At 35.2% G+C, this 72,089-nt stretch overlaps 4 protein-coding genes and 1 non-coding gene across 7 annotated transcripts; 3 read left to right on the top strand and 2 right to left on the bottom strand.

Moving 5' to 3' along the window:
• Positions 1 to 4,692: 4,692 nt before the first annotated feature.
• Positions 4,693 to 6,082, top strand: LOC139696249 (GEL complex subunit OPTI). Its single transcript, XM_071594929.1, has 4 exons — positions 4,693 to 4,975; positions 5,076 to 5,179; positions 5,258 to 5,387; positions 5,469 to 6,082. The coding sequence occupies exons 1-4, from the start codon at positions 4,868 to 4,870 to the stop codon at positions 5,508 to 5,510; spliced, it is 384 nt and encodes a 127-aa protein (XP_071451030.1). The 5' UTR covers positions 4,693 to 4,867; the 3' UTR covers positions 5,511 to 6,082.
• A 13,389-nt stretch (positions 6,083 to 19,471) lies between these two features.
• Positions 19,472 to 19,544, bottom strand: TRNAR-UCU (transfer RNA arginine (anticodon UCU)). Its single transcript has one exon. It is a non-coding gene; the product is annotated as a tRNA-Arg (tRNA).
• Positions 19,545 to 19,594: 50 nt separating this feature from the next.
• Positions 19,595 to 21,896, top strand: mRpL52 (mitochondrial ribosomal protein L52). 3 transcript variants are annotated; one of them, XM_071595220.1, is made up of 5 exons: positions 19,595 to 19,612; positions 19,774 to 19,872; positions 19,963 to 20,035; positions 20,348 to 20,480; positions 21,605 to 21,896. In XM_071595220.1, the coding sequence occupies exons 2-5, from the start codon at positions 19,833 to 19,835 to the stop codon at positions 21,758 to 21,760; spliced, it is 402 nt and encodes a 133-aa protein (XP_071451321.1). In that variant the 5' UTR covers positions 19,595 to 19,612; positions 19,774 to 19,832; the 3' UTR covers positions 21,761 to 21,896. The 3 variants fall into 3 exon arrangements, with proteins under 3 accessions (XP_071451321.1, XP_071451319.1, XP_071451320.1); XM_071595218.1 differs by having other exon boundaries at positions 19,599 to 19,661; XM_071595219.1 differs by lacking the exon at positions 19,595 to 19,612 and having other exon boundaries at positions 19,617 to 19,872.
• A 2,626-nt stretch (positions 21,897 to 24,522) lies between these two features.
• On the bottom strand, positions 24,523 to 36,227 carry IntS11 (integrator complex subunit 11). Its single transcript, XM_071595011.1, has 13 exons — positions 36,066 to 36,227; positions 35,868 to 35,965; positions 35,601 to 35,786; positions 35,285 to 35,500; positions 31,570 to 31,691; positions 30,898 to 31,069; positions 30,586 to 30,804; positions 30,247 to 30,360; positions 29,967 to 30,098; positions 27,051 to 27,233; positions 26,779 to 26,921; positions 25,794 to 25,917; positions 24,523 to 24,810 (listed from the first exon to the last, which is right to left on the bottom strand). The coding sequence occupies exons 1-13, from the start codon at positions 36,091 to 36,093 to the stop codon at positions 24,757 to 24,759; spliced, it is 1,791 nt and encodes a 596-aa protein (XP_071451112.1). The 5' UTR covers positions 36,094 to 36,227; the 3' UTR covers positions 24,523 to 24,756.
• Positions 36,228 to 36,482: 255 nt separating this feature from the next.
• Gcn5 (Gcn5 acetyltransferase) lies at positions 36,483 to 67,909 on the top strand. The gene is made up of 16 exons (XM_071595590.1): positions 36,483 to 36,614; positions 36,746 to 36,915; positions 37,088 to 37,211; positions 37,333 to 37,478; positions 37,971 to 38,108; positions 39,769 to 39,905; positions 41,115 to 41,306; positions 45,644 to 45,753; positions 50,930 to 51,062; positions 54,791 to 54,959; positions 57,323 to 57,528; positions 57,945 to 58,165; positions 59,042 to 59,202; positions 60,121 to 60,375; positions 65,354 to 65,444; positions 67,693 to 67,909. The coding sequence occupies exons 2-16, from the start codon at positions 36,751 to 36,753 to the stop codon at positions 67,887 to 67,889; spliced, it is 2,445 nt and encodes an 814-aa protein (XP_071451691.1). The 5' UTR covers positions 36,483 to 36,614; positions 36,746 to 36,750; the 3' UTR covers positions 67,890 to 67,909.
• Positions 67,910 to 72,089: the final 4,180 nt, after the last annotated feature.

Below are 72,089 nucleotides of genomic sequence, written 5' to 3'. Positions count from 1 at the left end.
CCCAGCTCATCTTGATCATCCTTCTCCAGATCCACATTCCCATTGCTTGAGAACATTCTCCCTCCATCTTCTCCATGATCCAATTCTAACTTTCATGGAGTATTGCGTTTCAAATGAAGTTTTTCACAAAATAATTCTGAATTTATAAGTTAAAATCACTATCCCTATGGGCTACCCTTCACAGTTTATTTACCATTGCCACTCTTATCTTTGTGTATGTGAAGCACATTTCATCCTCAGCATGCATTCTCATAAACAAAAAACGGTTTGACTTGTCATTGTTTACTGTAACCATAGGCTATCATGTGGTGTTTTGTTTTGGCTCACAGTCATTGGCTTTGTTTCTCTGAAATTAATCTTTAATTCCCATTTATTAAACAAAGTAGATAAAATCATTTTCATGTGGAATTAAAAACCTTATCAACTGGCAGACAGGGCTGTCATATACTGGGTTCACTTTTCTAGCCTTTGTTGGCAGAAATTTTTATGAATGAAAAATGACTGTTTAACTCCAATACAAATTTGTTTTACTGATGTACATAAGTAAATGATATTTTATCCTTTTGGAGAGGTACATCCAGCAAATTGGACAATTTTCTTTCATTCCTCAATGACTGACAAGACAAATATTCATTTTGCCAATTAAATTACAGCATTCAATTAATTTTTGGACCTTTCCATCATCAGAAAAAAATAAACACCATTTGGAGAGCTATGGAAAACAAATGATAGCAGGAAACAATATACCCACGAATTTAATGGAATGCAATTTTGAGATACACATATCTACCCCTCCACCCAATGAAATTAAATTTGTTCCCCTTTTCTTGAAGACGCCATTTCTTTCAAATCATTATGGCTCAATATTATTCCATTAGCCCATATCTCCGCCTATTTATTTAGCTCATTTTCAATTCACTGTTGAAAATTAGTACTGGAATAAACAATATTGACGGAAGATAAACATTTACTCTGTGTGGAGAGAAGATGGCAGAGATGGAATGAATTTAACATAAAAATGAGGACACAATAAAAGTACTAATGAAGAATGTTTACATTCTACCATGATAACTAACAAGAAAAGAAAATAAATGAGGCAAATGAAAAGTGGTATGCAGATGAATAGAGAAAGATGACAGTTTGCCAATATTATCCAGAGAGAAAAGAAATACCTCCTTGAAAGAGCACTTTCCAGTCTCTAAAATCAGGATGAACTTAAACATATGTAACCCTATTCATTTTGAAGTAATCCACAGACATTCTTGTTCTCCCATTCCTCATAGAATGTTTTCATTAGTTATTTGGTCCATCTATTTGATTTTCATAATTCCTCTTAATCATGAAAATGTGTCTTCTGCTAACAATGTAATCAACCTCTTGTATCCATAGAGAATCAGAGTTACATATATCTCTTTCTGATAATTTTTTTAAAATTTTGAGGGTTATGCTTTCTGGTCTGAGTAGATTTGACCCTGACTTCTTCTATTCAGCTAATTGTGTCTTTTTAACCCTTTCTATCATAAGTGAGCTGGATTTTTGTTCAGCAAAACTCTTTAAATGCTTTTAGTTTTTTCTTCTACATTTCTAACTTTGCTTGATATTCCTACAATAGTCTATCATCTAGTTATTGCTTACTTTTTACCTCTTTGTCATTTCATTTCATAGCTTTATCCAAGGTAGCAGGTGTTCTTTTCAGATTCCGTTTTGTTCCTCAAATACATTATTATTATTGGCAAAAGAAAACTTGCTGATGTTGTAAGATAAAACTACTAAGCAAAATTTTGCATTTTATTTTCAAAGCTTAGTAATTTTATCTTTCCAAATGAAGATGAAAGTTCACAAAGTTAGGGCAGTCAAACTTTCTGATTTATTCTCCTTAAAAGTGCATTTTTTTGATATTTTCTTTGCTTTCTTTTACTGCCTTCTCCATGTAAACTCTGCCATGATAAAATAATGATTTCATGTAATACATAAAAAATAATGTCCTCCTTGATGGAAGACAAAGCAGCAACTTGGCCTAAAAGTCCTGAGACAAAGAACATGAAAACCTAATAAGAGGAGTTCTGGGACTCAGTGTATGACAGAGTGACAACTTGGCAAATATTACAACCCTAAGTCTTAGGTTATCAATGGTGATTCCAACAATGGTGCTTCAATTGAACAATGAACAAAAATTTGCTTCACAGTAATAATACAAGTGTATTATGTAGACAATTTGCACCAGCCAATAAGGGGATTATTGAGAGTACCAAGAGTTTCCCTAGTTGGGAAATGATTTTAATGGGTTCTGGGACTTTGCACTGCCACACTTCTTAGCACCACCTAACACAACACTAGATATTTTAACACTTGACATTATAAAAAATCATTCTCCAACTCCACATTCTTTCTGCTGACCATAATTCCACTTGACCTGTCCATTCTTTCCCTGTCTCTATCTTGCTCACTTATCATTCATCCCTCTATTAGAGTCTTTGACATGCCCTTGCCACTTAATGTGCCTTGCATCCATTTCTACTGCTTCCTTTGAAGTTCTCCTACAACTATGTGATATCATCTACTGTAATAATAACTTGCTCATTTGTTTTTCTTTTTGTCATCTTCCAAACCCACATTTCAAAAGCACCAAAACAATGAAGTTTCTGAGTCAGGCCATACTATACCCCATATTAAAGTGTACATAGTCTTTTCTTCATTTCATTTCCTCAGATCAATACAATCATCTCTCTCTTCTTTGTAAATGTTTTAATGCAATGCATTTTTTTGCCAAGAAGATTTTAGTCAATATGTCAAGATTATTGAAAAAGAATTCCATATTCAGCTTTCAGCCATTCCTTTACCCTCAATAACTTGGCCTCATGTCAGACCTCTGCCACATGCATAAGAGTGTGAATTTATCTGGAAATAAAAGGGAAGTGGAAGGGAGCACATCCAGAAAATTCAAGTGCCATGGGACAGAAGTGAAAACTTAAATGTCCGTAAAATATAAATCTGCATCTCTCTTCTCCCTCTTTTTCCCACTTTTCTATTCTCACCTCTCTTAGTGGAAATTTTGCATACATTCTGGACATAGGTCCGTACAGTAAGTGATGAAACAAACTGCTGACTTATTTTGGCTTACCATTTCATCAACATGGGCTTAATGATATATTACTGGCAATGGATAGACTTGAAGTTGAATACATTAAAAATAAATGTGAAAACAATATGATATTGCTAACATCAAGCCACTTGGAAAATCAAGTACAGAACCAAAAGACCTTGAAACCTGACCATGAAAATGTATTGAATGAAATGGGAACTCAGGCTAGCATAAAACTACTCATAGGTGATCTCATAAAATTCATTGCAGCAGCAATTTGAATTGCTGATGATTTTCTTCAGTTAGTGATGTCCCAATTGGCTCTCTGTAGCCACAATGGCTTAAATTACCATTTGAAACTTTTCTTCCACAGAGAAGAAAATATCCTCCATGTAAGGTGCTGTAAACTCACACAAAGTCCAGTAATCCTTACTTTGTTTGGGGTTAATCAATTCTAATTACAAATACACAAACCTCATCATTTTGACGACTCAATAGGTTTACAAAACATTTTGCGGTATGACATCATGAGCTCACTATGTTGCAAAACATTTGCTAGCATAATTTGAACTACTGCTTGGAAGGTCAGTGGAAGTATGCTTAAATATTAATGACATGGATTAATGCAATTATTACAGCATGCTGCACTAGGCATCTCACCTGATACATTACAATGATAATTTTTTTATGCAACCAAATGTAACATCATATTTAGGTTACTCATTTTCCCATCCACACTATGCCCGAACTCCATTTTCAAAAGTATGAAGTAGCTACATACAATAATGCAAATAATTAGCCAAATTAAGCAGTCGGCAATGAATCACCAGCAAGAATATCTTCGAACCATTTTTGTTTAACCAAAAGAGCTCAGGGCCCAGGTAAAATGTTTTATGCTAATTAATCGAAGAAAATTAATGGCCATCATCATAATCATGTTGAAATGATTAACCAAAATATGCCAGAACCGATATTTAGTGTCATGCAGACTGGAATTCTTATTTTGACATTAATGGGTAGGATTGTGGAATTTTTATATCAATTATTTGTTCATGTTGTAAGCTTACATATTGAAATTTCCTGCATAAATATCCCATAAAATATTGAAATTTTCAGCTCAAGGTTATCATTCCTTAATTTTATGTCACATTGGCATGTATACCGAGCTCAATTATAGTTTTGCAAAATACATACCAGTGGATGTTGTTCAAGAAATTTCAACTGCGGTCGGCTAGGCTAGTTTAATTGCCAATATAAACCTAGGTATGCTGGAAATATCAGGAATTTTCACAGATTCAGGTAATCAATGCAGTGTACAAAATGCCAGTTCCTCCTCCGCCGACGGTAGGTGTTGATATCTATTTGTAACCGCCGCCAAAAGAAAAAATGTTCCCTTTGGGAATCAATTCAACGAAAAATAACATTGATTTCCGAAGTTCCATTAGGTCTCAAATCTAAAACTACACGATAAAAAATATTATAATCTAGCGGCATTAGAGGGTCAAAAGCACTTTAAAACACATACCTTGTTTCGCCATTTCAAAATCCCTCTAATTTGTGTCACCTCGATGACCTTAAGTGCCATCTATAATCAAATTAGTGTACAAATGTACACCTCACACAATCACATGACGGTCAACATGCGGTAATCGTAGTGATGTTGGTTGTATAGTAATTCGTTAAGTGTTTCGTTCATCGGCTTTTAATTTGCTGCATGTTTGTCCAATGCAATATACTTCTTCCAAGCACTAACACTAGATAACAGGAAATACTGAATCGTTCATCATGTCCGCCAAAAGAAAAGTGCCTGAACGGAATGGGACTTCCAAACTGACCTCCTTACCATCTGTATGGACCCGGGCATTTACGTGTAACTCGGAGTGGCCCGATAAAGTACATAAAATGATTGAATTTGGAAGCGCTTTTTTGTAATTATATGCCGATTTTCCTTATTTTTCGATACTGTTTTTTAATGCATGCGCTTCTTTTACAGGAGGAGTTTTTAGATGTAATATATTGGTCTCGTCAAGCATTGGGTATATTCATTGGCATACTTTGGGGTTTGATTCCGCTGAAAGGATTTATTGCTTTACTTTTGTGAGTATGAATTTAGAGTATGTCAGTTTTGCTTTTAATCATCAACGACCAGTATTAAATGGTACAATTTTTATCCAGGTTTGTTCTAGTAAATGCCGGATTGATATATTTGTATTTTACGAGCTTCCAAAATGTTGACGAAGAAGAATACGGTGGATCATGGGAATTAACGAAAGAAGGATTTATGACATCTTTTGCTGGATTTTTGGTGAGGTTTCGAAATGCTATATTAGTATAATTTAATGTTCACGGCAATTTAAAATAATATTAATCAACTCTAAATTTTCAGGTTACCTGGATAATTATTTATTCTGGTCTTCATTTTGAATGATGAAAAGAAAAAAAGGAGTGACAACGAGTTTTTGAATGTTCATATGAAGATATTGTGAATTTTGAACAATATGGTTGGCGTTCATCATGTCAGGTGAATGTATAATTCACATTGGCGGGTTTAAGGAGAGCTTGCTTAGGTTTATCGGGTGTTTGAAGTGACATTTTGGTCGTGATGACAGCGGAAATATTTGCAATACTGTAGCTGAAGAGGGCATTTACTGACTTGAATAAGATTTTCCTGATGCCTTATTGTGTGAAACGTGCTCCAAATAAGTCATCGAAAGGTGGCATTTTAACGTGTTATTCACCCTCCACTGACTAAAAACGTTTTATCCCTTGTACTTGATGCCTACCACACTACTCAGATTGAATCACTGTTGCATTATACCCATGTTGTCATTCTCCATTCCATTGCCTTGTGAGTGTTAATTCATTGATTTTATGGTTTTTACATACAAGGAAAGAGAACTCCATGCTTTGCAAGTATCGTATGATATGCAAAGAATATCATTTAGCATGTTGATACTGTTTTTGAAGTCATTAAAATAAATTATGGTGTTTGTTAAAATAGATTGCATTAATTTTTTTACAAGTTTTTATATGACCCAAATATTCAAGAAATTGTCTTCGTGAATGTCCATCTTTTAAACGACGGAGAGTCCAAATTCAGTGCATACCTGTAGATCAATCAATTTAATCGATTTGTATGCATAACATCAGTATATATGATGTTCATCTTTCAAAGGATTAATAATTGTGTGGTTACTCGACCTCTTGATTTGAAATGGAATGAGTTTAATATACCTAAGCAGTATTTTTTCACTCATGAAATACTTCTGTGGACGTTAAGGGAGTAGTAAACACGCATTCCTTACCATTAATGCCTGTTCACTTTTTCTAACTTTTTTGTTGCATGCATTTTGTAGAACACCAGATGTGATCAGACTATTTAGTTCGTGTTGCATGATGAACTAAGTATTTCAAATTTAGTTTAGAAAATTAACAATACCTTTAAGTTAAGGGTACCGCAGTAAATTTGATCAGTTGCATGAAGCTTTATGCATGGGAAATTGTTTTAATTATTTTTTCTCAGTATGTGGTGGTAAAGAATGGTAAATAAAACAATCCTTTTTTCTGAAGGTATTCCTCTGTTGAGGTACTACATCTTCTGCAGTCAAAACTATCCCTTATGGACAGAGCTTACTCATCTTCCCCTATAGTGCTTTCTCTCATTGTCATATTTTATGGATCATTTAGTGTTGACCGTGCCCATGTAGTTTCAAAAGGCAGTGGTCACCATATAATTCATATTTGCTCAATAGTCCCATCCCTTTGACATCTGAAAACAATGCTCTTATTTTCTGGAAATCCTTGCTCAACCGAGTACACATTTGCCGAGAAAATGTTTGCTTGCTCTCAATGCATACTGAATTTTAATGTAAAGAATATGAACACAAGGACAGTACATATATCTTCTCTCTCCTTTGTAATTATTTAAACATTTTCCTTCAATCAACTTGAAATGGTTGCAGAATCATGTGTCCTCCTTCAAAATTATATTGCAACCCTCCACCATATTTTTCTGTCATTTCATGGCTTGAGCGATGAAGAATCAGTGGATATCTTTGGCAATAAACCAGTCGACTCGGCCTTGCCATTCACATGGGTTTAGAAGTGCCAAACTTTACCAATTAATTTTGGTCATATTTATTGTGATAAATATGTTATCTTTCTCAGTCCCATCACCCACACTATCTCTTTTCTTCCTTCATATCTCCTGCCTGATTACACATTATGAAACCATTTCCCCTACTTTTATTGTGGTCTAATACGTGTGTTCTATCCCATTCACTTTGGTCTTTATTTATTATTATTATTATTTGGGATACATTGCTGTTAGGCGATAAGCCGGGTGGCAATGACATGATATGACAAACATTTAATAAGTGCATGCTATGAAACAAAGGACTTTACAATCTCTATTTAATTTCATGAATTGTAACTTGTTCACCATGTCTGCTTATTAAATGGTTGATGGATTTTTGTCCTGTGTGTGTAGATATTTTTCCTGTAACTTTCTTTAAGGCACCTACTAGTTCAAGTATTTCCTCCAAAAACTACCCACTCAACAATTGCCACTACAATAAAGTGTATAATTTGAAGGGTGTCCATCAGCCAAGAGAATGAAGAATCATGTGTGATGTTTTTATTGGCAGGAATGTTATTTGGAGTATCCAATAAAGTGAGTTTTTTAATATTAGAAAAATATGCTAATTGAGCCAAAAATTACTTGGGCATTTTACCTTTCGATTTTATGATAATTTTTTCATTTGATGATTGATAAGTATGATTTTTTACTGGTGCCTCCAGTGCAAATAATTGGCATGACTGCAGGGCTATTTGGACCACTATGGACATATTAGCATTTTCTTTTTCACATCACTATGGTTTCAATTATATGCAGTGAGGTCTCTGTCACCGTAATTTACTGCAGGGTCCTAATGAAAACATTTTGCTTTGTTTCAGTTAGTAAATATTAAGAGTAAACAAATTCCTGAATATTTATATTTTTTACAGTTTCATCAAATAAGTTATCTTCTTAATTGAGGGGTACTGAAATTCTCGACTTAGTTACAGATTATTAAATTGTGAAATTTGTGGTAATTTTGCTGACGCTATCTCCAAAAAATATATAATTTTGTAGAAAGATTGTGAACACCGAAGGTGCCTTGTGAAAAAATTATTTTATGGAATACTGGTATTGCATTGGAATGTAATTCAAGTATGTTAATGTAGACTATTTACTGATGTTGGTATTAAGGTGGTTCTTCCTATGGGTTGTTTAACCCAGATATTCTGAAAATGTTGTCAAAGCCTCTGAAAAGTGAGTTTTATCTTGAGAAGTTTAAATGACTACTTTTATTCCTCATTTTCCTGTTATTCTTCCCAAGATTATTTTTAGCAGAAGAATTATGTAATATTTTATAAAATATCTCCCATCAATATAATTATTTACAAACATTATAAACGTGCTACTATAACTTTTAATAATGAGTCTGTGTCAAACATCCCTGCTTGCAAATACTACTAACTTTATTTATATTGTCTTTAGGTGGTTTGGAGGGGAATAATCAGTTTCATGAAAATTATATGCATCCAATAGTTTCTGACCTTCAGCTCTTGGTCCCTGCTGAAATTATTTTGGCAATTTTTAAAAATATCCATCCCCATATGCTTTAATTTTTTTTTGTATTGTCTCCCTCATGATGGCCTTTGTACCAGTGATGTTTTTTCCACGGCCTTCTGCAGCATATCAGTGACTCCCTAGCATTCAGAAGTGCACCTGTCAATTGGTATTATAATGGCCCTTTATCCTGGTTTTTATTATTTTATTATCTTTCAAATGTATATTTGTTCAAAATCCCTCCATCTCCAGCTTCTTTCCGTCCTTAATGTTCAAAATTATAGTTTTAATTTGGTTTTTGCATCAATATTGTTTTAACCATTCATTTCCATAGTATTTGTCATTTTTGTATATCTTCTTTTATATTTTAGGAATGCTAATTTAATACTTTCTACCGTCATTTTCTTCTAGGAGGCATTTTGGCAGTCTCTTCAGTTTTTTTTTCTTTTGTGACTCGTGTCAGTTTCCCCTTTCTTTGGTAACTATTATCTGGCAGAATCTATAGCAAAATTTATTCATATTTTCTGCTTAATGGTTGTTGTCACCAATAGCTGTGGAATTGTGGATCAAGGTTTGTTGATGCCATTAATTTTCCCCTGGTGGTGATGTTATCTAGTGTAGAGATATCCCTTGGTGTTAGTGTTTTTTCTTGTTGTAGTTTTTTATGTGTGCATCTCAATGTGATTACATTTTTCAAAACAGTGGGATTAAAATGAAATGCACACTTTATGAAAATGTATTTATGAGATGGCTCATGCAATTTATATCAGGTGCAATTTATATCAAGGACCGTCACGAAAGACAGTGGTTATAAAAACCATGAAAAAACCAGGAATGGAAAAACCTGGAAATTTGGAGAATGAATCTTAGTGCATGGGGAAATAGGTAGGGAACGTGAGAAGGAAAATTAAATTTAGTCTTATCTTCATTTGAGTCTAATATATTAATAACTAACCTAGCAGGTTTATTTGAACCAGTAGCTTTCAATTTTTATCCCTTCTGCAAGAAGTTGAAGACTTGTGTATAGTAGCTCTGCACATTGAAGGAGAAAGTGTTAAGTTTATCGCACTGAGTGCTATACTACAAAACCACTGCCTAACTACAGCAGCACTGCATGGTCCTCCAATAAATGATCTACTACAATAAATAGTCCATATTAGGAATGATTTTTTTCACTAAAATCGGGTGCTTACATATTCTCTTGTATAATCAAGTGGCTCTTAATATTTACCAATTTTTACCAATAAAATAATTTCAAAGTTTGCTATCATTCTGTTTTTAAAGAGTTAATCCTCAAGGAATTATCAATTTCTGGCATGTTCATGGTGAATTCCTATTCAAAGTCATAACATACTTGCTTACATCAATATTCATTCGTGTATTTGTAGTTCCTGAGTGCTAGCAATTAGAAATACACAAATGTATCATGGCACTTTTAGGATCGTCTGAATGCTTGAAAAAGTCAAAAACTACTGTATAGAACTCCAAAAGTACAAGGGAAGTAAACTCTTCCTCCGAAGTGGGGTTTTAATTTAAGTGAGCTCTCAAATTTTGAAAGCCATTTTAATTGATTTATTATCTAATCATGAATTTCTTAGATACAATTAAAAATGCTGAGATATTCACTAAGAAAATTTAGCATTGTCTAGAGGATTACATGAGGGATACAAGGTTGTAGAAATTGTCATCCAAAACCTTGAAATGAATTTTACTAGTTGCTGGCCAGCCTATGATACCACTCGATTGGGGTACTCTTTAAGCTGTAGGCCACTAAATGGGTTTCTCCCATGCAATGGTCATAATGAGGGAGAAAAATTGCCAAATGGCATTAATACATGGGGAAATAAGATTTAATCAACATGCAAGCAATATCAACATGGAGTAAGAGCTGAGGGTTGACAACTCATAAATTCCTATAATCTCTTCAAGAAAATTCAAAAGCTGACCACCCCTGTACCATACAAGGTCTGTCCCAAAAGTAGTGACTATATATTGTTCCTGGATAGATGGATGGGCGGCAGTTTCTCTGGCAGGGTTTGCGGGAGGGGTCTCAGGAAAGGTTGGAAGCCGTTTGTATTCAGCTCCCAGCCTTTTCAGTGTGCAGATTGTTCATTTGCAAAACCTCTGTGATGTAGCCTCATTACGCTTCATCATTAACTGATTATTGGAACAACACTACACCATCAACTTTCGAGTGAAACTGGGCAAAGAGACTGATAACTTGCTCAAGGCAGCTTATGGTGATTTTGCCATGGGTAGATCGGGTGTTTGTGAGTGGTTCACGTTGTTTTGGGAGGGTAGAGATGATGTTGAAGACGCTGAAAGTTTAGGATGCCCCTTGACCTCAAAAAGTGGCAAATATCTTGCAGGAGTGGAGGCTTTGTTGGGCAGGGATTGCAGATTAAGTGTTCATATGGTTTCTGATGACCTTGGGCATCCCTAAAATTTATGTGCATCAACTTGTGACCAAAAACATGAGCATGAGAAAGTTTTGTGTAAAGTTGGCGCCGTGAGTGCTCTTGTACGAGGATAGGAAACTCCCATGCAGATCTGCCAAAAGCTTCTTGACCATATGAGTGAGGGTCCAAATTTTTTAGACAATGCCCCATCAGACTTGTTTCTCTTCCCCCGCCTCAAATCCATGCTGAAAGGACGTCACCAAGGCTTGGTGGAAGCATTACAACAGAATGTGATGAGGGAGCTTAGCTGTATTCCAGGCAGAGAAGGCATACGAGGCATGGAAAACTCGCTGGCAGTGGTGTGTGGACGCACAAGGGTGCTACTTCAGAGACTTTTGAGAGAATGTATCAAATCCGGCTATAAAAATTTTTTAATCGACTTAGTACTACTACTTATGGACATACCTTGTTAAACAAGATGAATAGTAATGAGGTAGGCAACAAAATTAATCAACCATGGCCTAGTCTCCAGTAGGGGAGAAGAAATGTATGTTGGAAGTTATCAACACTGATGTTGAACATCCCAAAAATTTGTTTGCTTTATTTATAAATGGGCCATGTAAGCTTTAATCAAGTATCTCCCATTCACCCAGCATTACCCAAGAGCAATGCAAGAGTTTACCTGTGATCTTATAAGTGTCACAGTTCAGTTTTGACTTCAGTGTACCATCACTGCCCTTGTGGTAAACTAGAACACAACCTTCACTTGAGATATTTTAAGTAAATAAATATCAATTCTTGATAATCTACTTTTTGAAAAATTATTTGATATAATTCTTCATCACTGGTTACCTTCCATTTGCTCATGAAATTTTTGTGAAAATAATGTATGAAATTCGTGTTGATGAGTGCACTATTTTAAGTTTTCCAAATCCATCACTCAATAATGGTAGTAGTAGTTGTATAAGGTTGAGGGAAATTAGAAGTAGGTAGCAAAATTGCTCTAGGTAGGTTATTTAGCAAATAGCGGAAGGTTGGAAAGGGGCCCAGCATCAGCATTGGCCTATTCTTGGCTAAAGGCAGCAATAGTTCACAGAGTACTGTTCTTTCCAACAGGATGATTCCTGCTCTTAATTTGATCTCAATAGAGACTGGTATATTATGAGTGGTTCTGACATTGCCAGTATTCCAACCCTAGCCCTTGAGATAGAAAGCTAGTATAAGCCACCACATTAACTGAATCCCTTACATCACTAACATTTTTTTTACCATAATTAGGGTGGTCACTCAGTTGTGGAAAAGTATGCAGTAATTGAATTTCTTCAAAAATTTGGGGGGAAATATTTTTGAATAATTTGAGAATATGATGGGGCATTCCCAATTTGAGACTGATGTACGTTTTAGTTGTGAGATCAGTTCATAGTGCATGCAAAAATTAATATCAGAGTAGGAATGATTTTGGATATATATATTTATAGGATGGTTATCATGGACCTAATGAAATTCCAAAATGTCAGGAGAAAAATCAGGAAAAAGTATTGCACACTTGTTGGGAATGTGGATCTTCTAAATTATTGGGCTCCCTCTTTAAAGTTTTGCCATCTTCGGCAAATGTAAAACATCCTATTCTGAATTTCAGTCTTTATTTTCTAATATAAATTCTAATAAAACTCAAAACTCTAATAATAGCCTATCCATATATTTTCAATGCAGTTATGCAAGCAGAAACTGTTGTGAGAGAATAACATTAAATCACATTCTGCATCGTCAGTCTTATATGCATCTTGTTTTGAATTTATCTGTTCATCAATTGAAGAATATAATGTATATTTCCACTGCCCTTTATTTACGTACAACTAGTTTCAACGCTAAATACAGAACTGTGGAAATATACATTGTGTTCTTCATTCAATGAACATGAACTTCTATGAAGTTGAGCCGGGAGCAATTGACTAAATAAATCTGCTATTTGTTCAGGTTACGAGTGTTGGCAAGGTGCTGCCAGATTCCCATGTTATTATTTCTTTTTGTTAATTATGTGGTGCCATTAAAAATGAATGTTACATTGTTGGTTTTATTTCCTTAATTAGTATTTGCGAGCAACAAGTGGGCAGTTAGGTTTCTGTTTCATTGTTAAGTTATATCACTTTCCTCATTTTACCAGTCCCTTATTAGGTGGATATGCCTTTTCCAGCTATTGGCCTCATTCCCAAGGATTATATTCTATAGCTTTGTTCAAGGGAGAGAAATTTTTGTCCAGTTTAAATGTGCTGCTCTACCTGTTATTAATTTTTCTCCCAAATCTTCTTCTGTGTTTTCATTTTGTATTCTGTCTTCTTTTTACCCAGTCTTGTCGATTTTGCATGTGGTTTTGTTCCCTTTTACAGGTGGTGACCTAACGCCACACGCCCTTGTGGTGGCTTGTGGGGTATTATGTAGATGCACCTATGTGAAGAAATTTAATTTCAGATATTCATATCTTAGGTAGTATTTTCTTGATGCCCAGCATTTCGGTCCTTCTAATAGGTTGGGGCTGCTAATTCCATTGTTCTTCTTATTGTACGACACATCCACTAATAAGTATTAATTATGTCATATCTTTGTTTGAAGATTTGGGTACTTAGTTGATGCGTATTGTGCATGAAGCTGTTATGAGCCATCTGCCAAATCAGGTTACAGGATATTTACCAGCATTTGAATGGCTCTCTCTGGCACCATCATTAAGGTATAATGTCACCAATATGTGTCAGCTATTGAAATGTCAGCAGTTGATTATTTGGCATTGTGGAAAACCTTTGAAGAATTCTTGCATGTCATTGTCACCATCATCCGTTATATAACCCCATAATTATGAGTAATGAGCTATGATACCTCTAGAGTGGTCCTCAATAATATTTTGCAGCCGTATCAAGTGGCTTCCTGAAAATACTCTCAGTTCAGACCCAGTTGTACTTAAGTTGTCACTTCTGGTTGCATTTTTCTTTTTTGGTAAAGGTGTGATTACATTCTTCTTTTCAAGTTTGTTAATATTTACCCTGATGTTTTAGGTTTTACAGCTGTATCCGAATCTTTCCCTTTATTTCCCGAATGATGTAGTAGTTCCGATTGTATGTATGCAATCCATGATGCCTCATGTATCCATACGTCCTTTATTGCAGTATCAATTTCAGACTCTCCTCTCTCATTGTGATCACAGTATCCACTTCTCCTATCATGCATTCGTTTTAATCATAAACATTTAATCAAACACTCTTTCCGTGTACTCACTTTATCCTCACTTTCAATAAGAATAGTATCATTTCTTTCTAATGGCATTGATATTTGCGACATTGAAGGAATGTCTCATGATTCCGTGAGCTGCTTCATCGTTTCTCTGAAAAAACTTTAAGTTGCACTTCCTCATGCAGTATTTTCATTCGTTCTTTTCTGATGTTTCTGGCTTTTTGACTGATTTTACATGCCTGCCCTTTATCATTACAGGAGTATTTCTACTTTCTCCTCTCTTTTATTAAGTCCTCTACTTTGCGATACAAGTTCCTTTTCATTGGTTTCTTTTGGTTTATGGTTTTGTTCAGAGCATTTAGAAATCCAGTCCTCATGCCTTTCCATTTTTTTTTATTAATCCTCTGTTTTATTTTTTAAATTTTCTTTTCCAGTTTCTTCTGGAAATCCATTCTCAGCTCTTGTTTTGTTCGATCTGTATAACTTCCATTGAGTCTTCATTTTGCTCTTTAGCTTCTTGAATTTGAAATTGAACTAGCAACATGCCGTAAATTTTGGCTCCTTAATAGCTTTTGCAGTCCTTAATTTGGTTCCTAAATCTCTACTTCACAAGCATGTAGTCAATTAGGTATCTTCTAACACCTCCTGAGGTCCAGCATTTGATTTCACTTATGCTGGAGATGTCTAACCCATTTTACATATCTTTACACTCTCTAATCGCTCACATTCCCAAAATACCTGAGCTTTCAAAGTTCTAAGCCTAAATTTATGGATACATTTAACTGATGTATTCACTTGAGTAATCTTTGCCCTGATATCTAAATGGTGGACTAGTTAACCTCCTGGAAATTCTACTTGAGAGGATTTCATCTAACCTGTCATTTAAGTCAATACAGTGAAAAATAATTGTTGTATTGCCGCTCCTTGCATTATAGTTATGGTATTTTCCCCTTGCTTACCACATTGTATGAGGTGTTTAAGTAATTGTTGATTGCTACAATGAGACAATCATCCCTCTACTCACCTCTGTGGTTTCCACCTGTACTCATATGGTACTTATACTCAAGGAAAGGCTTCTGGTCCCCACTATGGGTGGCTTATTATTTAATTGCAGTCACCTACCAAGTCATGGCATCTTCGTAGGATCTTTTTGTAGAAATTTCATTATTTCTAAAGGAGCCCTCTCCCTTTCTCAAGGGAATATAGGGTTACCATCGAGTCCAAATACATGTCAACTTTGATAATTTTAAAATTTAAATCTACAAAAAATTCCAATGTTTGATGAGGTTTGGTTGTCTCAGTTTCATTAACGGTCACAATCCCTGGGATCGCAAAAGCTTTGGACTAGTTCTACTCAGGAATAGAAACACCCCTTTGAGTCAGGGTCACATCTATATTTGCATATATTTCACCTTCTGGCTGGGGAAGGATCACTTTCTTGGTTAGAATACCTTGGTTAATAACAAACTCCTACCATGTTGTTTGTCTTTTTGAAAAACCTAGGCGGCCATAAATGTTGGGAAGCTTAGGAATCCAGCAGATAAATGATAGGTATGCTGCTGCTCTGGGATGGTGCATTGCATGAAACCGTGGGAGTATTCTTTCTATCTCCTGCACGGGGGCTGCAGCCGATTTCGTTAACCTTAAGGACGGGTTTGTTGTGTAAATCCACACTCAGATATTTCATATGCCTGCCTGTGGTGAGCATGCTCTTCTTCTAGTTGATTGTAAAACCTAAAATTCCCATTAATTGTGTGGCTATGTCATAGATTAAAGTCCACTCGGACTGCATTGACCAATCATCCTGATATATTACTACATGTACTTAGGGGAACCACTGTTTTACTAGGATTCCACATCCACCACCCAGTGCTGTAAAATGAAAATAGACAGGGGGAGTGGAATAGGGAGGCATGGAAAAACATAACTTAGGGGATTAAATTTGAGACCTTAACATCACCAGTGTCTTTTGGAAATTGGGATTTCGTAAAATGCAGACTTGGGTCTCATGAGCTGAAAAGGTATTCCTGGGTATCACCGCAATTGCCTTAGCTGGGCCCAGTGATGAAAATTTATATTATAGAATTTTTAGCCCGTCTTACCCAAGATTTAATGCTCTTATTGTTTTCTTTTCTAGTATTTGCTTCATCTGCCTTGTTCATGATTATATTTTTAGCTTTACAAGATGCTGTAAATATTTCTTCCTCGGTAAACATGCATGGCCAGCTTATGATACCAAATATTTTAATCAGAGATTGGCAGCTTTCTGCAGTCCCCATGAACTATTTGTCTTTTTTCCTTAGAATGCTTGTGACTATCAAGTCATGAACAGCTCTGATTTCTGTGGGCCACATGTGCCCATCAGCTTTAGTATAGGCTCTTTTCTAATTCTAGCATTTAAATTGCTGGTTAAGATACGATGATCTCTTTTTATACTTCAGTTTTTTTCTTGCTTTTTTCAGGGGCATGCTTCCCTGTTGATTAAATTTTGTTTTTCAAGTTACAGTACTGCTGTTAATAGTCTTTCTATTTTTTTTTGAAAGTGCATTCTTTAATGGGATTATACCATTTCTTGCCCATTAGAACATCTACTTCACCACGTGCTCATTTCTTCTGCCCCACTTCAATAGGTTATGTCATCCTTTGGTTATTAGTAATTTGTACCATTGTCTCATTTGTTTTCATGATAATATCTGTGTTAACTTTATACTGGGTTTGGATATTGTTGATTTAACCTATAACTTCCAAAACCTTGGAGATTCCATTAGAAGTATTTAATATATCTGCTATTCCAACATTAATGTTCATACCCCTACTTGGTCAACATCTATGAAATCCATTTCAATGTTAGGCTTTGTGTACATGTTATGAGTTGTTACAATTGATCGTTGGGCAGGCTGCCAGATTGCCACCAAGTCCCCATTCTGGAGGAACAAGCCAGTTTTCATCCAGCCTGGGTTTTTCATTTCCCCAGAACCCTAACCAATTTCTGTGAGCATTCCCTTATCCACTTCTTGGGAAGTAATCTTCCTCCCTGGTCTAAATTTTTTCTGTGAAATTATATGGGTTGCTTTCCGTTCATTTCTGTTTGGGGTAAACATGCCATTCGTATGCGTGAACAATTTCCCTATTTAATCTACCCTTCAGGTATTGGAAATGAGAAATTATATTGCAATAATGTAGTATAAATCTTGAAATTTAAATTAATGCATATGGTTTGCTTATGTATCCCCAAAAATTCTCAACTTGGCATTATTTCAGTAAACCATTCCAAATCACTTACTCTCTTGATTAATTGAAAAAGACCTAGTGTGAGAAAACGAGTCAGTATCTACATACATTTGTCAGTTGGCTATTTATCTAAATTTTGTGGTTTTAATTGCCTGAAATATGCTCTTAAGATTTGAATATTAATATAGAAGAAAGAGTGTACAGCAATATAATATTTTTAGGATTCATATACAGTAATATTCAATCTAAATATTTTTATGAAAGAAATTTTAGTTCAAAAAAATACAAATGTAATGCATAATCTTTTGCATTATTTTTTATTGATATTAGTGTACCAATTTTTAGATTATTATTGGTATTGGTTCAGTCCTTGAATTACTCTTTAAATCTTTTAGAGAATACTACTAGCATATTAGGGACATTGCATTCTAGTGTTTGTAGGGTTATGCATAATTAATACAAAGGTTTCGTTGTAACTTTGACTTAGTTATCTCATTAAGGTTTATTTTCACATGCGAACATTTCCATTGCAATTGTTTTATCGTGAGTTTGGGTGGCTCCTGCACAAAAAAATAAAAGTATAAGGAAAGAAAATGCAAAAAGCAAATATGTCTTTGGCTCTACGTATAATCTTTTTTAACAATGCCAGCCATTAAGGCATTTATGAAGAAGGAAAGGGTTTCAATTTAGAATAAAGTATTATACGTACATATATAAAGGTATGCATAAGGAAATGCATAAATCAATTGGAAATTAATGGCTGATAATGAAATGATTTTCATTCTACAAATGATCAGCTTCGTTGACTGCTGTGCGCCCTCTTGGTTGTCAGTTGTAATAAATGATTATCGGTCATGGTTAGCAGTCCTCAATGCTACCCAGTTTTGAATCCTTCCATGGCTATATTGATTCTATCATAATATTATGGTATTCAATAGAACACATTGCCTCTGAAATCTGAAAGTCTCATTGAATCTGTGAAATCAATTTTTATCTTCTTTCCTGTGTTCTCAATAGGGCTATCTTTTGACCTGCTCTTTGAAAAGCTTCTTCAAGTGTGTGTGTGAATATTTTTATTTTATTATCCTTCCTTTTTTTTGGAAAAAATTCATTGAAAAGAGACATTGTTTCATTAATAACTATACCATATCTTCAGGAGAAAATAAAGGAGGCACTACTGCATATTTATTTACTTGGGTACTGAATAATGTAATAATTACAATGCAACAATTTCAGAGTGTAAAAATCATTCGCCTTGACCGGGATTCGAACCTGGATCCCTCAATGTCCAGTCGAGTGCATTAGCCAGTAAAGCTATCAAGGGGTCCTCTTAAAGATCAGCTTAACTGGCTAAAGCACTCGACCGGCCATTGAGGGTTCCGGTTTGGAATCCCGGTCAAGGCAAATGATTTTTACACTCCGAAATTGTTGCATTGAAATGGATATTAGCAGATGACTCCATTAAAACTCACTGTTGTGGCATCTCCTACAGTTTCTTTGGAATTTGCAATAATTACAGTTTCCTATGCAAAAATTATTTTTACCTTCCATGTTATAATTTACTGATGTACATGAATATGTAAAAATGGTTCAGAAAAATGCTTATAAGGTATCACAAGGAATTAGAGAACATATGTTTCCATGTACATTTCTTATTGTGCTCATTATCACATTTCTTATTGTGCTCATTATCAACCATGGAATTTATATTTTTTTTATATGATTGTCTTCTGTATGGGAAGAAAAATATTTGCTACAAATAGGATGAGAACTCAATGGAAAAAGTAGTGTTTTACACTTGAGTAATGTCCATTTATGCCCACATTTTACTTTGCAAAAAATTGGTGGTTCATTTTTGGGTAAATTGTTATTGTTAGCACAATCTACTTCTTTCACCGCAAAAAAGTAATCTAGTAAAAAGTTCATCCCTGCCGGGATTCGAACCCGGGACCTTTGGATTAGAAGTCCAACGCGCTATCCACTGCGCCACAGGGACATACACCCATTGACGGCGATGGGCCATTATTTCATTACTCAACTATTCGAACTAGAAGGATTGGTCAAGTAAGAAACTGTGACTACTAATACATTTTCTAGGTCTTAGTAATTGGTGGTAATGCAGATGTTTTCATTCTTAGAAGTGTTGAATTTTTGGGTAATTCTCAGGGTTTCCTTATTTGTATTATTTCTTGCAATACCAATCTCAATTTTATCCTCATAAATAGCTATCGGTGTGCTGGGACCACTATGATCGTAGACCATTGTTTTTACATAGTATAGCGTAATGAGAAATCTGTTGTGTGGAGCAATGTTATGTTCTATTCGTAAGTAAACATCATGAGTAGTACGTTCAATTGTGAAAATTAATTTCTAAAATACGCGTTTTAGTGAGTCTTGCTTGTTCTTCACTGCAGGTTTGGCATATACCTCTACAAGAAACGTTTTTACTACTAGCCGTTTGCTTATAGATCAACGTTGGAGAGAACGGTAATTATTTAAAAATATAATTTGCAAAATGGCACGTTAAGTGCCAATACTATTCATTACAGCGACCTTGTCCAATCTTCGTCATGCTTGATGTCTATTGAAACAGGAAATAAACGATATTTTATTGTCTCTTATTGCCCTGGGTTTTACATCTTAGCCGTGCTCTATGAGTAGCATTTTATAAATATACTTTGCTGATTAGGAGTTAATACGTTTATTGTTTAACTACCAGTATCCCTTAACCATAAGTTTACCTTATTAACCTTAACCATAAGTACATTCTTTTAAATGCATTACCTTTGTTCGTTACAGGGCTGGACTCCCAAAAAATCCTAATTCTTATGGTCCCTTGACAGACGGCCCAGATTATACTTATTTAGATGGACGTCCGACACCAATCGGTACGAGACTCAAGTCCAGGTTGCTGAAGCAAAGAGAATTAGCGGTAAGGATAAATTCCATGCCGATTAATATTTCCCCATCTCTCATTTGATTTGTTAATTAGAATTGAGAAAATTGGTATTAGAATTATTTTTATAAGTATTTGAAAACGCTACTCAAGACAATGATATATTGTTGCTATATATTCTGAACGTTATCTAGTCCAGAATATTATTAAAAAACCATAAACACAGTAATCAACCCGAAGGTCGGTTTAGTAGGTGATGGTAGTGATCACCCAGCACTAATTATATCAGGTTAAAAATCTTTCATCGAATTTGAATCTCATAAATTTGACTTATAATGATGGCATGTCCTATATTATTTTATGTATATAGCATAGTCATAATATCTGAAAAATGAGCATTACTAATGACCATGGCTTATAAGTCTTTTTGGAATATTCTGCAAATCCAAATATTCCTCTTGTTGGATCCAATTTAAAGCATGTATGTTACCTTGGTAGTAGTGTTTAGTTTTGCCGAAATGTTTTGGTGAAATTAGGAATTTGATTTTGGAGAACCATCAGCAAATGTCAACGCTGAGGTCCCTGCTTACCTTATGATCAGAAAGATGAAATCCCATTCTTCCGTATCACTTAGTTTTGTAGTCCAAAAATCCTACATATATATTTTCCCAGAAATCATTGCTCTGATGCAAGGAAATGCTAAAAGTAAGCCATGAAAATTTAAATAAAAATGAAATAAAACTTCTGAGCTAGCAAAATGAAAAATATATATCATACTTATGAATACGTAGAAATCCCTAAACTGAATTCATTTACAGTCAATAATAGAACTAAGTGTGTTAGGAAATGGCCTTGATCCTTACGAGCAATATCCAAACTCTTCGTGAACTGATGAGAGCCAATGGGTCTCTTGCATCCTATGGCAACCAACCAATCTGAGTCAAATGCCTGCACCACATTCTGTTAGAGTAGAGGTAGATTTTTATAAACCCATCATATGTTTTACATTTTAAAATATGGATATATGTACATACTCGGTGTAAACAACAAAACTGTATTTGTAATACCTTATGCTGTTGGCTTTATTTTCATGAATTATGTGGCAATCCTGTGAAAACATTTGGAACTACTCTCCATAAGAATTTTTTTTTCTTTTTCAGGAAAAAATTATACAATATTCCAAAGAAGTTGATTTTGCAGTTGAAAGACATGAGCAGATATTAGCAGAAAAAGAAAATTCTAAGAAGAGGATATTGGCTGGCAAACTTAAACCAAAGGGAATGCCTATCAAGGGTAATAATCCTCAGAAGAAATGAAATTCATTATAGCTAAGAATGTGAACCATATTGGTTTTAATAGCATTTAATGTGTGCCTGGTAGTTGTTATGCACAATTTTCATTCTTCTTTGTAAGTGATATGATGTGCTAAATATTAAAATTTTTCAAAGTTGACTCTTTTCTTCTTTATGGGTTTTTTTTAATGTCCATGTTAAGCAATGAATGAGGATTTTTATGCATTACTTGATTTAATGGTAGCGATAGTTGTGTTCACACATCCTGCATAGAAACTCATCTAGGTACCTAGAGTGGCAATTTTCATCAGCAATAGCCTTGACTGCCAATATAACCTGCCCATTGTTTTATCCAGCTTTTGAATGCCACCTGGAACATTTCTTTTGGGATAGCATTTGAGTCTGTGGTACAATGTTGTTGGATGTCTTCAATAATTTCAAATCGACATCCTTTCAAGGGGGATTTGAACTTAGGAAATAGGAAAAAGCCCGCTGGAGCAAGTTACAGAGAGTAGGGTAGCTGGGAGATCACCGGTGTGCTGTTTTTGGCCAAAAACAAACTTAGGATGTGTGCAATGGTGAAATGTTGTAATGAAAACACCAACAGTTTCCCTTGTTATCTCTTCATTAGCATGGCATGTCTTAACCTTCTCATAACTGCTCAAGAGTGCTGACCATTCACTGTTTGTCCTTTGGGGACATTTTCATAATGAAATCTCTTCCCAATCAAAAAAAATGTTCAACATCACCATCATATTCCATTGCGACATCCGAGCTTTTTTGGATCGTGAGGGTGATGGCCCCTTCCACTGTGAAGACTGAGCTTTGGTTTACATATCATAACCGTAAACCTAGGTTTCGTAGTCTGCGAGAATTTTTTTAAAGACGTTTTGGTCATCATATGAACAATCGAGCAGTTCCTGGCTGATGTCTAGACGTTTTTGCCTCTGTTCATCCGTTAACTGTTGCTGCACAAATTTTGACCTAGCGCTTGGATGTTTTTAATTATCTTTGTTATATAAACACAGTAATCAACTGTAAGGTCAGTTTTGGTAGGTGATGGCAGAGTTCACCCAGTGCTCAGCCCTATACGGCATGTGAAATTTACAAAGCAGGGTAGATGGGCCAGTTCCTTTCCCTGTGCCAGTTATGGTTACCCAGGAAGATATGGTACCCAAAAAATCACAAAGCTTGGGTGTAGCAGAGGGTGCCTAGAGAGGCTTGCCTAGGAATTGAACCTGGGCCCACGGTCAGTAGTCCAACACTCTTCCCCTGGACTACCGCAACCCCCGTCTTGGTTACATAATTTTAAAATTTTGATGTTTAGGCCAAAGTGCTTTTTTCAGATTAATTTGAAATGAAATAAATATGTTTAAGAAAACGATAAAAAAGTGTGTTGTCACAAAATCTTTCATTGATAATTTGAAAATTGTGGAACTGTAAACAAATGTGTTGTAATGAATGCACATTTATTTGTACATTTAGTAACATTATGTTGTGCATCTTGAGGAATCCTTTATCTACATTTTTTTTATGTATACTTTTTCAGAGATGAATTATTATTATTATTGAGTTGTGGGAAATTGTTTTAAGCACAATTTTCACATAGATTTTGTTCATATTTCAATAATCACATAATATGTAATTGAAAAATAATATTGGATATAATAGATTGCTTGTGGTATCAGAGATTGATTATGAAACATTTAGGGGGAAGCAGAAATGAGGGTGGAAAATGCTTGAGAGTGGTTGGAATATGGGATTTGGATGTTATTCATCAATGACAAACAAAAGGTTCAGTATAAGGCATCCTGATTGGCCTTAACAATTTTAACCTGATGAAATGCAGCACTACTCAGCTGGCATGTTAGAAAATCTAATGCTACATAGTAAATATTAAAAGAAATTACAGGGGTAAGCTCATCCTCTTAGAAATTTCTTAATAAATTATTTCTTCAATCTCTTATTCCTAGTCTGATAAATTACTTCTGATCAGATCTTACCTTAAATGATTAGGTCCTGTCACAACTTGCAGACTTTGTTAAAAATCATAATTAGAAGTTATATATACCTAGCATTGGTTTGCAGTATATCTTGTCATTCCCTTTAGTTACTTGCTCTGACATTTTTCATTATTTGCTTCTTGTTCACCTTAAACCTTCCTTCACAACTCTTCTCCAACTCATAAATCCATTTCATTTTCAGCCTTCTTCGGTAGCATTTACATAGCCATCAATATTGCCTGCAAGGAGGTAATAGCTTCTTCAAATAGGAAGGCATCTTCATTCCCATTCTGCTTACTAAATAACTCTTGCCTTACCTTTTCTATTGCTGACTAAATAGCATATCCTTTCCATTTGCTCCAGTGTGTCTTTGTACACTTCCTAAAAATCTACTGGTCTTACTTGGATATTTTCTTTTCTATGTTGACTTCAGGCCATTAACTTTTGATTTTCTTGAGGTTGTCTTCTTTTATATCCCTTATTCCATTTTGCAGGTATTCTTGAAAAGTCATCTTTCTCCTTGGCCAGTATAGTCACATTGTCATGAGATCATAGCATGCTTGCCATCTGTCCTTGAATTTGTAAACCACCTTTTTATCACATCCCTGGTTGCATTAATTCTCTTCTCAATTTACACATTCATGGTTGAAATGAGCAACCCTGGTTTACCTTATTTCTTTCTTTATTTTAGCTTCTTCAGTTAAAAAATAATGACAAATAAAATGTTCAGAAATATTTTTTAATACTCAACCTACTCAAGGTACAACAAAAATAGTAGATTTTTATTAAATATATCATTACTTCCATTCTTATTGCTATGTATTTACAAATAAGAGATAAAGAACTTCACAAATGTCTAAAACAATCACAATAATTTACAATTTCAAGAGTGTCATAATTATTAAATAATGAAAAATTCAATACACATAATAAAATAGTTATTAACTGCGTCCTGGATTGCCATTATATGTCATACAAACACTTTTTGACATACACAACATATTTCACGCAGTTTTATTATCGTCCCATGTTTTGAAGAAGTTCCAGGATGTAGCTACCCAATTCTTCATCCTGAAATAATATACATGACACCTTTGTAAAAAAACAGCCAAAATGCAACTGCATTAAGTAATGACATATTTATTCATATCTATAAAAATAAATTATATTTGTTATTATTCAATTATTTATCATAAATTATTGTGATCAGTGTATATACTTTAGAGATATATCAAATGGAACAAAGATATTCAATGGCTTGGAATTTTACCCTCAAATATACTTTACATAATAAAAGTATGTAGCATACTATGAAGTGTCCTATCAAACTTAGGATAAAAATTCTGCATAATTCCTGGCAAAGTATTTTTTCACTCTTCACATTTAATGGGATGATATTTAACAGCATAATATCATCTACTCCTTATGATCTTTCCTGAGCATGGTGAAAATTATTGTCTTCATAAGTTATTATTAATGACAGTTCACCAATCAAGGCAGGTTTTTTAATAGAACCAAGATCGAACTGTAGTTTCACAGCTTTGTTCACCTAACAGAGCAGAACACCTTGCACCACCACAAGCTACCCTTCAACTTCACATACTTTCTGTGTTCCTTTATTCCATTCAACATGCCTGATATTGTTGTCTATTTCACTGGTCTAAAATTCTCCCCTTTATCTCTACCTTTTACATTGCATTGCGGCTTAAAATGCCATATGTCCAATTCCCTATTTTCAAATTTGTCCCTACAACCGTCTCTCTACCCCTAACAGAGCTACGTTTGTTTTGTAATTCATCCATTTTCACTGTTTCATCATTGGTAACTCACCACCTAAATGTACATTTTGGATGGTCCCTAACAACTATTACCTGATGAGTGATCAAACAAACACATATTTCAAAAGTGCAAAAATCATTCTGAAGGCGAATGATTGTTACACTTAGAAATTGATCTTAAATTTTTATAATATAAGAAAAGAAAGAAAGTAAACATAAAAAGAAAATATACTAAGGACAAAAATAAAAAGTATGCACAAGTGATATATATCAAACCTGGTTTGTCCAAGACACTAGAACATTTTTCTGGTCATCCTCTGTAGTTTCCACTTTAATGAGAACACTTTCAACGGATATAGAAGAACCTTCAGTTAGCTGAACACTCCAATCCTTGAGATGACTGTTAATGCAAAAGACCAAAAAATTATAAATTTCCTTCACCTGGTTTCATCCACGTCACAGAGAATTAATAAAACTGTACATGAAAAATTTGCTGGAATTTGTGATCACTTGTTTGATTGATTAATGTTTATTGGTTCCTAAAAGACATAATTGAGACATGCATGGAACACGTCACATTGCTTGCAAATATTCCAGACAAGACACAAATACAAATGCAATTGGAGTTTGAATACAAATGATAGTCTCAAATAAAAAAGAAAACACACAGGAGCAGTAAGAGTGTACATAAGAATAGAACTATTTATCACAAGAGAAAGACATGAATTCATTCACAGTTATAGAATTGATGTTTGCACAGGATTTAGATATAATTTGAAAGTCTCTTTGTAGTTCAATGATAACAATAAAAATCATGTGAGGTTTTTAAGATGCCTTACAAATTTCAAATTAGAGGAACCTAAAGCATTAACCTAAAAACTTAACATTGTTGAATTTAAAAAAAATTAACTAACATTAAAATTTTCTTTCAAATATGATTTGAGTGCCTGTTTTCTCATTCACTTTGATTTCTGTAAGTGCATAATTTAAGCCAGATGAGGACAAGAAAATTCATTTCTGATGAAACGAACTAATATATAAAACACTTTGAAACAGATAAAAAAATTGACTGATGTGACAATAAATAGATTGGCGCTAATGATACCTGGTAGAGAACTATCATGTTAGGAAGCAACCATGGTAAATATCCAATTGATTTAAGAGTTTCGCACAAGACTAATTCCAAATGACTCATTATTAAATCTATTTAAAATTGTGAGGAAAAGCATTGTTACTTCTTTAAATAAAATCCATTCCTTACCCTGATATTAATTGTTGAAGCTTTTCGGCAGTTCGGCTTGGGGGACCTGGATCATCTAAAGTGATGGTTGAGGTAAATCTAATTTGGTGTCGGCTGATGCCAGCTTCAGAGCAAGCCCTTTCAACATTCATTAGATGCATGGACTGCAACGGAAACATTACATTGTATTTCCTTCAGCGTAACAGAAATGCACAGTAAACATTTATACAAATTAGAAATTCAGTGACATCATTGGGCTCCAAATATTACGGCTGATATTGCAAAGAGCTTACATTCTCCTTCATGACCAGCACACCATGGATTAATCGCTGGCGCTTGGGATCTGGTGGTAATCGATCATGGATTGCTGCTTCCTCTTTCAGCAAAGATAATGACACATCCACAGGAATATCAGGTACACTATTTATCAAACAGGTTTCTCCATTCGCTGGGTTGTAGCACTCAACACCAAATTCCTGTGTATGCACAGTGAAACGAATATAAGATAAACAAAATAAATAGTTAAATGTGGGCCTTAACACAAATTAAGTTTTACTTTGCAATGGATACTGCTAGACTTTTCCCAATGGCACTGCATTCTATGATGAATGAGCATTTCTCATGTTTAAACAAATATTTTCTACTACTGATATGAATATAACTCAAAACTGCACTTCAAGATAACTTTTCCAAATTTTACTAGAGGATGCCTGAAATTAGAATGGGCAAGTTTCAGTAATGAATGATTATGAGATGCAACAGTATTTGATGAATTGCCCTCCTCCATTTGAGGATGAAGTTCCACTTCTTTGTAGTGCATTTGAGCCTCAGTAATTGAGGTACTGAAATATTATTAGCTAATACAACCTTCGACAGACAGAAGGTTTTGCATAAAAGGAGAAAGAGTGGAGACATGTGGGACATTAAACTTTATTGCCTAAATACTTGTACTGATTTAAATACTGTGGACTAATGACAGACAAAAAACTGAGACATAAGGCTTAAATTCAACCATGTATTTTATTTATTATTTAGGAAAATCCGTCCTACATTTTTTCGTTGACCACCACTTTGCTACACAAAATTAATTTGAAAATTGCAAATGCTAACTCTGAACTTCTTAATGCTAATAATCACATACTCTAAAAATGAAGAATTTTTATCCTCATTATATAAATTTGAACAGCATCAGCTACACAATATTCACTTAGTATTTCATTTGCTTCAATAGGTAAAATCATTTTTACCAGCTGGATTAAAAGAATAATTTCTTTACTGGACACCACTATTTTTGAAGTTTTTTGCTTTAGAAAATTACAGGTTGACCATCACCAATCGGTAATCAGGCACTAATATCATGAGAATAATTTCAGATTTCCTGGATTCCAGATTTAGATAGTGACAGAGATAGGAGGTACAAGCTCCTGAAACAGTTACTTTTAAGCACTTTCATGTACCAGGGTTTCACATGTCCTGAGTTCCAGGGTATATTAAAGGTAGATTGGAGGAGTTAGGTGCTAGCTTCAGTACATTTTTAAGTAACCATCAGTAATCAGGGAAAATCATTTATCTGGTACACTACAGGTTCTAATGATGCATTATTAGTGATGTTCAACTTGTTCTACATTAAACTCTTGTAAGAAGTTTAATGTAGAACATGCAAATCGAACCAAATATTTTCTATACAGCTTCACAACAAAAAGAGAATTGTCAGAGTATATTATGCATTTGTTTAGTAACGCATTCTAAATGTAAAGTCTATTTTTTCACCATTCAATGTTTGTTAATTAGGTAACGTTTGTTAATTAGGTTAGTAAGCTTGCTTGGAATCATATAAAAGAGGTCAAAGAGGAAGGTAAGACTAATAGTAAACTTACTGAAATGAAATTATTGACTTTGTAATTCCCCACCCTTTAGTGTGTGGAATTACAACAGTTACACCAGAGACAACAAATTGTCATAGTATACTGTTTGCTTTCAGTAGTGTTGAAAAGGGTATATGTAATATACTGTAATAACAGACAATACAATTACTTATGTGCACCTGTCTGACTTCTAACATTTCTAATACAATGAGATGGAACGCCATTGCTAAATTGACAATGAATAGAATAAGGAAGGAAAATTCTTTTCTCCAGTTCTTTTCACAGTTGGTCTACTTCAAAGAGCTGAAAAGGCCAGCCACCAAAGACACCAACTTATCACTTTATAGAAATAACCAGACTTAATATATTTGAAGATTCATGTTATAACAAGGTACTATATGCATATTATGTGACATCTTAGGGCAGGGGTTGGCAAACTAAAGCTCATGGAGGTTGTTCATTACAACAGATACACTGTTGGCCAATATCCCTAATGAAGTAATTGTAACAATGTTTGAAACCTAGGGAGTTACAGAGGCTTTGGGGTTTTTGGCTCATCAATACTGAGGAAGTCAACAGTCTAGCCTTGACCAAAAAATACCTCCCACTCCTGATTTATGGAAACAAGAATTATTGTAAATAAATTTTCATTGGGGTACAGGAGAAGTAAATAGGGCTGTGAATGAAGAAATCAGCATTAACTATTTTCATGGCATAGAGACTCAGCAAACTGCTAATTGGTGGATATAGGAACTAGAGCTATTGCCACCAGTTAAAGAGTCTTTAGCATGGTGGAAACCAATTGGAAGCCTACACAGTAGCATGAGGTAACAAAGGTTCAAAATTCTTGTGAATCAGAGAGAAAGTTTCATTAAAATTCTGACTGATGCTACTCTCGCTATCCAGAGCATATTAGTATTTACACACTCGTTTTTTGTTTGTGCATTTTAAGGCAATATAGTGAGTTTGCCTCAGTCTGAAAATTCTTATTGGGTTAGATTATTCTTATCACTGTCCAGCACCCTCGGCAGATGGGAAAGGCGACAGAAGGTCATCCACCCAACCACCAAAAAACTAAGTCTCTGTGGAAACAGCATAAATGCCATCAACAACTGTTTCAGAGATTGTAGGTTCCCATTGAAGTGGGTTTTCCTCCACATAGAGCTTGAGTGTACGTCTCCACAATGATAATTCTGTTCGGTGGATTTAAAAATAAATAAAATGAAATGGTGTTTACATTATGATAATGTTATTCCATAGACAAGAATGGAAGATTGCAATAAACCAATCTTAGGCTTGAAATCCTGATGATGAATGTTATCCTACGGCTACTTGAAACCTTACCTGCTTAATTTTTTCTTTGAGAAATTTCATTTTTTCGGCTTCACCATGGACAAGTAAGACATTACGAGGCTCACAGTACTGGATAAGCTGCATTATACCTTTGGCATCAGCATGGGCAGAGAATGACATGTACTAGAATGAAATAATTTTGCAACCAAGTCAAAGTAGGTATATGTCATATTGTTAGAACCAATTACAGAATTAGCCAAGTTCAAAGGTACTATAAAAACTAAAACTAAAAAGCTAATAAATTCAATTAATGATCACAATAGATACCAACCTCAACAGACATTTTAACTTCAACAATCTGCCTGTTTTCCAATTCTACTTTCTTTGCACCATTGAGAATTTTATGCCCAACTGTTCCCACGACACAAAATCCTGGCATTATGACCTAAGAGAAAAGAGTTGCTTTAAGCATACTTGAACAGAAATTACTTTTTGAAATCACTATAGTGAGAACTATTCGTACACATAATTTGAAACAACACACTTGTTTATACACTTCTGGAGAAAGGTACAACATGATTTTTTTTTGATAGCAGAACTTTTTGAGCAACAGTAATGTCTCCTGTAACAGAAAATGATATTAATTTAAACTTTTAAAAAAATAACAAACCATATTGTTTTCATTAGGCGCCCAATGCTTGAAAATGGTGAGAGATAGGCCAGCATGCAACATTCCTGGTGTTGCAAATACAACCATAGCCCCTGGATTCTCAATGTATGCTTTGTCAAATGGTTTAATATGCTTGAAGTCAAACATATTCCTCTGTACAAAGGTTTTTCTGATCTTCTGATTGGTCCATGTGATAAACATTTTGTAATAATTTGTAGCCTTTAAAAATTAAAAATAGATAATTAAGTAATTATCATAAATGAGGATGCAAATGAAAATTAATGCTGTTGCAAAAGATAAAATTGGCACAACCTTTTCTGTCAGTCCCACCGCAAAATATATTGGAACTTTAAGATTCATTCTTTCCCAATAGGTTTCCAGGAGAATACATAATTCCTGGGCTCTTCCAAGGGCAAATACTGGAATAAGAACTTTGCCTCCCCTATCCACACATTCGTGAACTTTCTTCAAGAAATCTCTTTCTCTGCAAATACATAATTACTCTGGATTTTTTACTAAATACATGAAATTACTTTTATAATACAGACTAATCATGAAATCAATTTTAGAGAGAATACATAAAAAAGATTAAGAATCAGATAATATTCTTACTGTATTCAAAAGGTCAAAAGAAATAACCAGAAACTACTAAACTACATACAAAGCGAACGGTAACTACGGCCGTATAAATATAATACATAAATGATATCCCCCACCCATCCTTTGCCCATTTATAAGAGTACGGCTGGGGTGAACTCTTCCCATTATACTAAACTACATTTTGTTTAAATTCAGCCAAATATAACAACACATTGACGCTGAGATTATCAAAATCTAGAAAAGTTAAAACTGCTTAATAGGGATCACTTCTATTGACCTTGTGAAATCATCAAAGCTGATAGGACTCAAAGCATGTAAAATTCATTATCTAAACGCTCATAAGATAAAAATACCATGAAATTATTTGAAAAATAACACACGTACCTGCACCGCTTTGAATCTCTTATCGTGGTGGCATAGGTCGACTCTGAGATAAGGAGGTCTGGACGACATTTGTCAATCCACGCAGCCCCTAAATGTCTATCAGGAGTCATGTTGTAGTCCCCCTGAAAAATTCATGAAAACAGCAAGCAGTTAATAATTAAATCAACTTCAAATATGCAAACATTTACATGTATTTCAAAAAGTAGAGAAAAAGTGATACAATGGCAAGATAAAGCCTCTAAAATTTGTACTGTGCACTGTACTGTACACAAAAACTATATTAATTTTACTCTTCTCTCAATTACTGATTATTAAAATTGCCTTCACAAGCTGATGTACAACAAGTTTTCTGATATGAGGGGCGAGAGATATTTTCACAGATAAGTTCAATTTAAGACAAGTTTCTGGTGGTTAATAAAGGTTATATTAAACAAGAAAATGAATGCACTCTATGCTACTCATATTCACCATGAAGTTGCGCCATCTCGCATAGCATTTTATCAGTCCAGTCTAACAATCTGCTAACAGAAGCTGATCACAAGTTTTATCACCATATTTTTGTCCAGCAGCCAGGAATGGCAAGTCCTTATCCAAAGAAAACACATACTCCATATCACAGGACATGTGCTATGCATACTATCATATAAGAATTTAGTGCAAAGAGAGTTCCTCAATAATTGAGTTCTTCCATTGCATGGATTCACCATCTAACATCTGAGCAGCTTCTTTCATGAGTGTGGGGCCAGAATCGCTGCTCAGCACTGCTGAAAATTTATCTCTCACTACTGGGGCATGAGGCCTAAGTGCATCATCCAAATTTCCTCCAACAGGGTCAATAAGGGGACTGGCTGAGGTTGGGTTTTGCATTCTCCAAATTCTGTATCTTGTTAGTCAAGATTCTGTTAGTATGATGCTTACTGTATTCTCGACAATGTATGAGGTCTGTAAATTATGTAATGAGACTGGCATCGTAGCAATCGATCTGGCAACACTGGAGTCGCTGAGCTTGGAGGGGTGGCAGGGGAACATGTTATCAGCCTTCAGTACAGGTTTGAACTCGCTTTGAGTCATTTGGTTGTCCGTAGTGATTTTTCTTGGTGAAACAGTTTTTTCTATTGTGTTCTAAATATTTTCAAAAATCAATTTTGATCAATGGTGTGCTATCAGGTTTTGCTTTAGACTTGGGCACCGTGCAACGGAAACTCTTGCTTAACTTTAGCAGGCCTATGGAGATAGCGTTTTGTCAGGAGCCCAGGTTTTTTGGTAATTTAAGGAATTTTCAGAAGGAAGAGAGTCAGTTGAAGATAAACCAAGAAGCGGAAGGCCTTCATCTTCAAGAATCGATGAATACATTGTCAGAATTCGGGATATTGTGCATTCAGATCATTGGTTGACAGTCAGAATGATCTAGAAAGAATTGAATTTGACTCAAATCACCATTCATCAGATTTTGACCAATGAATTTGGAATGAGAAAAATCTGTGCAAAAATGGTTCCAAAAAACCTTTCGCAAGACCAAAAGGACTTCAGGAGGGAAAGGTGCCTTGAATTTTAGGATTCGATTGATAATGACCCCCATTTTCTGGAACATGTAATAACTGGTGACGAGTCTTGGGTGTTTGAGTACGACCCAGAAACGAAGCACCAGAGCATGGAGTGGCACACTTCAACCTCTCCAAGGCCCAAAATAGCAATGATGAGGAAGTCTAAGATCAAATGCAAGCTCATTTGTTTTTTTGATCTCCACGGAATCGTCCACAAAGAGTTTCTACCTCAAGGCCAAGAGATCAATCAACAATTTTACAGAGGTTCATGAAAAACTTCAACAAAAGGTTATTCGTGTGAGACCAAACATCAAGAACAACTTGGAGTTGCATAATGAATAACTGATCAAAGCACTTTTCCACTTGATAAAATTTTTTTGGTTTTACAACTGGGTTGTCCTGTCCTGGCTTGCATGTTGTTGGATGGCTTTCGTGCCGCATCCTGGGGTGCAGTTGTTTGTTGGTTTATGGTATGTGTGTTTGCATGAGTGTTGGATGAAGGGATTTTTGCATGAGTGTGTGCGCTGCTGTGGGTGTAATTATCCATAATGTTGTAATGCATGTGGTATTGTTCCTTTTTACGGTTGGTGACCTAACACCCCCCGCCACACGCCCTTGTGGCGGCTTGCAGGGTATTATGTAGATCAGGTAACAAACTGAAGTTGTGTGCCGTCTTTTACCTGATGATGATGTAATACATTGAAACCCGGTCGTAAAATAAAAAATTTTATCAAGTGGAAAAGTGCTTCGATCAGTTATTCATTATGTTCAACTTCCACCACATCATGCCTGAAGCTACTCAATTCGTTGGTGTTGCATCAACGATAAATGCTTCTTGTCACACAGAAATTTCAATAAATGAGTCTTTGGCCAGTATAAACATTCCTTTGGCTCCTCAGCCTCCTTATTCGCCTGACTTGAGTCCTTGTGACTTTTTTCTCTTCCTCAAGTTGAAAAATCACCTCAAGGGAACTCATTTTGGGACAGTCGAAAACATTCAAACGGCTGTAACCGACCAGCTGAAGGCTATTCCAGTATCGGAGTTCCAGCAGTGCTATGAGTGGAAAAACCATCTCCAGTGCTGTGTGGCTTCAGAGGGAAGTTATTTTGAGGGTGAAAATATAAAATTGTAATTCTATTTGAATGAAAAAATTTTTAAAAAATCAGTCTCATTGCTTTGTTTACAGACCTCATATGTTCCATTTATATGAGAGCTTGCATTGCCACCAATCAAAATTCAAAATTGAAAAGAGGCATAAATAAACAGCACACATGTTAGTTGACTTTTGGTGATGATGACCTCTAGCCATTCTCACGGCTAGGGATGACACATGCACAATTCAACTGAGTCCAGTATTTAAGTGAGGCGGTTTCTTTAAACTTCTTCAATAGTGTTTCAAATGTGACACCATCACTTTAAATGACAATTCCACTGGGGATGAATCCCTTTGCAGCCACCTTACTAAGGAACACATGCTTCATGGACCTTTTGTGGTGATATCTTCCTACCCTTCAATCTATTTGACACTGATGACCCTACACATTTGAGGGTCTCCTCTGCTTGGAGAAATTAAAAGCAAGATAAATGGATGTAGGGTATATTGAGTGGCAATGTTGAAGACTATGATCAATGGAAGAAAATTGGATAATACAGATAGTGGCAAGAAGAGAACGGACTTGTTCAATTGAATGAAGAGGGCTAGTATATACGGAGTTGAAGAATGGTTAATAGTGTAATAATCTAGGTTATAAGCTAGGTTAATAATCTCGTATGTGTAGCGCTCTACGCTACACATACGAGAAGTGTTTTTTAAGGTAGGGCTTACAGAAGATCCTGTCTATGAGAACGAGTTTACTCCTTCAATATATAACAAACCTACATTGATGGGTGGACTGATCTTAACAATAGTGATTGGTCGGAGGCTTCGGTAAGAAAGTAATTTCCTTTTTTGGATAAAAGGAATGTGCTAAAAGGTAGGACAATACTATGTGCAAAGTATCACAAGTTTGTCATAACTAGACCTTGTCCAATTAGATGAAAAAATAAACCTAATAAGCATTCAGAATTCATCCATAAAGGATTCTCTCTTGCATGCCCACCGAAGTATAAATTCAGTAAAAGGCATTGTAAATATCGAACATAAATTTAAAAAAATCATAGCCACACCTACCGTATACACTAGTGACTGGGAGCCCACACGAATACGAAACATTGCTGCTCCCAAAACATGGCCTGCATAGTAGGCTTTTATTTCAAGTTCATTGTCAACCATTACAGTCTGGTGGAGAGTCACAGCAATGACTTTCTTCATACAATCCTTAATCATTTGTGATGTGAAGAAGTTACTTTCTCCTTTCCTTTCTACCATAAGTTTCCTCATATCTTCCTGTAAAATAATAGTTTGTGATAAGGCCAGTGGGACAAAACTCATCTCAAACCATAAAAGGGATGCGATTGAAATAACATTTATATTTAATAGCACATACCAGCAATATAGGTGCTATGGCCTTTGTCGGATGGGTCATGTATATTGGCCCGGTGTATCCTATCATTTCAGTCAAAAATGGTAGCGCCCCACAGTGGTCTAAATGAAAATGAGAGATGATCACACAGTCCAGGTAACTAGTGACTGGCCCCTCTGGCGCTATATAGGTGAAATCGGGGAATCTTCGCTGTGAAAGGAAAAAATCGTTTAAAACGCTCTCAGAATGCTTGCATATTGATTTCTGTTTCATGGCATCATGATTTTGTACCTCGTCATTATAGCCCATATGCATTCCACAATCCAACATTATATTTTTTCCACCAATAGATATTAAAATACAACTTCGCCCAACGTCTTGTCCAGCGCCTGTGAAAGAACCATCGGTTAAAGATAATTTTTGATATGTGCCACATGCAGCTATGCCCATTGTAAATAAAGCAAGTGGCTAACTATGCAGTAAACATACCTAACGGTGTTACTTTAATTTCCGGCATGATGTAAATACTTTATTTTTACAGGTTTTAAGAAAAGCTTGTGCTAATCTACGGAGTTATTTAATAATCGCAAGTCACTGACTACGCCGCATGACAAACACACACATTCGCCTCCTTCTGCTTATACCGCCATTCCCAGCCATACCAGACATACCGCTTTAAGTAACAGTTGAGACCTGAAATAGACGACAATTATGAAAAATTTAGTCACAACATTGAACAATATCATATCGTTACACAATTTTTAAACCATATTTAAATTTTTATAACGAATAAATTCATTTTTACTGTTATTCCTAATTCAATCTTAATTTTTTACGCAAAGTAATTTAAAATTTATCAATTATTTTTTTCAAATTTCTCATCCAACACAGACGAGCTTCGCTTGTTTCTTCTTGTCACAGTGATCTCGGATTGTTTATGTTGACTTTTGAATTTGAACATGTGTTTTAAAGCAAAGTTTTAAAGTTCCAGTGCTCGAATTACAACTTCGGTGACAGGAGTAAAAATAACACTCTCCGGTACTTTTCTAATCCTCGCTGTTGTGGTCATTGAATTACCAGTTTTGGAATGACATTTAGTGTCATATTATTAAAAGAATGCCTTTCGCATGGTGTTAGTCCCATAGTATTATCATTTTCCTTATATTTAGGCAATATGTCGGAACAACCAGAGGTTCCTACTGGTCCCGAGGGTGGTTCAAAGCCCTTAGAAACCTCCAGGCAGTCCAATCTGCAAAGGATTCAACAAAGAAAACAGCAACTGAGAAATTGGCAAAGGAATAAAAAGCTTTTGAAGCTAGCCATATATTCAGCCTGTCAGGTAATGCAAATAGAATTATGTTTGGTACTGTGAGTTCTACTTTAAGCTATACGTTTATGAGGACTCCAGCAATTATGTAACTTGAAGTCTAAAGAAATATAAACGTTCAATATTAGCCCTGATTTATTTTTAGAAATTAGTTTACAAGTCTAATAATTTATTGTTTTCACAGGAGGAAGAATGCAAGTGTAATGGTTGGAAAACTCCTACCCCACCAACAAAGCCACCCCATGTTGATGTGTCTGTATCTCTTGCAAATTTTAGTGATCCATGTAGAAGTTGTAATCATGTGCTAGGTTGGTGTAATGTCGTTCTCCTTTTGATGTTTTATTGTATTAAATCTTACTTGTTGAAAGGGGATGATAGTACGAAAATCAGATATTTAAATTTCATTGGTGTTATTATCATTTTTTACAGAGGCTCACGTCAGGCACCTGGAAAATTTACCTGAAGATGAGGTTAATCGTCTTTTAAGCATGGTGGTTGATGTTGAAAATATATTTATGAGTATGCACAGAGAAGAAGATGGTGATACCAAGAGAGTGTATTTCTATTTATTTAAGGTATTTCATACCATTCTACGTAATTTGTTCCCCTTTTAACCTTTTTTTCAAACAAATTATGAAATTCACCAGTCAAGGAGGTAATCATTTAATTTGACCTCCTTTAGCAATTTACATAACCTGAAATTGACAGCTGCAAGGAGGTGAATGACTAACATCTTTTAAAGCAGTATTATTTGATTAAGAAAATTCTCTGAAGGAATACACATTGTGAATTTATGGGCTTACACTTAATATCAATTTTTGGGTATCTATTTTCTGAAGATATTCACTTACCCCAATCATAATTGTACATGGATTTCACTGTTTGGAAAATATAATCTAGTTAATTAGCGTAATTTTTTTTCAATATGAAAGAGAGAATTCTTTGAAATTAGATTTCATTACTTGGATGTATTTTTATTTCCATGCAACCTATCATTCTTGTGAGTGATGACTCAGTTTACTATATTATATTTTTCTGATAAATGTGCTGTCACCTCCTTATTTCAGCTCTTGAGGAAATGCATAGTGGGCATGACTCGTCCCATTATCGAGGGTCCATTAGGTCAGCCGCCATTTGAAAGACCCAGCATTGCAAAAGCCATTACAAATTTTGTTCTCTACAAATTTGGACATCTGATGCAAAGGGTTAGTATCAAATTGCATGCATACATGCTCCTAGAAATCCCTGTATTTGCTTGTAATATTGTTTATCTTTGATATTGTCATTAAATTATAGTAATTAATGAAGGGAAAATGTATGTTCGTGCATCTAATTTTGATGCTAAAAAAATAAAGTCTATTTCATGTAGCCTTTGTATTGATTTGAATTGTATTTGTTAATTTAAACAGCAGGATGATCCCAAAACTGATGTCAAATTTTCAGTTGATTATCATTATTCGCTGATGAACTATAGATACCTCACTCAGCCTCTTTTATTGCCACTGAAACTAGTATTTGAGGATGTCTATGCTTATTGCAATTCAATCCTACACCAAGAGATATTTTAAATAGTGCATAAAATTGTAATGAATTGGTGAACATTGCATAGAAAAGTCTCTCGGCAAGTAAATGAATTCTCATTTTGGCTGTAGAATTGTACTTCTTGTTTAAGTATTTGCACATCACCATAGGGTCAAAATAAGGAAAATTTATAAAATTGTAAATGTATTGTTTAAGGGTAATCAATCTCTTTCAACCTAAGGACATTTTCCTTCAGACTTGGAAGCCAAGAGCATATTAATGAACCCCTGGCATTTTTGGGAGCTCTATTGTACCGGTCCATCTAATTCCATAATTTCTACATCTTTTTCATTTTATTTCACCTTCTTTTCAATTCTTAAATTTATTTCCCCTCATTCACTTACACAGAATTTATAGCTTTATTGGGTTCTATAACCAGCACTTATTTTAGCAATTGAACCAGCAAAGGCTTTCATTTAGCCTTTTCTATGATGTCAATGCAATTAGTTAAAGAAAAAGGGATGAGTTAAAAGTTGCACTTTGCATCTTAAAGATTTTTGTGCCTGGCATAAAAAATGACAAAGTTTCACCATGCTGACAGTTTGTTAAGCTGTATAAACAGTCACAAATATTAAGCAAATTATGGAATTGCTGTGGTATGATTCATGATTAAATGTAAACAGAAATGATCCATGAGAAAAATTGTCTTTTATCTAAATATTTATTCTTTCCTTTGCATATTTTCACACTTTTTTGAGGGTGTTGATAGTGCCTTTAGAGAATTAGGTGTTAATCTGTTAAGAGATAACATTAGTGTCATCTCCAAAATGTAGGAACATGCAGATTTGCATGGGTGTTCTGAAGCATAAATTAGTGTAAATTGTTTAAATTAAGAATTGTTGAGGCTGAAATGAAAAGTGCATATAATTAAAAAAAATATAAAATCACTGAATGAAGAATTTTAACTTAACGATATCAATGTTGCTGAATGGTAAACTCAATTAGAAATCGTTGTTTTTGAAATTCTGTATTAATTAGAAGATTTTGGAAATGAAGCATTTAGTCATCCAATGAAAATAGAAATCTTTCCAAAATACAAAATTTATTTCCATAGTGATCCATCACAATTCATTACAACTCTTACAATAGCATCAATGGAGGAGAATAATTCCTGCTCCTAAATAACTCCTGCTTAGTGCTGTCAATGAATATTTGCGGAAGTCAGAAATATTTGTGAAATTTGACAACTTTCTGCATGTGAGAAAAAAACAACAAAATTTCTTTAAATTCAAATATCCTGGATCTAATTATTTGTATGTTACAAATTTTTATTGATGATTTTAGGAATGGCAGTCCATGTATGACCTGGCGAAGATGTTCTTGCACTGCCTCAATCATTGGAATTTTGAAACTCCAAGTGCGAGGAAAACAATTGGCAGCCCTTATGAAGAATTGTCTGAATATAAAGTTATATACACAAGGTATTTTGGAAATTGCGGTCATCCATTTGAAATACTAATCATGCAGTATGGTGACCCTTTGAATTTTAATTAAATAAGCTCTGTATGCTGGAATATAAATAAGTCAATATTTGCCTTATGATGAAAAATACTTTTTCCATGGCTAAAAAGGAAGTGCTAGAAAAAATTTGGGTCATCATTTTAATATCTCTCATATGATTCATTTCATTCATGCCAGTATCGTGCTTGTATATTGTTTGTACAGCAATTATTAGTTCTGTGCTGATTATTAATTAATACTAATATTATTTTAGGCCACCTGAAATTAATGATAAGAATATAGTCTTTTATTGTTGTGCAGGATGTACATTTGCCTTATCAAAATATCATTTTTTGATCAATTTGTATTTTAGATTTTATTTATGTAAGCCACCATAGTCTTTATTATTGCCAAAACCGCAAGTGTAAGTTACACATATTCAAATCATTTAGATATCACAGTATTTTCAGGTTACTTAGACATGCACGTAGATCGTTCATAAGTCCTTGGGAAAAAATGGGAAAATTATTTTGGGTAGGTTTTTTATTTTACTGCCAAAACTCTTTTTACCTCAATACACTTTTCCCAGCTTTTCTTCAACTTTTTTAAGACGTCCGTAAAGTAGGATTTTTGGGAGGCCCTCAAAATAGGCATGTGCTAGCGATGATATCCTCATGTGACGTGAATTATTTTCCACCAAACCATTTTTTCAATTTCAGAAGGAAAAAAATGACAATGAAAATGAACCCATATGATGTGTCTAGCTTTTACTTTAACAGCATTCTAGTATGTGATGAGGCTTACTATACGCAAATGTTTTCCAATACTAGAGTCCCATCCTTTGGATTTTCTAAGGAATTATTGAACAACCCACTTACGTTTATTTTCAATTTTGACACAAAAGAATCATATTTAATTTTCGCTGTAATTTATTCATCAATTCGTCTAATAAAAATGAGATTCTCAAAATTTGCTTCACTTTACCAAAATATGATGTGTTCATACTCTATGCGTCTAAAATTTTGTTTTTATTTTTAAAATTGATGGAATAAAAATGTACAGGAATTTTTAGCTTTCAGGTTAATTCTCTTATTTTTTCAATATTAGTGAGTACTGGTATTGATGAAAGGTGTTTTGGAAGCACCATTGATATCTGGCAACTAAAGAAATGGATGGTTTTTATTTGAAAGGTGGCTGGTTTTCTGTCATGTACCTGCCTTCTGTGACTCACTTCCTCACCATGAAACCACCCTAGTGTTTGGACGAATGCTTTTAAGAGCTGTATACAGATCAGTCTGTAAGCAGCTGATGGATAAGTGCCAATCAGAAAGAGACAGAATGCCACCCGAGAAAAGAATTCTTGTTCTCACCCACTTTCCAAGGTAAAATGATGAATTTATATGTGATTTTCCTCACTAAATAAGCAAATAATTTATAATAATAATACATTTTATATGTACAAAGACCATATTACAAAAATACCAGGTGGATGGTATATGTGGTACATTAAAAAGGAGTAAAATTCATACAGGCTCAATTGAGATGTAAAATGTGGTACTAACAATTACATAAAATGTAGCACAAACCACACAAATTAAATGTAACATATACACAAATATCCATTGAAAATCATGGTGCATTAATATGCAGTAAACAGGAGCAGGACTAAAAGTATGGACCCAAAGATTAGGAATATTGTTGAAATATTCGTCAACTGAATAGAACAGGTTACATTGTAGATATCTTTTAAATTTATGTTTGAACGCAGTAGTTCCCTTAGTATCCTTTATACTTTTGAATAATTTGTTATATAATCTGATGCCCATTTCCATGACCCCTAATTTTAATGCTTTAGTTCTAATATTCCCATAATGGATGTTGTGCCTTCGTCTTGTGTAATGATGATGATAGTCAGAGTTAAGGGAATAGTTGCCAATGTTGTTTTTTATATACAGAATTAAAAACATAATATAAAAACACAAGGAGTGGTAGCAAATTTTATTCCTCTAATATAGGCCTCAATGGTGCATTATGAGGTTTCCCAGTGATTATTCTGTTGACTTAGTTTTGTATTTTATAGATGATTTGGAAATGGCAGCCTAGCCCCAAAATATTGTACTATAAGTTATATTTGAATACATTTCCCCATAGTATAAATTAAGTAGTACTGTTTTGCATGCACTCTCATGCAGGTGTCTTAATCAATAACAATTGGAACTGAGCTTATGCTTAAGGGCTTTAACATGTGTAACCAAGAAATATTTGCATACAAAGAATTACCTAAAAATTTACGTTCCATCACTTGCTCAATTGATAGGTCATTAATTTTCACCAGCAGATTCGTAATGTCTTCACCTATCTGTCACATTCATTAGGCATAAAAATACACCATTTTACTTTTATTTACATTTAAGAATTCATAATAGTTCAACCAAGTAGTTATCTGTACACTTGTTTTTTGCAAGTGTAACAAACCTTTATCTCTCCTTAAGGCTGGGATAAGTTAAATAAGAATGGGGAAAAAAACTCCAATGGCCGTAATAATTAGTCGCAACTCTCTCGTCAGACCAATTGTTGTGTCGGTTTAACGGGAACCACGTCAGGGACCAACCACAAGCTCTCTACCAGAATACCCTCTGTGGTGGTTTATAGGAAATTAATCCACGTCAGGGACCACACACAGCCAAATGCACACTATCCTGACTGAAATCCTTCACGAGGCTGTGAGACCCTGTTAAAGAATTCCAGATGGAGTTGGAATCCTTCACGAGGCTGTAAGTAGACCCCGTTAAAGATTCCAGGATAACCTCAAGCACACACTTTGTGACTGGTACAGACCAATCACACACACAAGCACTCAAGAAACACACACTCGTAGTAGTAGTATTTAGGGGAGGCGACCAACTGCTGTGGTCATTTGCGCCATAGGGGATAGACAGGAAAGGATGAAGGGTGGAGAGAAACCCGGCATCGGCATTAGCTTACTCTTAATGAAAGGTGCCAAGGGGTCCGCAGCTTAACGTCCCATCCGACGGACGGCGTACTCACTCAAAGTGCCCTCCACAAAGCACCTCAAGTAGGGATAACACACACTCACACACTCCAAAGGGCCCAACTTCTGGGAGAATCTGGACTCAGGTAAAGAGCGCAACCAAGGATATGTGTCAAACACACGTGTTTTGGCCACAAAGTGGCCCTCTTCAGCGAACCGGCCTTTGGAGTTTTTTTCCCCATTCTTATTTAACTGAGAGGCTGTAGAGCTCATTATTTCTTGCTGGGATAAGTGTGTGTTCTAATATTACATTAGGATCAGAAAAGGACTGGCCCCAGGGTTGAACCTTGTGGCATGCCTTTGGAAACTTGGCATACTTCAAATGAATGTCTTAACCCATCTACTGACAATACTACCTTCTGAGTATGATGGTGGATGTGGGACTTAGTCCAGTTTAGAGGAATGCCCCTAATTTCCAATTCTGTTGAGTTTAATTAGAAGTTTACTGTAGATGCAATATAGCAATAAAGAAATATCATCTCTATGCTCCTAGAAGTTACATTATTTCTTATGTTATGTGATATCATATTTTCTCTCCAGGGTTAGAATTTGTTAAATCATAATGTAATTTCATGCCATTATTCACACTTTCATAATTTCAAATTGCTTTCAAGTTATGAATATTGATAAAAAGAAAATTGGTGTCATATATACTATCACAGCAGTCCCCTAATAACATTTTGATTTGATATAATGAAAATTTCCCACACAGCTAAAGTGGTTCTCAGGATCATAACAAAAGGATGAAGAGCAGGGCAAATGATTGCTCAGGGGATGATCAGTTTGGGTTTAGGAAGGGGAAAGGCATGCGCAATGCTATTGCAGCAATGAGATCACTTATGTAGAGGAATATAGAATGCAATCTGCACCTATGTGCCTGTTTGGTAAGAGTCAAAAAGGAGATAGAATGGATTGGTAAAAACTAATGAGTATATTGCTGAAAAAGGAATAGATTAGAGGGACTGTAGACTAATCTGCAACCTGTACATGTCTCAGACTGCTCAGGTGCGAGTGGGGAATGGAGAGTCTGGATGAGCAGTGTTAGGAAGAAGTGTAAGGCAGGTGTGTCTATTATCACTGGTGCTGTTCAACGTATATGTGGAGGAAAGGATTAGAGAGGCCTGGGAGGAACTGGAGATAGGAATGAAAGTGGGTGGGGAATTGATAAAATCAGTTAGGTTTGCTGATAACCAAGCTCTAGTTTGGCTGTTAGCCAAGGGGTTGCAAGCATTGCTGAGTGAATTGGAAATTCAGTGTGATAAATATGAGATGAGAATCAATTTAGATAAAACAAAGGTTTTGTGGATTTCCTGAAAGAGAAAGGTTAAGTTTAACATTAAAATAGGAGGGCAACAAACTATAGCGGGTGGAAGTTCGAAGACATATCTTGGAAGTTTTTCGGACCAAAATGGTCAAAGTAGTAGGGATGTAAGGAGAAGAATTGCACCTGGCAAAGAGGCTTTCACAAGGAGGAGGGAGTTGATGACAGTGACGTTGAGTTAGGATATTAAGAAAAGACTCGTTAAAACTTTTATATGGGGGGTAGTTATGTATGTATGGTGGAGAAACGTGGTCATTGAAGCAAGAGCGTATGCGTAGATTGAAGGCTTTTGAAATGTGGGTGTGGAGGAGAATGGAGAAGGTGAAATGGACTGAGAAGAAAACAAATGAGGCAGTACTAGGTATGGTAGGCGAGGAGATTGTTTGGAGAAATCATAAGGAGGCAGGAAAAATGGATGAAAAGCGAATTGATTGACAATGTGATATTGAAGACTGTGATAGAGGGGAGAATGACAGGCAAATCAGGAAAGGGCAGGAATAGAATAGGGATGTTGGATGGGATGAAGGGAGGAAGGAAGTATGGAGAGATGAAGGAGGGCTTTTGTAGAGTAGGATGTTGGGATATGATTTGTTTGTAGGAACAAAATATTTACTTGTTAGTTGTGCCCATCCAAAACCTACCTTAATCTTTTTGATTACATATTAATGAAAATGCAGTATACATTCAATGCACACATAATTAAACTTGTAAAAATATGTTGTATTATTTGATGGAAATTACTTATTCTGCTAGAATTTAAGAAATGAGTGTTATGTACAACGATTGTTGGATATTTTTTTATTCCAACTAAGTAATTCATTTAATAGCTGTTACTTTTGTCAACAGTTCATCTACTAATTTTGTGTTTACATAATAGAGGCATCGTATTTCTAATTTCTATTGCTGCAAACACCAGAGATAGGTGATTACTACTTTTGAATATTTAAATGCCAAAAAGTATTCAATATCTCAAATAATGATAAACTCATAGGAAATGCAGATATTGCAGTCTCTTACTCCCTTCTGCATCTTGAAGGACTACATCAACTGTGCATTGAAAATCCCCTTTCTGTTCTCTCTGTGTATTATTATTTTACTTGTCTTGATTTTTTTCATTAATGAATCATTGCTTACTTAAAAGAGCTTCATTTGCAAACAAGAAGAGGGCTTGGTGTTTATCTATTAAATTCCACACTGTGAAGATTGAAGGATTTATTTTGGTGGAATTTTGTTAATTTTTTAGAGTGTATTGGTAATTTTCTTTGGTCAAGGTTTAGTAAATGAACCAACATTAAAGCAAAGCAATTTTTCTAGCATCCAGTATATTCATGAATTCATTTTTATAGGTTTCTCAGTCTCCTGGAAGAAGAAATTTATGGCCAGGATTCACCAATTTGGGATCCTGACTTTAAGCAACTTCCACCGACGCATTTGCAGGGTCTCTCAGAGAATAAAGGTAAATCAACATTGATTATATTATCTTTAAACTTTTGTACTCTTATCTGTAGGTGTACTCTATGCAATTCCAGTTGCTACAAATTTAATTTTGAAAGGATTATGTCTGCATTGAAATTAATACTAAAACTGTGTGGGAGAATCTATATATGTATTTTTATGTTATTAAGGTAGACCGTCGACAGCACTTCATGGGGCCATATGTGCTAGTGAATGCTCTTAACTCATCAAAACTGAATAGGTAATGGAAATTGACAAAAAATTATCCGAAGCAACCATATATCAGGCTGTTTGTGCATTCCCCTAAAACAGCAAGTCAAATTTCACTCATTAATCATCTAGCTAGATGTACTGTATGGCTGGTCACATTTCAATAGCATGAATTAGATGCTCTATATGGGTAGCCACATTTTCATAACTATTGAAAAAAAATGGGAGATGCTATATTTTTTTCAAATATGGGAAAAATCAGAATGACTGAATTTTTTAAGAAGTCAGTTGTATGATGTTTAAATCAGGGCTTCGATGATGATGGTGCTCTTAAAAGCATTTCATATTTTGCCATAGGTCCTAATGTTTGCAAGACTTGGCAAAATTCATTACCAAATGGTATGGTCAGCTATATGGTGACATCAGTTGCCAGGGCACCAATGAGAGTCAAGTTACGAAAAAGTACTCAGTCAGATTCCAAGCACTATGGAAAAAAATTGGGAAAAATAAGTCTTGTTTATTGGGAAAATAAGGAAAAAGTTTAGAATGAAATTTTATTTATTTCATTTATAAACTATTTCCATTGAAAGTCTGTAACTTGGGTGTCAAACTGAATACATGATTTAAGGATAATGCATGTGATTTAAAATATAAAGACATTGGCATACAAGTTATGTTCAAAAGGTTCCCCATTTTTTTCTATAGAGTGCATCTAGTTTGTTATTTTTTAATCCACTCGGAGGCATTGTATCCACAGAAACTTCCCGAATAACCACCATCAACTATTATGTTGACATCAAGGATCGCCCACTTCTGTGTTAAGACCTTTAACTATGTTCTCTTTGGGAAACCCGCTCGTTGAGGACATTTTTTACAATGAAACTATACTGTAGTTGCATTCTTGGTTGATAGATGGTGCTGGCATCAAATTAATGCACTGTGGCTTAGATACTGTCTTCCATATACTCTCTATTTTATTCGACTAATAATTATTGTATACTACCAAATCAAAGCCTCCACATTAGGAAATGTCTTAGTTGTTGTTCGCATGAAAGAAAAACATGGGTTGGCTGTTATATATTTATTGAACAAGCTCATAAAAGTTCAATTCAAAAATAGCACAATTTAATAATTTAAAATTGGACGTCACATTTCAGGGCATATTTTGACAATAAACTTTTATGGAAGGAATCCCAAATTTTGGCCGGTGGCATTTAAGTCTTAAGAAGATGCAGATGTATTTTCTTGGTACTGGCTCTGAAATTAAGGAAGAAAATTATATTAGATTGTGGTTTTGCAATAAAATTTTGGTCAATAATACTCATGACCACTTTTAAAATAGAAGTATGTTTTTAATAATGCATGTTAATATGCACAATATATAATCAAGGCACCTACTCTATGCCCTACGAACAACTTATACAAAAACTTATGAAAACTCTGGTAAAGTTAAAGAAACTAAAATGACAATTTTTTAGCAAATATGAAAGTACCTGAATACCTATGTGTAGACTATTGGAAAGAAAAACTACAAAAACTGAACTAATCATACAACAGATGACAGACCATGTAAAATCAATTGATAAGTACATTTTATTCATCTCTATATAAAAATGATCAATGGACACTTCAGTGATAACTGGAAAGATGGTATTCACAAAAGCTGCATCCAAACTAGTTAGGCATTAGGAAGTATGCTTTTAGATGCCTAAATTTTTTATGCCTAATGAAAAGGCAGCTTGAGTTTGGACTCCCTACACAGAAGTACTACCCTCTATGTAGCTAAGAATAAGGAATAAACAAATGGTGTCTGAATGTAAATATTTGGCATAGATTGTACAAACATTTGTGTGTGGTTGCAAAACTCCATAAAGGTTTTTGCATAATTCTGAGTTACATTTTCAATTCTTTCTGCTGTCTTTTTTAAAGTTTTCCATTTCTTTCTTTCAATTTAGTAATTTTGACGATTTTCGGACTAGTTTTGTATTCCTTTTTTTTCCTCCTGGACTATATTTAACTTTTTATAATTATCAATTTTTTATATTTTACTTTAATTATTGGGTCAAATACTATTGAATTTCTATAATTTTAAACTTTTTATATTATTATATCATATTTTACTCAAGGGTAATTTTTCAGTTATTAATCCTTGTCAGTAAATTGTTTTAGGACATGATTTTTGTCATGTGTAGTTCATTTATATTTATGCAAACATTTCTTGCCAAATGTTTCCTATTTTTAAGTTAAGCTTAGTGTATGAATTAAATATTTATCATACAATTAGTCTTTGTCGGCACTTTTTCATTTTTGTTGGTTTTATTACTTTGTGGGCTAATTTAGTGAAATAGTGACTCCTTTAGCAAAGGTTTCGCTAAAGACCTATGATTGCCTAGTTGGATTCATGCAGAAAGATATAGTTTTACCAAATGCTTGCACTCTCCAAACACAGCATTATGCCAGAAGATCATTTTCCATAGTGTTTTTATACCAAAATAAGATTAAACAAAGGATGGATACAAAGATGATGTTCTTAGTCATTAAATGAAGTATTAAACAATGAAATATGTCTCTTCATTTCAAATATCTGTATCCAATAACTTGATAAAATAAATTTATTACAAGAATTAAATTGCTTTCATGCAGAAGATGCCAAATTTCTTTTGCCTAAGGGAAGCCTTATCTTTTCTCACCTCGAATTAATAAAGCCCTTTGTTTTTTTCAACAAATAAAAGTTTACTCTCTCAAAGAAATAACCAAAGTTGTGACCAATATAAATACCTAATAGACTCCCGCCATGGTGATTATTCTTCTGCTAGTTGTCTCGCTTCTTGCTTTTAGAATTGAGGTTGAAGTATGGCATATTTAGGATATAACTCTTGTATCCTAAATCTGGAGGTTGAAATAGGCGCCTAAATTTATGCCCTCTTGATGCCAAACGAGTTTGGACACCCTTTGAAAATGGCATCCTCCCTAAATCTGAGTGATTTAGGCACCTGACTGATAAGTCTGGATGCAGCTAAAATCAATTCGATGACAGTGGCACTTGAAAAATTGGAAATTGGCTGCTCCTGGCAGTATTGAGTTTCACAAAATAATCAAATTTTGAATTTTTTCATATTAAACTTTATTCCTCAACTAACAGTTTCGACACAGGCAACATCATCGCATGGCCTCCATGATGACATACCTGATGATGCAGCATGTGCAGCAAAACCGGTAGTGATGGAATAAAGTTTAGTGTGAAAAAATACAAAGTTTACCTGTTCCATGATCATGAATTTTCACAAACTAGAGCCTGAAACCATTGAATTAAGTATTGGGGTTATTAAAGAACAAAGGCAAATAGTTCTCTTCCCTTCATTGAATTTTTTTAACTCTTAGCCGCAGTGGTGCCCTGGCCAAGAGAACAAAGAAGTTGTTTGTAAGGACAGGTTGGACCTTGTTTCTCATCATCTAAAAGAAAGTAAAAAAACATCCCATTATAAATGAGGATCTGTTGTAAGGGTTGCTCTACCTTGGTCACCAGGATGAACCTCAGGGAATATCTGTACCACTTGAACACCCATCCATACAACTTCTCCCATCACTGAAAATCAACTCCTTTTATTGTCATAAATAGGGTCTTCTGCACTGGATTCAATATCCTGTTCTTGAAAAAGAGAGTAGAATTCAGTCAACAGATTAGAACTATTGTCCATCTTTGTCCATATTTTCTTGACCTTGTTGTAAACTAAATTATTAATTAATGCCATTTGTAATGCTGTCCAAAACTGCTGTGGGTTAGGGTTGTGATTAGCTTCACAGTTTTGCCTAACAACATTGGAAAAACTTTGGCTGGTTCCTAAATAAGATTTCTTCTGCCAGGGATCCAATAATGCTTGGTTTTCAACTCAGCCCACCTACTGCTTCAATGATATCTAGCCTACCATCCAGCGAAGGAGGGTGGATTAACTTTTTATTTCCCAGGAAACCTCATGACTGGATTTTGGTCAGGGCTGATTTACATTTAACCCCAAAAAGGCTCTCGTTTCTGACTGCCATTTTCAGTTCTCTTGTGCTGGTTACCCATCATCCCATTCAAGCAATCAAAAGTAGAATTCATGTTCATTAAGAGTTGTGCATTAGCCAGAAAATCCATTTCGAAAACATCTGCAGCAGCAAAAGAAAGATATATTTATGCTGAAAAAATCAATAACTTTATCCGTTTTGAGAATTATTAAACAAGTCTTCATCATATCAGCAATTTAAGGTCATTGAGATATATTATCTGTTGTCGTCCTCACCACCGGCTAAACATTTTGTAAGGAATAAAATCCTGGCAATCTTAACTAGATTGTTTAATAATAATATTAATTAGTATTCTTGAGTTTGCATAGTTAGCCTTCTTACTCAGTAAAGAGAATGAAATTTCCTACTCTGTTGTCAATATTCACCTGAAGATTTGTTACGAGTTAATTGTGATAGCTCACAGTGCTGCAATTACTGGCAACAGTTCATACAATTCCTTTCTCTTTCCTGCATAAGAATACTATTTCAGATGGTTAATTTAGGAAATAAATAAAATCAGTAATAAATATTCTCATAATGTTTGTCAGGATATTAAGTATTTTTTAATGAATAGCCGGTGATGATAGATGCACCTTGAAGACATATTGTTGCCAAGATAATGTGGCTTTATAGATTATTTAATGATGAATGAATAAAGTAGTAGATTTAAAATCTTGCATCCTTAAATATTCAGTTTCAAACTCAAGTTACAGAGTTTTGAAATGAGCAGTAGAAAATAAGATGCCATGCTGTCTTCGGCAGCCTCAAAATGTGTTTGCTTTCATACAGTGCTTCCTGTGATTTCTGAAGAAAGAGTTTACCTGACATTATTATAAAATCATTTCAATTTTCAGTTATTACCACTACAGTTATTTTCTATTTTCTGTGTTCCCTGCAATTTTCCATTTCATTTATTGTAGCTCCTGTCCCATCTGTGCGCAAGCCAGGAGAGTTTGAAAAAGTTACAGTGACCCCAAATGAGAAGGAATCATTCACAACAGTCAACCTGAGTCCTGGCTTTGGGAAGAAGCACCTAAGAACTGATGGAAACAGGTATTATACTATTGATTTACAGCAATTGATGCCTTGAGATGAATGTTGTTGTAAATGATCATATGACTGAATTTATTTTAGTAAATCCTCAATAATTCATCAGTAATTGATTTACTCTTGGAATCAATGGTCAAAACTGGACTTAGTAATAAACATTGCTGGTAGTATCTACATACAGGGCAAGCCAATTTCATTGCAGTAAATTTTCAGTTAAGGATATTAGATGAAATGGAGCAACTCTTCTGTAAACTGCCTCTATTGTTCTTCTCCCATCACACTTTTTCATTTCCCATACAATCTTCTATTGATTGTTTAGAAAAAATATTTCAGCCTCATGTTATATCAGGCTTATCATTCTGTGTTCCTCACATACCTTGGTATTTTTCTGCTTTCCCCTGGGAACCATCATCTTGAAGTCTTTAGCCCAATGTCCCTTTCTGTAAATCTCATTGCTCAAGTTGTTAATTCTTTCTTTCCTTTCTGGAATGAGAGTTTCTGAACAATGCTTGGCCCATTTTTAGAGCAACCATCAAGATTTTCTGCGCTGGTTTGTGACCACAGATTAAACTTGGGTCCACTCCTCAGAGACAAAATAGCAGTCAAAGCAGTGCAAACATGTTGATTCATCACCGCCAAAGAAGGTAAAGGCAATATGGTCGGCCAGAAAGGTGATAGCTTAAGTTTTCTGTGATGCAAAAGGGATTCTGCTGATAGATTATCTTCTAACTCGTCAACCATTATGGGACAATACTACGCTAACCTCCTGAATCAATTACAGCAAAAGATACTTGAAAAAAGACCAGGTTCGGCAAGGTGGAAAGTCATCTTTCATCAAGAAAATTAATACCCATATACAAGTGCCAGAAATGTGGCGTGGCAAGCCATGGCAAAAATTCATGAAGTAAGTCACCAACTGTTGCCTCACCCACCTTATTCGCCTAATTTTGGCTCAATCAGATTTCAATCTCTTCCCTAAGTTCAAAATTTTCCTTGGTGAAGCAAGCAAGCAAAGACAGCCAAAGTAGAGGGGTATTTTTTAGACCTGAAGGAATCTAATTTTGTAGATGGGATCAAGACATTGGAGCATCGCTGGACAAAGTGCATTAGTGTCCAGGGAGACTACGTTTAAAAGATAAAAAAAGTTTCGCTGAAGTAAGAAGTTGATTTCTATTCCATTCTGAGAACTTTTCAAATAACCCTCTTACATCTGTTAGTATCACAACGTTTCTATATAATGTTATTATCCATGCCTCCATTGTGCATCCATTAGCATATTTATGTTTTACATATCGTATGCATTAGGTGCATATGTGCTTACAAAATTTTAAAATTTCGCTATCGCCCGTGAAAAGATGTGAGTGAATGTGGCCTTTGTCAATATATTTTTTCATAACGGCCTCAAAATATGGAAAATATTACCTGTACAATTTAAGAAACTTCAATGTGAGGTAAATGGTCATCACAATTACATTATTTTGATAATTTGTCATATTGTTCCCATCATTTTCAAGCATATATTTCACAAAATGAGAGCCAATGTGCAAAACAGATAACATTTATGTTTAAATTTGAAATTTTGTTTATTGTTTTTTATATTATTTAAAAATGTAAATTAAAATTTTTTTATTTTAAATTTGTGATAAGAAATATTAAGTGCCTTTTGGCAGCTGACAAATTCATGCCCATCCAAATCATGGTGGGGCTTTTGGAAGGTTAATGAGAAAACTTTGGCTATCAGTGAAATAAAGGGAGTCAGAGGTTGGAATTCATAATCACCCCACCAATCAGGAGACCTAATTTGTTTATAAAGTACAGATTTGTCTATTTCACCTGTGCCTGGTGGCCCAATTTTCACACTATAATACATTCATAATAATTTTGTAAATTTCATTTTGTAAAAAACTTCATTTTGATCATAATCAGTTAATAATAGCAAAATTGGACCAAAACAAAAGGACAAGTTTCATTTCATTTTGTGAATACTACCTTGATCAAAAAGTTCCCGGAATAACCACCGTGTGGCGCTCCCATCGTTCCAATTTGAGTTCTGTTTTTTTTGTTAAATTGGTACATCTGTTGTTGATATTCCCTTTAAATCTTAGTGTCATAACTTGACATTTGCAAAAGTTACGTAGCCAAGAGTACATCTATCTCTGTGTGTGTTGGCGATTTTTTACAATTGCAGAAATGGATTTAAATTTGCAACAACGAACTTGTATTAAATTTTGCGTAAAAAACGGATTTAGTGGCGCACGGACGTTGGAAATGTTGGAAAAGTGTTTCGGCAACGATTCTCTAAAAAAAACGGTCGTTTACCAGTGGCACGAGCGGTTCAGAAGTGGTCGTGAGTCAATCGAAGATGATGAACGCAGTGGCAGACCATCGACATCGAAAGTCGGTGAAAAAATTGATAAAGTAAAAGAAATGTTGGTCAATAACCGCAAATTAACCATCAGAGAAATAGCGGAGGACTTGAACATTGCCTATGGATCCGCCCAAGACATTGTGGTTAATGATTTGGGTTTCCGTCGTGTAGCAGCAAAGTTGGTGCCAAAAGACCTCAATTTCATGCAAAAAAGAGACCGTGTTGACGTCGCAAAAGACATGATTTGCGAGGCTGAATCCGATCCCACATTCATCAAAACGATCATTACTGGAGACGAGACGTGGGTTTATGAGTACGACACGCAATCCAGACATCAGGCAAGTGAATGGCGTTCACCAAATGAGCCGAGACCAAAAAAACCACGTCGTTTTCAGTCAAAAAAGAAGGCAATGCTGACGGTTTTCATGGATTACAACGGTGTAGTGCATCATGAATTTTTGCCAGAAGGCCAGACAGTAAACAAAGAGTATTATTTGGGCGTTATGAGACGTTTGCGTGAAGCAATTCGCCGAAAGAGACCAGAAATGTGGGCAGAAAACTCGTGGATTTTGCACCATGATAACGCACCGTCGCACAGTGCTATCATTATTCGTAATTTTTTGACGAAAAATGCAACAAATACCATCCAACAGCCACCGAATTCACCTGATTTGGCTCCCTGTGACTTCTTTCTGTTCAATCGAGTTAAAAAACCATTACGGGGAACGCGTTTTAGCAGCCGAGAGGAAGTAATGGAAAAATCGCAGGAAGCACTGATGGACATACCGAAAACCGACCGTAACTTTTGCAAATGTCAAGTTATGACACTAAGATTTAAAGGGAATATCAACAACAGATGTACCAATTTAACAAAAAAACAGAACTCAAATCGGAACGATGGGAGCGCCACACGGTGGTTATTCCGGGAACTTTTTGATCAAGGTAGTATGTGTTAGAATTTGTATTATTTATTTCATCCCAGATGAAATAAAAAAGGATTGATGGCAGCTGTTGCTTTGGTTTGAAGATAATTGCTGTTATCAACGCAAAGGTTGATCAAATGAGCGAGATATGAGGGGCAGTTCCATTTACTGTTCTATCAGATGCTGCGGTTTCCCATGAAGACCTATTTTATGAAAAATCAAAAAGCTTGGTTGAAGGGTAGATGGTGCCCTGAGGTATCCCAGGCTCTGATCTCCTGGGGCCTTCTAATCTGCAGCCAAATTCTCTATGTATACCCCCTTCGTGAAATACTTGAACTGCAAAAATGTCGAATCTCTTCATTTAGTAGAAAGGATAAATCTAGCCTGTAGAAGGTTATGCTCATCTTTTTTTGAGACAATTCAATTTCTTCCATTTCAAGCGGTGCTGCTGCTACCACTGTCATTGAGAAAAAGGAGACCAGTTCGGAGGTTACTCTTCAAAGTGAAGCCAAGAGGAGAAAGGTGGAGGAGGGAGAGGATGTGCCAGAGAGTGTGGTTGCGGACATCATCGCAGTCATCACAGACACCAAGAAGATGGTGGGGCCAGAGGTATGATTCATTTGCTGATGGCATTGCAGAGTGTCAATAAGAATAAGATAGTTTCCTACATGAAAGAATATTCATTTCAATTATTGTATCATGTGCTACCTTTGTGAATTCATGCTAGGGAATGAGAAAGCTGTACTCACCAAAAAACTGTCAAGTGTATTTTTTTAGATTACTGAAAGGGGAACTCTTCTTTTTGACCTATTTTTAAATTTGAGCTTAGTGAAATTCTAGTGGAAATTATAAACACTAATGAGATAAGGATTGGTCTGTGAATATGACGTACATTACATGCATACATAATGTGAACAAATGGCAATATAACTATCAGATTTATTAGGTAACTTTTGAACCAATCAATTTGAGACTTTTCATTCAGTACGATGTAAATGGAGTAATATGGGGTATCACATACAAATAGTATAGTCCAATACCCTTTCAGTGATAACCCCTTCAGTTCAATGTAATATAAGCTTTTTAAAGGTTGTTCAGTATGAGAGGATTTTGAGGTAAAGACTGGGATTCATTAATCTTAATTTTTCAACCTGCTATTGCCATGATTTGCTTTCATTCATTGTATATTCTATTTTTTTCTTCTGGAGAGAGCACCCTGGAGATGTTTCTCTGCGTCTCCTGTGCTGTTGTCGAGTTGGTTATGCTGTCAAACCCCTTATTTGCATTATCAAAATTTACATTTATCTGCAATTTACATTTTTATCCAATCCCATACAGTTTCCTATTTTTCCAAAATATGTGGAACCCCATATTTACACTATTTTATTTTCAGTGTTCCCGCTATTTGCATCACTATGTGCTGGATTTCAAAAAAATTTACATTCTGAAACAGTTACTCATGAATCTCAGTCTTAATAAAAAAAACTCTTCTAGCTTGGTTTCATACACATGAACTTAAAAAAGACAAGAGCAGGTGGAATGCGAATGGTTTTAGCAAAAATTTTGAATTGAGGGGGCATACTAATGGTTAAAATGTGAACTACGAGGGTCATCCGGAAAGTAGTACCCGTTCGTGAAATAAAGACACAAAAGTAAATATTAACAAACATAAAAAATTTTATTTGAAAGAGGATACTTTAAACTACTTCTCAACATAATCTCCAAGCAAATTAAGGCATTTGTCATAACGTGTGACAAGTTTCTGTATTCCTGCTGCATAGTCCTTCGCCGCCAGCTCATTGAGATACAGGGTCACTCATCTGTAAGCTTGCGAGGGACCCACCTTGCACAAATTTTTGCATAATGCAGATGGTGTTTAACAATTTCATGAACAATTGTTCGAGAAACATTGGGAAAATGCTCACAGATGTCATCAATTGTGACGCGCCGATCGTTCCTCACGAATTCGTCAACTGAGCTCACCAGTTGGTCTGTAATGACAGACGGTCTCCCCGAACGCTCATCGTCGTGTGTGTTCCCCCTCCCCATGTTGAAGTTGCGACACCACCGCCGAACAGACGACTCGTCCATTACATTGTCTCCATACACCTCCTTTAATTGGCGATGAATATCACATGGGCGAACGTTTCTTGCATTGAGGAATTTAATCACTGCCCTCACTTCACAACTGGCGGCGTTCTCAATTTTTTTAAACATTGTAAACAATCACAGAAACAACACAGGCAATGCTAGCGTCACGCAACTTGGCTCAGAGAAGGCAGACAAGCCACTGAAGCTATCTGACCTCGTCCAGCGGCTACTCGCGTCGTCAGCACTTCATGCGGCACGAACGGGTACTACTTTCCGGATGACCCTCGTACATAAACTTGTAATCTGTTTGTCAGGAAGTGTTTTGTGCAATGAAATCAATGCATAGTATGACTTGGAGTTAGTTACATAATTTATGCATTTTAAGAATTTCTGAGGGAGACTATTCACATCTCACACAAGGTGGCAATAAGAGGAATTAAAATGGCGTTGGCCTGAAAATATTGAAGCATGAAAAATTCAAGAATTGGTGACAGCTGGGATGATTTGTACTGCCTGGACACAACAGATATAACAGTGATGGGCTATTGAATAATAAAAAGTATTGAAACTTGCTTTATTGCATCAAAACTGCATTGAATCAAAAATAATTTTATCTTCTTCAAAAAATTTTGAATTTGGGTAATTGTTTGCACTATTCAAACTAAGTCGCTCAGATTCTCATGTTTTAAGTTTTCCTCGAATACTTAGAAATGTAAATATTATCCTGCTTGAAAATGGAAAGAGGGGAGGGAAGAGCAATGTCAATAGTCAAAATTCTCCTTTTCCGACTGTTTGCCTTATCCCGCATTTTACACTTTTTTCTGAAATCCATAGAAAAGTGCAAATAAGAGGTTTTACTGTATTTTCTGATTTTTTTTCAGGCAATATTTGCTGAAAATGCAGCTCGTGATGAAGCTGCAAAGCAGGAAGAGCTGCGGGGAGAGATAGAATTCCATGTTGTTGGCAATTCCCTGACTCAGACGGTATCAAAACGCACAATGATGTGGCTTATAGGGTTGCAGAATGTCTTCTCACACCAACTACCTCGCATGCCTCGGGAGTACATCACCAGGCTCGTCTTTGACCCGTGAGTTCCTACTACTGATTTAGTTCACCCAAATGCTTCTTTGTGCTGTTCAATGGATTGGTATTTACAACTAGTGAAACCAGATTTACATAAAGGCAGCCATCATCACTGGCTCAGCAAATGAGATGGACATTCTAAGCACTGAATAGATTACAAAAAAGTGCCTATTGCTGAAAGAAAATATTTTTGTTCTCATGATAATAGCCTCCATTGTGTAAAGTTCCATAAAATGGGAACAACTTTTCAATATCCTGATGACAATAATAATTTTATGTTCTCATTGCTGCCATTTTCACCTTATTTGCAGCTGATGGAATTGCTGGAATTTTGTGAACTCCATCAAAACATTTTATTAGTGATTTTAAGTTTACTTTAATTCCTCATGCCATTCTTTTGTGACTTTCATATCCTCCCAGGAAGCATAAAACACTTGCATTGATCAAGGACAACAGGCCAATTGGAGGCATTTGTTTTAGGATGTTTCCGACCCAAGGCTTTACTGAAATTGTTTTCTGTGCAGTAATCTCCAATGAGCAAGTTAAGGGCTATGGAACTCATCTAATGAACCACCTGAAGGACTACCACGTTCGACAAAATATCTTTCACTTTCTCACCTTTGCTGATGATTTTGCCATTGGTAAGATTCCAGAAATGTTTTTATTTTATGTAACCCAATTTTTTGTGCTTCTTACTTTCTATATTTTCATTATTATTATTGGATGTAAATGGTTTTGCAGTTAAGATAGATTTCATGAAAGTTTTCTTGTTTTATTACTGTTTACTTGTAGACATGTGAAATGAAGCTAAACATGCCTCTCCATTGAATTGGTACCTTTTCTTTTCAATAATGACTGATTTCCATTACGTGTACACTATTTAGCAAAGCCGATAAAATCATTTGAGATAAACATAATATCTTTCATAATATTCTGTCATATTTTAGCCCCTCCAGATTGAATACTTTGTCGTCTTGTTTCTCTGTTGTCTCTGCTTTTACTATGGAACAATATAGCTTTGAGTGTAGGGTAGTATATGGTCCAGGAATTAAGTTTAACTGTATTATAAACCAAATATTTCAAATAAAAAAAAAATAAAATTATATCATTGATTTAAGAGCTATGAATGTCTTACTTTTATATATATGAACTATTTTTAAAAAAAGCATGTTTCAGAAAGCTCTCTTGAAAAACTAACATTTTTCAGGAGAGTTTTTATACATTCTATTATGGCAAGAAGAGTTTGGCATGTACTGTCTCTAGTCGTGATAGAAAGAAAATAGGACCATTGCTATAATAAATTGACCTTAATTACTTCAATTTTCAAGTAGCACATATATTATGTGTGTGGTTCAGCTTTATTTCATGGTATGTCAGATATTGCATATAATTTTTATATTTTCTTCATCTGAAAATGTATGATGCAATTTTGGTAGTTCATATTTCTGGTTGTAATTTATTGTTTCCAGTCATGCCATTTGTTCTCCTTTTGTTGTATATTTTTCTTTCTCTTCTAGGTTATTTCAAGAAGCAAGGATTCAGTAAAGAAATAACTCTTTCAAGATCACATTATTATGGATTTATTAAAGACTATGAGGCAGCCACTCTCATGCACTGTGAGCTCCAAGCCAATATTGTGTACACTGAATTCACCGCAGTTGTACGGAAACAGAAAGAGGTATGGACAAACTGGTTTAATGCTTGTAAACACAGTTAGGAATTGAATTCAAAGTGCCGCCAAGAAAATCAAGATTCAAACGGTGATATATTGACTTTACGTTGGTAATTATTTTATTTGGGAAGAATTATTTTAATTGGGGAGATAATGTGATAGAGAGAGAATGTTATGCAGGTGTTTAAGGGAAAGGAAAAGGATAGGCATATTGGACAGTATGAATGGAGGTTGAAAGTATTTGGAATCGAAGAACGGTTCAATGTAATGTGGGCTGTAATGGTTTATCATGTTAAATGAAGCTGAGAGATGAATTGGAGAGGTTCAGTCTGTATTCATTTAGAACCTACCTGAGATGGTGAACTACCATTTAAATTATAATTGATAAAATCCCTGTAGTCATTTATTGGAAACAAATGATTTGTGAAAAAATTTTAAAGTGCTCTTTAATTTAGTTAGGTATATCATAATGGTGGGTCGCGATAGTTACAGGGGGTAGAGCGTTGGACCGCTGACCGGAGGGTCCCGGGTTCGATTCCCGGGAAAGGCACTCTGGGCACCTGCAGCTCCACCCAAGCTAAAGTGATTTTTCGGGTACCAGATCTTCCTGGGAAACCATAACCAGCACTGGGAAAGGAACTGGCCCCCCTACCCTGATGTGCAAATTTCACATGCCATCGGGCTTAGTACTTGGTGAACTCAACCATCACCTACTAAACCGACCTTCGGGTTGATTACTGTGTTTATGGTTTTATATCATAATGGTAATTTTGGTGTAACATGGTGGTTTTGAGGGAATCTTATGGTTTTTATGTATTTTTATTCCTGAGTAATCATAATGATAATGAAATTTCCCTCTTTTAACTTTATTTTATCAAATTATATGGATATATTTAGAGCTAAATGCAAAATATCTTTTGTCAGATTGTGAGAAAACTTGTGGAGAGGCGGCAGAAAGTGGTGCAAAAGGTCCATCCTGGCTTGGCCATCTTCAAAGAACAGTCTGGGAATCCAAATGGTGGATGGTGTAAAATACAAATTGAAAACATCACTGGAATCAAGAAAACTGGTTGGCAGCTGCCTGCATCCACTGGACCCTCATCCACTGCAACCTCCAGTGACACTAAAATGAGTGATAGTGAAGGATTACTATCAGCACTCAAATCCATTCTCAACCAGGTGTGACTTGCTTATGGGTTTTGTTTGTTCTTATGACTCCATGTTGTGATGCATTTTTGGTGCTTTCATCGCCCTCTCTTTTCCAATACATCAATGATGTCCACAAATACTTATTTTCTTCCTCCCCATTCCTCATGTGAAATCCTCTCTGGAGCTTACCTTACCAAGACTTCCCTTTGCCATACCTTCTTATTTTTTTAATGATTGAAACAATTGGGAAACTCCCATACTTAATTCTTTGGCTTCCTCTCTCCTCCTAAGAAATTTAACACCCCTGCATTTGTTCTCCTTAGATTGTGGTTGAATGGTTTGAATAATCATTTATGTACAGTAATACATTTTTTTAATATAAGCATGGTAGCTTGATACATACGATGCTTGGCAGCTGACTAGGTTTCGAAGTTCAGCCCGAACTTTCTGGATAACTCCAGGGAGAATAAGGAAAGGGACAGACTCCCTGGCATGTTACATTCTGATGGAATTTCACTGGATTGTCTCCAACCTCACCAATGAAACTGACCAACGGGTTAAATTATTTGGTTGGTCTATCTACATGTCGTCATTTACAATAGTGTCTGAAAAAACTAAACAGCCCAAGGGCTGATTTATTACGTATGAGAGTAGAGCTCACCTTACACCATGCCACACTCATCTTTTACCAAGTCTACAGGCCAATGCCTTTCCTTTGGCCACCTGCAGTTACCAAGACAGAATGGGTGCTCAGAAAATCGTGCAGCCTTTCCCGATTTTTGTCAGATTATTTCTGTATTATTTTTTTATAATTTAAGTTGTGTATTTGTAGTTCTTCTATCATATCTATTTTTATTTTTTTTGTAATTTATTGTTTTATATTAATTTTCATTTCTGACACTTCTTTTAAATTATCTAACACTAACTTGCTAATTTTTTTCATTAGCTGGTGTAATTATCAATGGTTTGGGTTAATATTTTTTCTGCATAATATTTTATGGGATTTGTTGCTTCCTATTAAACATTTTTCTATGACCCTACAATTTGGTCTCCCTACTGAGAATGTGGTCTGCTCCTGATGCTATACTCCGTAGGAAGAAGGAAATTTTGAGGTCTTTAAAAAACATGCTCATTATGCAGCTGGGAATTGTGAACAATTTAATTGGAGAAAAAAACTTTCGGCCCCTTTTGTTTAAGAGACAGTTAAATTTAAAAAACCATAAAATACAATCCAGATTTAATTTCTGTGTAACATAATGGAATCATTTGAATAGGCATGTGTAGTCAGTTTGAGGGTGGGCGGGGTTAGGAAGAGATAGAGGGGTGAAGGATGTTGGTTGAGGGTGGGGGAAGAGCTGTGTGGTGGGGCTGAATATTTGATATGACTTACAACAAAGGAGGGCCTTGGCAATGGAGTGAACAGTGAGATTATTGTATTGTGAGGAGAGCTCCACCAATGATGACCACCATTTGGGTTAATTACTACTACATTATGTTCCATTTAATCTCTAATAGCTCATGTAAAAATCAGTCCTTTGTTCTCGGTGAAGTAATCTGTGTATGAGAGTTAAGTTTCATAACAAATTAAATATTTAGTAAGCATAGGAAATGGAGTTTTCCTTTTGAAGCATAATTTCTGATTCTGTCTCTGACTCATCTTCGTGACCTATCCATGTTCATGTATACCTTGTATCAGAGTTTTCACATTGAAATTAACAGTTTTTCTATCCACACTCATTCTTCAGCTGACTCTATCGTGAAATTTTGTTTTGACACACCTAAAATTTATCTTTTATCGGTGAAATTATTTTCTTTTTGTCCCTAAAATGTTTACACCATCGCAGTGTGATGTATCATGTTATTTATTATTCCAAGATTCAAATTCCCACAGTTTATCTAAATAAAAAAGAAGATTGCAGATGGTGTGCAATTAACTGAATTTCGAATAAGGTTTAGATCATAAAATAACTTCAGCATTGAATTAATTGCCTTATTTTCAATCACCTTGCAATATTCCTTATCAGTCTAAAGAACTTTTCTGTTTCTGTATACAATTGCATATGATAATTCTGATCAAACATTAATAAAGAATACAAGGGCGGTTCAATAAGTACCCATGTTAGAAATGAAGAAATCATTTTTTCAAAAACATTTTTTTTATTTTTCAACATAGTCCCCTTTTAGAAAGATACACTTATTCCTACGTTCTGGCCATTTTTTTAACCCCTCCAAAATATAGGATTTGTCGAACTCTCCAAAATACACCACTGTCTCTGTGATAACTTCCTCGTTTGAGCTAAATTTTTTCCTGCAAGCCATTTCTTCATGTTAGGTAATAAGAAAAGTCGCAGGGAGCCAGATCGGGTGAATACGGGGGGTGTGGCAGCAATTTATAACGTAGCTCATGCAGTTTGGCGGCGACAACTCCGGATTAGCTTGTTGTCCACCGTGAGCAATCGCGGCAACCATCGGGCCGACAATTTTTTCATCGCCAACTTATCATGTAAAATATTAATTGCCATTCCGGTCGACACACCCGCAGCCTCTGCTACTTCGTGCACTTTCGTTCGTCGATCAGGGAGAATCATGGCGTGGACTTTTTGAATGATTTCCTCGGTAACCACATCTGCCAGGCGTCCTGGTCGCTCCTCATCAAAAACAGATGTTTGCCCACTTTTAAATTCGTTGAACCAATATCTAAGTGTTGTCATGGATGGGGAAGTGTCCCCATAAACAGCATCCAACTTTGCTTTTATCTCTTCGCATTTCTTCCCATCCAAAAACAAAAAGCGAATTACTGAACAATACTGCTCTTTTTCCATCATAGCAAAAATCACGAAACACGCCTTACTTGAATGGCTGCCAAATCCAAACTAACCTTTATATCAGTCTGAAATTTGTTTCACCATTGTTTGATAGATGGCAGCAAATTCATCCCCTAATTGGCCTCAAACGCTCGACTTTAAACTTAAGAAAATAATTAAATTTCCTAAAATATTCTAAATACATGATATAAAAGATAAGATAAAAGATGAGATAAAAAGTAGTGGGAAGAAATTTTTTCTAATGTGACTGTACGTTGTAGTACACAGGTTTGGTGGTGAAGGCTCTGATCTTCAACATGCCTCAAGCACTCGCCTGTGAGGGTTAATTCAGATTAGATCATGTTTTTAATGGACCCTTGCCGAGTGATTCATTACGAGCGCAAAATGTAGTGAACGATTGAACGGCAGCCTGCCATCAAATTTTTCTGTCAGACTGGGTAAATTGGCCACGGAGATGTTGGGCATGACTGGCTAAGTGTTCAAGGATGAAAGTATTTCACAAACTGCTGGATTTGAGTGGCACAAGCTCTTCAAAGATGGCCAAGAGGGTGTGGAGGACGAGCAGTGCGCTGAGCAGCCGTTGACATCAAGAACCGACAAAAACATGAGCATAAAGTGCTGAATTCAGATTGGCGGTTAAGTAAGCACATTATCTCTGATCATATTGGCATTGACAAGATGATAGTGGACACTATTATCACTAAAAATTTGGCCTTGCGATAGATCAGCGCTAAACTCGTCCCGAAGGTACCCAGCCACACCTAGTCCAAGGTAACAGACTACCTGATGAAAAAACGGCATCGAAACGATTCCATAAACCCCCTACAGTCTGGACTTGGCACCAGCAGACTATTTCCTATTTCCAAAAGTGAAATCCTCCCTAAAAGAACTCCACCATAGGACCTCAAAGAAGCTTGCACAAGTACCCTTTAGGATATTTCAGAATCCACTTAACAGGAAGCCTTCAAGTCATGGAAAAGCCACTGGCAAAAGTGTGTCGATGCTTAAGGGATGTACTTCGAAGAATTTTGAGGCATTGTAGCAATATCTAAAATAAATCCATTTTACCAAAACTTTTCCCGTTACTATTTATACAGATCTTATATAATGTTCGTGGGGAATCATGAAAAACTGGCTCTCATCAGTTGGAGCTTCTATGCTGTTTGTTCTGTGTTAAAATAAAATAAGATAGAGTATTGCATTAATTGGGGTACTTAATCCAACAGGATGAAGAATCAAGCGTTATTGAATGCAGATATCCTTGACTAATATCAGCCAGGCTATACATTTGAGAAATTTTTAGTGCAGATGAGGATCACACAAATTTCTTTCGATGTACATGTTATCTCACCAGAACCTGTTCCCAAAGGAAACCTTGCAATTGATCAAATGCAGCAAGATAAGCTTTTTGTTTCACTTTAAAAAACAATTTGCTTCTAGTTCTTGCAAATTATAATGTACTTCATGTTTACATATGTACAGTTTATTGTCCTTTTCCTCTATCCCTTTTAAAAGCAGCGCAAGGTCATTGTACCTGGAAATATTATTGGAAGCTTATCTGATGATTAAGCTCAGTGAGCAAACCAAGATCTTATAACAAAGCATATTGAGGTGGAATTACAAATTTAGTTGTGTTTACCATAAAGGTATTACATCAAAACATGTTGGAAGCTGTTTCATGCATGTAGTATTTTTAAGGGCCACACGGCCAGCATATGCACAACATTCATGCCCTGGCTTGGATGGAGACCTATGACCTTTCAATTGGCAGACGAGCACTACCAGGCTAACATAGGTAGCAGAAATGAACCTCAGTCTTTTCCAACAGTGATCATAAACATATACTCTCATGGTAGTGACATGCTTACTGTTATGAATCCTTATTATTTGAGATGAGTTTTTATTTACTACTGCATTCCTTTTTTATCAAAAAATGTGTGCATATCCTAATACACAGCATGTTTAAAAAATGAATGAAAGTAATTTTTGTAAGGAGATTTTATTTATTTTTTACCATGGTTTGGTATAGTAATTTAATGTGGAAAATATCATGTTTCTGTATGGGTAGTCAATTAAATGAATGATGAATGGGAAATGTAATTAATTGGATACTTTTTCATAAGGTCTTGTATTGTTGTTTGTTGTGAGAGATTTTCTATTAAGAAAAGTTCTTTCCTCAAAAGGTGAAAAATCACAGTGCTGCATGGCCCTTCCTGAAACCAGTTGACAAAAATGATGTACCAGACTACTATGATCACATTAAATACCCAATGGGTAAGTGAACTTCTAGTGAATTATAGATTTATGAATTCAGTTCAGTTTTGTCAAACTTAGTAAAGGTTTGAGTTTATATTCTGTTCTCATGAACTTGTCTCTCCTGCCCATTACATAGTTGAAGATAGAAAACAATTCAGCTGAAAAGCATTTCTCATTTAATGATATGTGGCCTCTTGATAAATAAGATTGAGCTTTGTTTTTTATTGGTGTATGATATTGATGCAGACTGCCCAGGAGGTAATCATAGGAATTTTAATGCTCACTCTCAAGTGACTTGAAAGCTTTAAGCTCAAAGTACATATCTTTTTAATTGGATGACTTAAAATAAAATAATCTCATATTCTAAAGACATGGGGAACATTGACTGGAATTCATAAATATTTGCTAAAACTATAGATATTCAATTTCCCACAAACATTATATTTTGTGAATGAATAATTTTATTTGTGGCTAATTACATATCTAAATTTTTTAGCAAATAAAGTAATCACAGAAAGTGACCAATATTCTTCATACATTAGATGAAGAAATATTTAAATTTAAATAATTTCATGGTATGAATTAATAATTCATACAAGTGCCTTGGAATCATTATTTAATGATCTATAATTTAATGTTTATTCACGTTTTAAGTAGACAGAAACGAAACTACATACTCAGTAAATCCTTGTAAATACATAATTTCTTTAGGGGAATTTTATGATATCACAAATACAAATCAAGATTCCAATATAAATGTATACCACCTTATTATATTTGTTCAGTTAGAATTTTGATTAGAATGAGGTTTGAACAAATATCTGCCCCTTCAACCGGTTTTCTTACTCACTTCAATGAAACCATATCTTCTTTCAAGGGGTACAAATTAATGAGGCTTGACTGTAACAAGAGCCATGTTTGAAATTTGGGAGGAAAGCATTGGTTTCAGTCCGAATCAGGGGTGGTAGTTGCTACAGAATGAATGAGTTTCATTTTGACCTGGAGCAGAACACAGATAGGGGGTTGGTATTTTGTTTCATTGTAGTACAATGGGAAATATACTTTGACTTGAAACTTTATTCTTGGAAACAAAATGAAACTTTTTCTCACTCCTTCACACTTGGTTGTCAGTATTATCCTCAGGAGAATGGTGATGTGGCAAAAGAACCAGTGGTTTTTGCCAAATGCATAAGTGACTTAAATAATTGATTTAAACTGCATGATTACCCATAAGGTTTTACATGTACCCCTATAAATGAAATTACTCGTACCATATTTCCTGGGCCATAAGATGCACTGTGATTTTTTGGGTTAGAATTTACAAAAAAATACTTGGCAAAAGATTAATGATATTTTGTACCCTTAGGTGTTTTATGACCGGGTTTCCCAGCAATTCTTTTTTGATATTTTTGACCTAATTTTCGTACTTGGTATGAGATTTTTACTGTTGAAGTCACCTTAATATTTTGCATTGTCCCCCCATATAATCATTTCTCCTTGTCCTTCATTGTGCCGGTAAGCATGGTAAAGTTTCCAAAACAGTGCTAAATATTTGCTAGAAAGTGTACTCATTATTTTCCTGTGAAAACGTTTTGTTAATGAACTAGATTCAATTTTTGAAGCTTTACTTGAAAAAAAAATTCATTAGAATTGTAACAGCAAAGATTATATTTCATTTCTTCTGTATATAACTTATCATTTTAACCTGTTAGAAAAATATCTAGGAATAGGAATTTTATTACACCTGGCACAAGTGTGCTACACCATTGTTATTTGTACCAGAGACTGTTTACAAATTAAATATTTCTATTCAGTTAACAGTTAAACTTACTATACCATATTTTATTTAAATTAATTTCTAGTCCTTGGCAGCACATTTAAATGTGTGGCATTTAGAGTTTTATGAGCTGTGAAAAAATAATGGATCAAATATTCTGGCATAGTATAATCATGGGAACTGGAAGTTATTAAAAAAAAGGCTGATGTATTGGAAATCGCAGGAAAGATAGGAAAGGTTTCAACTGTACACAACTCCCCACTGATTTCATTTTCTAAAATAAATGCTTAGACTTGGGAAACTAAAGAATTTCTTTGCAAAATTCAACTTTGATAATTTGCATTGACCTTAAGTTTGTATTCATTTTGGGTAATGAATATCTTAATATATCAGAGAAATTAATTTATTCACAGACATAAACTATATTGAGGTTCTTGTGATCTAGTAAATTTACCTCCTCCCGCTTAAAATTTCATCGACCATTTTCAGATCTAAAGACCATGGGAGAGAGGCTCAGGGCACGCTATTACCTGGCTGGGAAGAGGCTGTTCATTGCGGACATGACGCGAATCTTCACCAACTGCCGCCTCTACAACAGCCCTGACACAGAATATTATCGCTGCGCCAACGCTCTTGAGAAGTACTTCCAGACGCGAATGCGTGAGGTGGGTTTGTGGGACAAGTGATACCTGGAGAACTGGGGGGGAGGGGAGGAGGAGGAGGACCGGACAAAGGAAAGTGGTGCCATTGGCGCTGGTGCCTCCACCAGTGAGCAAGGCACGAGTGGATGTTCGAGTGGTTTTCAGGGTCCATCTTCCCGGGGGCTCGTCCTTGGGGATGGGCATAGTTTGGTGCCTGGTGCTCGTGTGTCCTCAAAAGCTGCTGTCAAGGCTTACCTCTTGGCGCAGGAAGCAAATGAAGATGATGACGAAGATGAAGATGAGGAGGAGGAGGAGGAAGAAGAGGATGAGGATGACGGAGAGGTGGTGGACCTGTTGATGGAGGAGCGGGGAGAGATGCATGCAAGTGAGGAAGAGGAAGAAGAAGAAGAAGAAGAAGAAGATGATGAAGAAGAGGAAGAAGAAGAAGACGAGGAAGAAGAGGGGGAGGATGAGGAACAGGAAGACGAGGAAGTCATGGCAGGAAGTCAAGGAGACGTCATATCGCAATATTTTGGCTACGAGCACGAGGAAGAAAGTGATCAGAATTTTGGAGAGTAGTGCCACATTTAAAATTCAAAACATTAAAAAAAATGAGGTAATAGCTCCAAGGTAATGACAGTTTTATAAAAAAAATCACATTGCATCCATTGTACACTTTCGTCCTGGCGTGCAATTTGTATATATATGTACATGTATGGATCTGTAGCTGAGCTTTATTGTCTGAATGTTGACTTGTTAAATTGAAGTTTTTTTTTGTGAAAGTGCTTTCCTAATCTGCAAATATGTGTGTGTGTGTGTGTGATGATATGTGCACTGTTTTTTGCTCTATGTGAGAAGACAAGAGTGTTCTAGTTCAATGATAAGAGTCATAATCCCATGTGCATTTTTATTAAAAAGGTGAATCAGAAATCTGTATTAGTCCCAAGAGGAATGATGAAAGTATTCTCCATTATAGGACTGCATATATTGTGCATTGAGTGACTCTTAAAGAGAGCATTTTTTTCCAAATCTCGTCAAAAAGTAAAAAAATGTAATATAAAACTACCTGTGATGTTCCCCTTCATTGAATTATTGGATTGTTGTGACATGATGATTGAATGCTACCCTGGTGCTTAAATAACTTAGTGTATCAGTGTGTGTTTATTCAAAATGTTTGCGGGTATGCGTTTATGAGGTAATAATTAAGAAGTGGACAGTTAAGGGACCAATGAATTTGAAAAATGTTGCCAAAATTTCTCATCTTGAAACATTATATGACATAAATGCTTTATGTCAAAGGTATCAGGAGTGGGTATCATTGTTTTGGTTAGTATTTTTGGAAAGTATGCTCTTGTAGATTCTGTTGATAAGACTGCTATTTCTGCTGGTGTTCTTTTCTTTTATTTATCTTAAAATGTAAAGTAATATTTGTTAGTATCATGAGATGGTTGCATTTCATAGACAGCATCAATTCAGGAATTGAACCATAATAATTGTATGCATGATATTTAGGTATTAATGAAGGTGTATAAATAAATTGCTCTCAGATGTATCATATTTTGAGTGTAAGTTTCTCATATTACGTGAGAATATTTGGATTGTAATTACACAGCTGTGGCCTTTCAGAACAGAGTCATAGATTTGAAGGACACACTCATTTGGTTTGATGTTTTATCCAGTTTTTTCTAACTGCAGTCAAAATCTCTTCTCCCCAAAATGTCATGTGTCAGTCAAAATAGAACTAATCACTGATTCCAATGTGTGATTTGTGATAGGAAAACTGTTTTCTTTTGGAGGCTTCAATTGGAATTTTTTTCCTCCAGTAACTGAGGGTCATGTAAGAGATTTTGGAATGCATTTTTACTCCTCTTCTCCCATTGAAATGATCGAAGGTCGATTGGTACCCTTTGCCTGGGTGCCTTGTTTTGGTCACAAAGGAAATATCTACGCTTCAGCAGTACATGCATATGCTTGGTGGGAGTACAATTTCAATGGCTTTGCACTGACAAGGCATAGTCCATCAGCAAGGGTTGGAGTAGGGTGTTCTTGACTGAGAAATTTGTCACACTGTGAAAAAAAAAGGTTAATTTTGTTTCAGATAACTATACGTTCCCAATGGTACATGTATATTTTAGGGTTTGATTCAGTAGTGGCTATTCCCATGGAGGGCATGTGGATAGGAATAGTAATACATTATTTACTTCAAAATCTGTGTATTCCTAGAGCCAGCGAAATATGATTGAAGACAAGTTATAAAAGATTACATTCTCTCTTATAAATAGATCAGTGGCTCTAGGAATACACATCTCTTTATATCTCAGCCAATACCTCTCACATCATCATTTCATAAGTTACTCTGATCTATGTACTGTTAAAAATTGTGTTCATAGGTGTGTAAGTCTGTGAGTAATTGAGCTCAAAACTTCTATACCTTATGATTATTGAAAAAATGGAATCTCATTAAAATTTCACGATCCATAAAAAGAGTTCAAGTTATTTTTTATCATTTTATATTGTTTGTATTCTTAAAAATTGTCACTTTGATGAATTTGATGGTTTGATACTCTATGAAAATTCATAATCACTAAATAAATAAACTTAGTATTTTTTCACAGAAAAACCTAATAATGCTGCCGGTTTCGACGCATAGGCGACATCATCAGATAAATGATGATGTCGCCTATGAGTTGAAACCGCTAGTATTATAAAGTTTTTGTGTGAAAAAATACCAAGTTTATTTATTCAGTGATTGTCATTTTGAATGTTTTTGAAGATTTTTGAGTTTATGTTAATATCTTGAAATTACTTCATTTGGTGTTTTTCCTCATTTTCTAATTCTCCTTGTATTTAGAAAGCAACTCCTTGCTGAAGGCATTAGAATGGCATCAATATATATAATTTTTGTAGAACATGAAAACTTGTTTTGGTGAAACTAACCTTGCATCATTGATCCTGAAATGGGAAGTGAACTCAAGTTTTTATTTCTCATGTAATAGAGGGGGCAAAGTTGATGAATATGGTGCTGGAGAGTATGACAGGATTTTATGTCATGTACATCTACCTAATACCCCGCAGGCCACCATAAGGGCATGGGGCAGGGAATGTTATGTCACCACCCATGAGAATGAAACCTCATCTATGGTTTTCAGTATATTCATTTAGAAAATGGTAAATTGGCATGGGAGTGGTCGTTGGTCACAAGCAAAGTAGGCAGGCAAGTGATGTCAGATTTTCATGTCATCAAATATTAGTTTGCCTGTTATTCAAGGAATCACAGTCAATGCTGAGTCTGTCGCAGAATCAGTGTGAAATGTGTGGGAGGAAAATAAATCCTAACAAAGTTACTGGAATTCTCAAATGAAAGAAAGGTTACTTCAAACATAAAAGAAAGAGAGGGAACAGACTGGAGCAGGAGTAGCTGTTAATTTCATACTTATTCCATGTTATGCATACGAATGGGTGTTATAAGGACATTAGGAGATTTGCATAGGCAAAAGAATAATTAAAATAGAGAAGGGAATTAAAGACCAGTCATCCTAAGTAATAATGAAAATGAAGTATTTGTAGGAATTTCAGTGTAGAGTTAGTAAGAGCTTAAAAACAAGTCATTTTAATATTTAGTCTGGAGTTTTTTGAATTTTTTTGTCCTTAGGAGTGCAGTGTGTGGTCAATTGAAAACTTACCCTAACCTGGTAGACTGTTACTAGAAATAATTATAAATGATAAACATTTCACATGGCTTTGAGAAAATTATTCAAAATTGCATTTACTGATCTAAAATAGGAATTTACTGGCTTCAAGTATTTTCAGGCCTTACTATCGTCCATGAAATTTTTGAAAAAATGTAAATATTAAGTATTTCAAAAGTGGTAAAAAGTAAGTTTAAAAAGGGTTAATTTAATTAATTTTTCCTGCTTCTCTGTTATGAGTCCCATTTTTAACAATGATTTTTAGTCAACTCAAGATAAACATTAGAATACATGACAAATGATAGAATTTAATATTTCCCAGATCTTTAATTTCCAAAAACTTTAGGTAGTATGACATGGAGCAGTTATTATTAGCAGATATGGCAGTTATATATCATGTTTCCTTAAAATCATATGTGAATTTTTCAACCTTAGTATGTAGTGTTAATTACTAGAATATCTGGAAGAATATAATTCTTTTTATTCTGATATCACTGATAACACAGAAGGACTCCTGAAGATTGTTTGCCAGCTAATTTCTGTTTTAAATTTCCCT

This window comes from Hetaerina americana, unplaced genomic scaffold (assembly GCF_022747635.1).
Source record: "Hetaerina americana unplaced genomic scaffold, ioHetAmer1.1.p SCAF_7, whole genome shotgun sequence".
NCBI classification, from domain to species: domain Eukaryota; kingdom Metazoa; phylum Arthropoda; class Insecta; order Odonata; family Calopterygidae; genus Hetaerina; species Hetaerina americana.
Note: the sequence above shows the minus strand (reverse complement) of the source record. Positions and strands in the feature narration are given on the sequence as shown.

Bases quoted from the DNA above. Each gene is read 5' to 3' on its own strand.
- LOC139696249 (XM_071594929.1), top strand. From the start codon at position 4,868: ATGTCCGCCAAAAGAAAAGTGCCTGAACGGAATGGGACTTCCAAACTG. The intron at 4,976-5,075 runs GTACATAAAATG...CTTCTTTTACAG, and splicing joins ACTCGGAGTGGCCCGATAAA to GAGGAGTTTTTAGATGTAAT. The intron at 5,388-5,468 runs GTGAGGTTTCGA...CTAAATTTTCAG, and splicing joins CATCTTTTGCTGGATTTTTG to GTTACCTGGATAATTATTTA.
- mRpL52 (XM_071595220.1), top strand. From the start codon at position 19,833: ATGAGAAATCTGTTGTGTGGAGCAATGTTATGTTCTATTC. The intron at 19,873-19,962 runs GTAAGTAAACAT...TCTTCACTGCAG, and splicing joins AGCAATGTTATGTTCTATTC to GTTTGGCATATACCTCTACA. The intron at 20,036-20,347 runs GTAATTATTTAA...TGTTCGTTACAG, and splicing joins GATCAACGTTGGAGAGAACG to GGCTGGACTCCCAAAAAATC.
- IntS11 (XM_071595011.1), bottom strand. From the start codon at position 36,093: ATGCCGGAAATTAAAGTAACACCGTTAG. The intron at 31,692-35,284 runs GTAGGTGTGGCT...TGAATTTTTCAG, and splicing joins CCCAGTCACTAGTGTATACG to GGGGACTACAACATGACTCC. The intron at 27,234-29,966 runs GTAAGGTTTCAA...GTGCATACACAG, and splicing joins TCAAAGAAAAAATTAAGCAG to GAATTTGGTGTTGAGTGCTA.
- Gcn5 (XM_071595590.1), top strand. From the start codon at position 36,751: ATGTCGGAACAACCAGAGGTTCCTACTGGTCCCGAGGGTGGTTCAAAG. The intron at 36,916-37,087 runs GTAATGCAAATA...TTGTTTTCACAG, and splicing joins CCATATATTCAGCCTGTCAG to GAGGAAGAATGCAAGTGTAA. The intron at 57,529-57,944 runs GTGAGTTCCTAC...ATATCCTCCCAG, and splicing joins ACCAGGCTCGTCTTTGACCC to GAAGCATAAAACACTTGCAT.